Source organism: Gossypium hirsutum, chromosome D09 (assembly GCF_007990345.1).
Source record: "Gossypium hirsutum isolate 1008001.06 chromosome D09, Gossypium_hirsutum_v2.1, whole genome shotgun sequence".
Taxonomy (NCBI): domain Eukaryota; kingdom Viridiplantae; phylum Streptophyta; class Magnoliopsida; order Malvales; family Malvaceae; genus Gossypium; species Gossypium hirsutum.
This window is the reverse complement of record NC_053445.1, coordinates 28,989,318-29,061,406: the sequence shown is the minus strand read 5'-3', so window position 1 is coordinate 29,061,406 and position 72,089 is coordinate 28,989,318. Positions and strand designations below refer to the sequence as shown.

The 72,089-nt window shown below is 34.0% G+C and overlaps 1 protein-coding gene and 1 long non-coding RNA gene across 6 annotated transcripts; one reads left to right on the top strand and one right to left on the bottom strand.

Moving 5' to 3' along the window:
- Positions 1-7,889: 7,889 nt before the first annotated feature.
- LOC107891930 (uncharacterized) lies at positions 7,890-11,614 on the top strand. Of its 3 annotated transcripts, XR_005918549.1 has the most exons (8): positions 7,890-8,148; positions 8,230-8,552; positions 8,692-9,070; positions 9,178-9,256; positions 9,883-9,923; positions 9,998-10,092; positions 10,971-11,076; positions 11,264-11,614. It is a non-coding gene; the product is annotated as an uncharacterized lncRNA (long non-coding RNA). The 3 variants fall into 3 exon arrangements; XR_001682372.2 differs by having other exon boundaries at positions 7,890-8,552; positions 9,985-10,092; XR_001682370.2 differs by having other exon boundaries at positions 7,891-8,552.
- A 26,398-nt stretch (positions 11,615-38,012) lies between these two features.
- On the bottom strand, positions 38,013-51,470 carry LOC107891929 (long chain acyl-CoA synthetase 6, peroxisomal). 3 transcript variants are annotated; one of them, XM_041100274.1, is made up of 23 exons: positions 51,186-51,470; positions 50,480-50,540; positions 50,301-50,378; positions 50,109-50,180; positions 49,941-50,022; positions 49,639-49,744; positions 49,466-49,542; positions 45,892-45,936; positions 45,540-45,626; positions 45,343-45,432; positions 45,113-45,192; positions 44,943-45,036; positions 44,282-44,370; positions 43,426-43,514; positions 42,348-42,477; positions 41,997-42,115; positions 41,666-41,789; positions 41,460-41,546; positions 40,932-41,035; positions 40,762-40,847; positions 40,595-40,681; positions 40,412-40,498; positions 38,013-38,266 (listed from the first exon to the last, which is right to left on the bottom strand). In XM_041100274.1, the coding sequence occupies exons 1-23, from the start codon at positions 51,376-51,378 to the stop codon at positions 38,198-38,200; spliced, it is 2,136 nt and encodes a 711-aa protein (XP_040956208.1). In that variant the 5' UTR covers positions 51,379-51,470; the 3' UTR covers positions 38,013-38,197. The 3 variants fall into 3 exon arrangements, with proteins under 3 accessions (XP_040956208.1, XP_016672339.2, XP_040956209.1); XM_016816850.2 differs by lacking the exon at positions 38,013-38,266 and adding an exon at positions 40,072-40,303; XM_041100275.1 differs by lacking the exon at positions 38,013-38,266 and adding an exon at positions 40,072-40,303 and having other exon boundaries at positions 50,480-50,535; positions 51,186-51,440.
- Positions 51,471-72,089: the final 20,619 nt, after the last annotated feature.

Genomic DNA, 72,089 nt, shown 5'->3' with positions numbered 1-72,089 from the left:
TGGAGTACCCCACGCGATTAACTAAGAAAATATCTTAACCTCTATAAGGTATCCTAAGCACTCATTTGATAAATATTTACCACCTCATTCAGTCCAAAGTGTCTTTATGGGTAAACTTAATTGTTTCTCCACTTCAATATAAAACTCTTGGAATTTATCAAAAGTTTTGCTCTTGCGATGCATTAGGTTTACATGCCTATATAGAAAATATTCATCAATAAAGGATATGTAATTATCTTAACCACCTCACACACTAACGTTTATGGGACCAAAAATGTCAATATGTACTAGTTCTAAGGGTTGAAAGACCCTTGTACCATGGGAATTAAAAGTTCACTTGGTCATTTCACCTTACTAGCAAGATTCACATTGTGAAAGATGCATTTCCTTAAGAAATCTTAAGGTTCCTTCTTTCACAAGCCTAGTTATTTTATCTTGGTTAATATGGCTCAGTCTTAAATGCCAAAGGTATGCCTTATTCGAGTGAGAAGTTTTGAGTTTCTTATTACGAGTTCAGTTTCTAGCACTGGGTACATATTTAGTTTGATAAAATAAAGATTATTTTGCATCCACCCATTATAGATAAGAGACCAATTTTTATAAATTGCAATGCCATTATTGAAAGTCACAGTAAAGTCGTTTTTAAATAAGCATGCAACTGAGATTAAATTTCTCTTGAAGTTCGATACATACAAAAATTGTTGGGTCTAGTGTCCTTAGTGTAGTGATTAAATCTATATAATTTGTATTTTTTAAATACATTATTTTAAATAAAACTCTATGTGTGACATCCCAAACCCGGTCGGGACGGTCCGACCTGAATTTCAAACATCACATTAGCCACCAAAGTGACTCTCCATTTAAAACTTTATGAACCACACCAACCAACCATACACATCACACATTTGTAGAATATTTCATATAAGAAATTAGATCTAAGTGCAAGATTTTCTAAATTAATCATTTATTTCACACAATTAGAAGGAATAGGGCATACCATAATACTCAGCAGTTTCCCTTAGTTGTAAAAATTTATTAGTTCATGTAATTATCATCACATTAAACAAGTAATTAAACCATCCAGATTAGCAATCAAGCAAGCAATTATAACATTAAAAAAATCCCAAATTTAAATAGTCTGTAATGTCTATTTACAACCCGTTGAAAATTTTATATAAAAAGTCTTAGTCTAATTCTAATAATAAAACCTTGAAACGACCCACATTGTCTTCACTTCTGAGTTTAAAATCTCAACACACATACTCTAAAAAAATGTCTTGCGATGGATCTCAATTTGCCACCCTCCTCGCTAACCCGCGAACTATTTATATGCAAGGTAAAGTAAGGAGTGTGAGCTTGGAGAAGCTTAGTGAGTACACATGGATACAACACAAATATACACACCAGACATGTTAGTATTTAAGCATACTTTAAAAATTTACATATAACACAAATTACATACTCAACACAGTGATATATTGGCAATTTGTGAATATGAAACATAGTCAAATTATATACTCATCGAATAAATGGGTTTCTAAAACACACCACATGACTTATAAAGTCATACACTATCTCTATGTAAGTGTAGCACATATACTCACACTCTCCAAACACACCACGCTATCTATAATGAATGAAGCTATGCTCGACATTCCCTTATCTCTCCAATGCTATCTCTGAGCCACAATGCCAAACACATAATAAAAGGGTAAGTACTCACAATCCTATGGAATGCCAATGATATCCAATGGTGTCAAGTGTTCACATTGCCAACATATCTAATTAATCACACTTTATTACACAATATAATTGGCTCACACTACTGTCGAGCTTGCATTTAGCATTTCACAATAATATAATTTTGCACTAATCAAAACTTGTAATATCATAAAACTCATAATTCACTTATGAGTTCATGCATGCATAAGTGTGCACTATCAATAGAATTCGCATATTATAAAAGTTTGCATTATATTTTTTTTACTTTTATGTCCATTCGCAAGTACTACATAACCATATACGAATATTTATTACAAATATGTACATACCTATTTAGTGGCTTTTGTCACATCAACTTTAGCATACATTAAAAGTCTTATATACATTTATAATATTAGATAATACAAAACCTATAATCGTTTATATATTATATTGATAAATGCCAAAAGTAACATGTTTTAATCTCATTCTTAATGTGTTTTTGTATGATTATTCAATTTAAAATGATGAATTTTATCCTCCTAATCCTTTAAATTCATGTTTTTATACTTAGGAGAGAATTTGGGAGCAAAAGAAGTGAAAAACGAGTGAAAATAAAAAAATCAAAGCAAGTTTCAGGAGCTACATGGGCTGGGCCATTCCATATGGGCTAGACACATGGCCGTGTGAGCCACGCCACACTTTCATGTGCCAGGCCGTGTCAAAATCACAAATTACACTCCAAACACACAGAAAAAACACAATTTTTAGGTTTTTTTGGGCATTCTAAGACCTATATATGACAAAGATAAGAAGATGGGAGTGAGCCATCATAGAATATTCAAGAAAACAACTCAAAAAAATACCATTGAAGCTAACTCTGAAGTAGATTTCCATTAAGATTGAAGATATCCTTTTGATTTTTTTGAAGTTTGTTATGAGTTTTTTTTTTGTTTCTTGTGGTTATACTATCTTTGAGATGCTTTTAATTGCTATCATGAACTAATTTTCCAAATACCTAGGGAGATGTACCCTAAGATGGATTATGTTATTTAATTTATGTTTTACGCAATAAATACTTGGATCTTATTCTCAATTAAGTGTGCTTAATTCTTGGTTTGATATTTTTAGACTATTAATCCATGTTCGATGTGATTAAATTAAAGGAGGAATAAACCCTGTTTAAGAGTAGATCTAGCGTAATTGAGTAGAGTTGCATGCAATCCTAGAAATAGGACGATATAAACCGACCGGATCAGAGTCAAATTTAATATGGAGACCCATTGATTGAGCTAACGTGATAGTATGGGTTTTAATTAGAAAAAAATTTCAATTAATCAACCTAAAGTCAGTTGCTCTTATTCTTAAAAGAGATATTAGCAATTTAAGGATTTCTACGGATCAAGATACTAAGCGGAGAAATTGTTTAATTCAGATTGATAATGATAGGTGAAATCTAGGTAGATTCTTTCCTGGGTATTGTTTCGCTTCTTGGTTGTTAATTGTTTGTTTTCCTAATCCATTCTTAATCATGTTCTTTAGTTAATTAATTTAGTTAATTTTAGTTTTAATCAATCTCTCCAATTTATTAGTTAAATAATAGAAAAACAGTAATTACTAGTACTTTTAGTCTTCGTGGGAATGATATCTTTGCTCACTGTAGCTATACTATTAATTGATAGGTGCACTTGTCTTAGTCAAATTTTTAGTTATTTTATGACTGCATTATATATAATAAAACTCATACATATATATTATGTATAGCAAAACCACGCATATATATGTAGTATGTATGTTCAAACCCACACAAATATATTATACATATAACACCCATGCACGTAAATATAAATTTTATATATAACACCCATGCACACATATATATTATTATATATATAACACCAAAACCCATATATATTATATATAAATAACAAAACCCCTATACATATATATTATATATATACACATACCTTTTAAATTTGCACAACATGGATACTCAACAATTCAAACAAAATTGAAAAAATTTGCACAAGGAAAAAGTCGAGGTTCGCATACCATAAGTGGGGGCTCGTAAGCCTCACTTCGACTCTCTATATCTTGTAATTCATGCTAAAATACAGCATACAAATGCACTCACCTGTAGCTCACCATAGCTTGTTGAACTAGACAACTTTATGCTTGTCTTTATCCCGATTTATTGAGGCTCCACCAACATTTTCGACTTCGCACAAAAATATACATATTACTAAGCATTCAAAAATAATCTAATTTATCTCTTTGTGTTCATACAACAGCTCTCCACTCACACATACTTATTCGACTTATTTCGTACAATCTATTTCACTTAATTTCTTCTTTTTAACTTAAGTAAATCCTTAATTTCTATCTCCTAACCCCCTAATTAAGGTTTAATTATAGATCTAGATCTTTAACTTTGCTCAATTTATTTAATTAATATTTTTTTAGAAAAACATTGTCCATCCTTGTTCTCAAAAGAAAATCATTTAATTCATGCAATTATTTAAAGATATTGATAAACTGAATTTGTATACCTCTTAATCTCGTCAAAATATACTAAAAATCATTTTAAAAACACCTCTTAGCTCTTTATTATGAGATTCACCATTTTTATGCAAAAGATAACTTTAAAACCATGAATCTTTAATTTTCTTACTTAGATCTTTGAAAATTCAAATTAAAAACACCTAATAAAAATTTAATACATAAGAAAATAATATATTTACTTTTAATTTGAAAACCGCCACGAATTTGCACCATTGAGCCAAAACGAGCTAAGTTTAAGTGAGAATTTGGAGAAGAAATATTAATTTTCTTGCAAAATTGAAAGAATAGAAAGTGTTTGGATGCCAAGAAAATATAGAAGATGCAGAAATTTTTGAGAGAAAATTTTTCAATCTAGATCTAACAAATTTTTTAAATGAAAAAGCATGGAGGGAAATTGGGAAGGCAAGTGGCTTTTATAGCCAAATAATTTTTTTAAAATTGGGCTATTTACCCTCTAAGTCCTCTCCAATTTCTCTCTTGTTCTAATAACTCCCTTTTTAACAACTAGTCTTAATTTACATTTAACCACTATTCCAAAATAGTCTCTATTAAATTTTACTAATGCCCCAATTACTAATACCATTATTAATTTTTCTAATTATTATTATTATTTTTACTATTATTAACTAATTATTTATTTTATCCTATTTCAGCTTTTAAGACGCAAAACTCTATTTTTCTCTTGAGACCACAATCTGATGCCAATTTTTACTAACCTGGTTTTGGGATGTGACACTATCATTATTAATATTTTTTGTATTTTGTCTTGAATGATTTTTTGTCACGCAAATCAAAATAAAAGCAAATGTTGGCTTATTTATTATCTAACGTTTAGACTAATACTAAGCAATTTATATGGAAGGATCGTAGTGTGATAAGACATCTTATATTAATAGATAATTTAAACATAATCTTAGTCTGAAATTGAGCAACAGTAAGTGAATAATAAATAGTCAAAGGTGTCAAACAAATATACTAAATCTTATAACTCTCATGAATAGGAATATAGATAGGATAATATTGACTTCTCTTGTTTAATTTTATCTATTTGTATTGTAGGATAAGTATGATAATTAAGTTATCAACAACATATATCAATATTTACATTTAAAAAAAACAATACTCTATCAACGTAACTATTTGCATACTTCAGGCTAATCTTAAAATCTTCCTCTTAGACAAAAACTTTACCAAGCCTATTGATTTTTTTTTCCTTTTAAGATAGGGACTAATTATATTTGATCTTGGACTCTTCAAAAAAGTGCAACATATGTTCTTAATTAATCTAGGACTTCTCTCAACTTTATATTGATTTCTAAGAGTCATGTTTCAACTAACACTTTACAATGTGGTTGAATAAACTTAATTCCTTATAAGTCTTTATACTACACCAAAACAGGCTTTTAGCGGCGTTTTTAGCGGCGTTTGGATAAAAAACAATGCTAAAGATCGAGTATTAGCGGCGCTTTTTGGAAAACGCTGCTAAAGATCTAGCATTAGCAGCGCATTATGGAAAACGCCGCTAAAAATAAGCATTAGCGACGTTTTCCAGAAAGCACCGCTAAAAACCTAATCCCAACGACACTTCTGAGCTTTCGGGGATTTAGCGGCGTTTTTAATAAAGCGCCGCTAATGCTCAGGGATTTAGTGGCATTTTTGGAAAAGCGCCGCTAATGCTCAGGGATTTAGCGGCGTTTTTGGAAAAGTGCCGCTAATGCTTAGGGTTATAGCGGCGTTTTTGAGAAAGCGCCGCTAGTGCTCGGGGTTTAGCGGCGTTTTCTAAAAAGCGCCGCTAATGCTTAGGGATTTAAAATAAGTTAAAATATTTGTTAAAAATGGAAAAAATTAAAATACTATTATTTAAAATAATTTTAAAGTTTTTTGGGTACATTACTGATTTTTTTAATTTATATATTAAATAATTTCTTATATAATCGTAAAAGAGATAGTATTAATTTTAAAATATTGAATTAATTATCACTGTAGTTTAGGGTTTTTGGTTTAGGGTATATGATTTAGAGTTTAAGGTTTAGATGTTACCATTTTAAGGTTTATGGATTATGGGTTTAGGGGTTATGGTTTATTAGTTTGATATTTTGAAATTTAAAAAAAAAAACTTCATTTGGTAGACATGTAACAAAGAAATTTACAAAAAAAATGTAATAGAAGAATTAAATTCATTAAAATAAAAATAAGGGTAAACTACACCCAATGTCACTATACAATTAGTGGATTTACATTTTGATCACTCAACTGCAAAAAGTTACAAAATAACCACTTAACTATTTGAAAGTTTTCATGCAAATCACTAGAGTATTAAGTTTTTTCCTTTATAAAGTCCAGCTAGTGAGTTCCAAGTAATGATTTGATAATTAGTATGGTGGATCAATAACCATTGTCAAGTAGAAGAATATACCTTAGATCCAAGTTGATCTGACAGTTGGTGTCAGAGATCAAAGAAAAAGTTGGTTGGATATTGGTTTGCAGGTTCGTAATGTTCAAAGCTGTTTCACGAAAAAATTGAATTGTAGAAAAGGAGAAGAAGATTGGTACAGGTGGCGCAAACAAAGAAGGCTATACAATAATGATTTTCAATCTCAGTGTTCTTTTTATAACTTCATTGCTTGTCTTATAGCAACAGATAGTAATTCAGGATCAATTAAAGCTTCAACGAAGATATTGAGCTACAATGTTTGGTTTAGGGAAGATTTAGAGGTTCACAAGAGGATGAAAGCTATTGGTGACCTTATTCAACTTCATTCCCCTGATATCATTTATTTTCAAGAGGTTACTCTGATGGTTTAGGGATTATGGATTATGGTTTATGGTTTAAAGGCTGGGGTTTAAGGGTTAGGGGCTAGGGGTTAAAGGTTAAGGGTTAGGGGTTAGGGGTTTATGTTTTATAATTTAGGGTTTAAGGGATAGGGGTTAAGGGTTTATGTTTTAGATTAATTAGTGTTTTTTAATTTATATATTAAATAATTTCTTATATAATTGCAAAAGAGATAATATTAATTTTAATATATTAACATTATGATTATAGTTTAAATTATTTAAGAGATAATAGATAAACTTTATATATATATTAAATGGTTTAGGATTTAAGGTTTACTTGATATTTGTTAAATGGTGAAATTTTATATAATTAATTAATTCTTTTATATTTAAAAATATTTAATATAAACCATTTGATGTATTTAAATATTAGATTTTAAAAAATTGATAAACAAATAAAAAAAAGGTAACAGATTGATATGGATAAGTAATTATCTATTTTGGATAGGACCAAATTATAACAAATAAAAATGAAATACAAAAACTAAAAATTATAATTTTATCTAATTCTTTTAAATATTACTTAAAATTTAAAAAATTATTTATTTAAAATTTATATGAAATATTTAATTAAAATTTAATATAAAAATTGTAAAAAAGTTTAGCGTTAACGGCGTTTATAAAAAAAACGCCACAAAAAGTATACAATAACAATATTTTTGGTCCAAGCGCCGTTAAAAGTCGAGCAATAGTGGCATTGTTTTTCAAAACGCCACAAATATTTTTTGCGAAACAACCTCGTTTTGTATTTATATTTTTTTATCCCAAAATTTCAAATGAAATATTTTCTTTTTTTCCCCTATTTCCCAAAATTGATTCCCCCCACCCTCAGAAATCCCGCCTGAAATCTCTTCTTCTTTTTTCCCCATTTTATTTTTTCCCAAACCATATTGTTGCAAACTCGTAAGAATATTCAAAAGAAATTGAAGATAAGAGGATACAGCTTGAAAAAAGATGGTCTTGATGAGATTCTCTCCTTCGTCAATCACTTCCAAGATGCTGAAGATGAGACTATTGATCTCCTCCTCGACTAGCATGATCACCAATCCTGTAATTTGATTTATTTATGCTTTTCTAGGGTTTTCCTTATTTTTTTAATATTCTATTAGTATTTTTTTTAATTGTAAGCAGTGAATTCTTCCATAATCGACAAGGAGGCGGTGCACCAAGTAGTCAGTCTTCTACTGGATGCTGAAGCAGCTGAGGGGAAGATCTGTTTGAATATGCAGATGTAATTCTTGCAAAAATCTCCTTGTTGGAAATCCAGAGACTTAATTCGTTACGGAACACTTTGATAATTAGTAAAAGCAAGTAAGGAGGGAAAGACTGATGCTGGCTCTTTTTGTTTCTGACCACCTAAAATTTCATCCATGATCTTCAGTCAACGTTTGTCTCTATGTCTATACACCACTGTGTTACAATCTCCTTGGATAGTATTATTTTTATAAAAAAAGGTATTGCAATCCTTATAACATTCATTCTATGGCTTCCTGTCTAATATGTTGGTCAGTTTCCTTTCTTTAGATCATGATTTATGAATGAAAAGTAATTCATTCTTGTTGAGGTGTGCTGATTTTCAGTGTTTGTTTACAGACCATGGTTTTGATGTATGGGGCATCAGCTAATTTGAATGTAAAGAAAATGGATCAACACAAGAAGTTTAAGACTTGTACTGGAGTTCTATTGGAGGTCTTGTAGATTCATTGATTTTAGATGATAAGAGCTGGACGCTGCTTGTAGAAGCTGCAGTTGAGAATGTTGATTATTTTCTGGCTGATATTCTATCATTCTTACGATGAGAAGTCTGTTCCTGTCAGTATCATACATTTCATGCTACAGTCTAGCAGTAAACCATATATGCAAGCTAGTGATCAAGCCTATGTCAGTACTGTAGACACCTCTATTTGGAGGTTGCTAGAACTACATTGACAAATTGTTGATTTTCATTTGCTACAACTGTAAGAATGGAAAGGTTTGTTTCTTGCACTGCATTTAATATTGGTTAAATTTGTCAAGTTGTCATTTGAAGCTTGCATTTCTTTGTCACTATATATTTCTACTTTCTCTTTTGTCACTTAGGTATATAATTTCGGAGGAGCTTGGAGATGGTACCTGTGGTAGTGTGTTCAAAGCCTTCAATATAGAAACGTTTGAGATTGTAAGGAACTTGATCCAGTAGTTGCTTTTTTTATCTTTCTATTTACATAACTACATGATTTATTTTATTTATCATTAAGATATGTTCTTTTCATTTGTTCCTCATGTATGGTAGAACTTAATTCAATGATTAATATTATATACTTTGCTACAGTTAAAAAAATTCCTTTGACATGTAGGAAATTCAACTTAAGTCTTGTACCTCACCTATTTAAGTTAATTTAATGATTAATGTTGTATGCTTAGCTTCACTTAGAAGTTTTCTTTTAACATGAGGAAAGTTAGCACAAGTCTTATCTGATGATTGAAATGACCTCAATGCCTTGGAGATAGCAAATCATGAATATAGGATCAATTTTGAAGTCACTTTCTGAACCATTATGTGAATTCTTTGTTTTTAATTGGTCAGTCTTTCATGTACCTGCTGCTAATTTCTAGAGGTTACTTTAAAGCTTATATATGATTTCCTGTATACCTTTTTCTATATGTATATACATTTGAAATGAGATCCTGTTCAATTTTAACAATACAGTTTATGGTTGGACAGCTATCCTCTTTCTCTGCCTTATATTTGTCTTATTTTTATGTGTTGAAACTGCTTTGATCTTTCTTTTTATTTTATATTAGACAGAGAAAGCATTTCTCAAACAACCCAAGGTGTTTTTAAGGTGAACTAGCTTCTTCCTTTGTTATATATGTTTTACTTTGTTGCTAATTCATCTTACTCAGACCATTGTTATAGAATGTGAAAAGCCAATGAAGCAAGGAGTTCTCACTCCTAGACATGTTCGTCTTTTGCTTCACAGAGGTCTGTGGACTCTGAAATATTTTTCAGAGGTATTAATTTTCTCTTTTTCTTTTCTTCTTCGCTGAGTTTTTGAATTCTTCCTATCTTTTCTTTTCTATGAATCTGATGGAATGCAAGTGTTATTGGTCATGTACTTACGATTAGAAATATTTCTTGTGAATTGGATATTGAGGTGATTTTTCTCTGGTTTTTATAGCTGAAAGTTTGGATTTAATTGGAATTAGGGTTTTTTCTTTTAATCTTAAAATAATTTTTAGTTAAAGAAAATCAGTATTTCATTTGTTAAGGAAGATTTTTTATGTTTAAATTTGGAATAGGATTTTCAAATTCTAGTTATTAAAGGCCATGACTCTATTTTTTTTTTGCTTGATTCTTGTTATTCATGGTTTTAAAATAAATCTTATTTTTTTTAATTTTCAGTGTGTGGTTTTTCTTTAATCTTAAGTTTCCTCTCGGGTTTAATCTCAAAATCCTTGAAATTCATTTGGTTTCTGGGTGAATTTCTATATGTAAATTCTCCCGTTGCCTTGTAAATTCAGAATCTTTTTTATTTGTATGATTTAGGAACTCTGATTGCTGTTACTGTATTTGTATGATTTAGGAACTCTGATTTATACTTGATTAATGGTAGCTCGTTCAATTATTAAATAATTTCATAGGGAACTCTGGTTGGAACCTGGACACATCAAATTACAAGTTTACAAGTTTGTTTCTAGTAGCACATGTGGATAATATAATTGCCTTAATTAAGTTCATCCACTTATAAAACCTTTGTATGGGTTGCTTCTCTCTCTTTTCCCTCCCAGCTTGTGACTTGCAGTCTGTTTTGCCTACAAGAACATCTCTTTATATTCTATAACAAATTGCTCACATTAATATTTTGATATTTTTTTGGTGATGATTACAGGCTATTTATTATCTGGAAAAGGGGGAATCTGTTTTTGTGGCGGCACATACATCTGCTGGAAAGACAGTTGTAGCAGAATATGCATTTGCTTTGGCATCAAAATTACGTTAGTTATTTTGGTTTTTTGCTTGTAAATCTATAGATGTTTTGATTTTTTGTTAGCTGGAGATGTGACAAATTGCTCACATTGATTAAAAACCTCAGGTCATATCTTTTTTATTTTCAAGTTTCTGAAGTTCTATGCCGAATTTGGTTTAGTTTCAAGATTTTTTATAAGTTTTCATGTCCTGCAGCATTGCACTAAAGCTGTGTATACTGCTCCAATTAAAACATTCAGCAACCAGAAGTATAGAGATTTCTGTGGGAAGTTTGATGTTGGCCTTCTCACAGGTGATGTTAGTTTGAGACCAAGGGCTTCTTGTCTCATCATGACAACTGAATTATTAAGGTCAATGCTTTATCGAGGTGCATATATTATTCGCGATATTGAATGGGTGAAGGGGTTGCTTTTTGTAGCATTACTTTACATAGTAGTTTCATTACTTTTTCTGCTGAACGCTCTTGTTAGTTCTTTTCTCTGATTTGTGAACATGATATTTAAGATGTTTCTTTCTATTGTGACTATATGAATATAGGTTATATTTGATGAGGTGCACTATGTGAATGATGTTGAAAGATGAGGTGCACATTTATTACCTTGCAATGTGTATAGTCATAGGCAGGTTCAACTAGTCAGTTTGTTTCTCATATGCATTATTTATTTTAGTTTTGATTCTAAATTTTTATTTTTACTTTAATATTTACGACAACTTGAGTTCTAACTTTTAGATTTTAATTGTGTTATTAATTTATTATTTTAAATTCTAAAACTAAATTCATTAATTTTTATATTTAGTTTTAAGTTAAAATTTTCATAGAAAATTTAATTTAAATAATATTTTTTATTTATCCTTGAAAGTATATTTAAAGTTCAAATTTAAAAAATAAAACATAATATAATATTTATCATAAAAATAAATATTATTTGATTAAAATAATTTTTTTAAATGTTATATTTTTGGTGGCGTTTTTGCGAGAAGCGTCGCTAAAGGTTTGTTCTACAGCGGCATTTGTGGGAAAAGCGCCGCTAAAGGTATCAAGCTATAGCGGTGTTTGTGGAAAAAGCGCCGCTAAATGTTTTGATCTATAGTGGCGTTTGTGGAAAAAGTGCCGCTAAAGGTCCTGATCTATAGCGGCGTTTGTGCAAAAGCGCCGCTAAAGGTCCTGATCTATAGCGGTGTTTGTGGAAAAAGCGCCGCTAAAGATCATGATTTATAGCGGCGTTTATTTCTAAAAATACCCCTAACGTTTGCGACGTTGACAATAGCGGCATTTTTTGCGGCGCTTTCAAAAACGCCGCAAATACTTTTAGCGGCGTTTAAAAAATGCCGTTAAAAGTCTATTTTGGTGTAGTAAAATGATAATTAAAATGATAAGGATAAGCTAGAAGTAAAAAGAAAAATACAAAGACTACCTACAACAGGTGGTTTGTTATGTGTAAACCTGCTAAAACATAATGGGACGCACACTACATTGGGTGTTTGATAACCTGGAGAAAAATCAAACTAAAGGAAGTAGCACTACTTCTGTCAGATGTTTACCAAAGACGATCACACCAATTACAAATTTGAATCATTATAATATGGTAAAGAGATGTTAAATCCTCTCTTTTTCTTATTAAACTTGATTTCCAGCTTATGGAGAAGCCAATTTCTTTTTATTAAAAGGTCCAAAAGTATTACAGTTGGGCACTACACTAGATTTCGTTTTTAACCTAACCTTCCCTCCCGTTCATTAATTTTAGCTGTCTAAACAAAAATAAATGTACCCTTACCTTTGTTTAACTCCCCTCCTTTCATTAATTATTATTATTATTTATTCAAACCAAAGGTAAAAAGGATTACTGAATCATTCCTCAGTTAAAACTTGTATTTCTGCTATATATAAAGATTTTGATTGAGTTGGTGTCACCTATAATTAGGTCTCAACTTATTTATTAAATTACTAAAAAACTTTTATTTAACAAAATCATAATTATTAATTTAAGGGTAAATTTATCTTTTTATACAAAATCCAAATTAAAATCAATGCTTGTGATAGGATCCAGACCAAAAATACTAAACATACACTCTCCCAATTTTACCATTTCAACTAATGTATCATTTGGTTATCATGTTAGTAGTAAATAAATATGTTACATAACACTCTCCCAAAATTACATAATGTTAGTGTCACTCATAACCAGGTCTCAATTTAGTTATTAAATTATGAAAAGGCTTTTATTTAACAAAGTAATGAATATTAATTTAAGTGTATTATATCCTTTTATATAAAAAAGGGTAAATATCATAACTATATATGATTTTTGATTTAGTACGATTTTATAGATGAAATTTGAATTTGATTCAATTTAACAACATTATCGAATAAACATCATTTTACATTGGCATATTACATACAAAAATAATTATATTAATCCAATATGAAAATAAATATATGTATTCATTTATTTAAATGTGTACAATTGAGTCAAAATTAAAGTTTCTTGCACACATATGAACCAAAATTCAAGTTTCATGTATATAATTGCACCAAATCAAAGTTCATATATCAAACTGTACATTGGACCAAAGTTCATGCATAAATTTGATATTTATCCCTATATAAAATCCAAAAAAAATCATGCTTATGTTGTGATTTAGACATAAAACACCAAACATATACTCTCCCAATTTTACCATTTCAACTAAATAAATATTTGCTTTTCATGTCTATTCTTATTAAATATATTACATAATTGTTTTTCTCCCGTATCATGGGTCTGCCATAATTTTAATAATGTCGTTGGTTGAGTTTGTGTATAAGTCAATTCGATACCAACTCAAGAAAAATGGCAATATCACGATAAACAATTTGAGTGCATATAATATTCTTAATATAATGTATTTACCTATTTAAATTTCCTTTTACTCACAATTTAAACTACTTTTTTATTTTAATTTATTACCTATTGCATATTTATTGTCATTACTTTCAAACATTACATTTCATTATTTATTATATGATATTTATAAACGCACACCATGTAACTCCCCAAACTCTGCCTAGACATTATGTTCAACTCTAGAGTTGTTACGTAACATGATTGAAACTTTATTTTTTGAGTAAATGAAAATCGTCATAAACTTTCAAAATCCCGATTTTATTCAAAACCATTTCTTATTGTTCTATTACCAAAAATGTTGTTTTGTTTATATTTTCTAGAACTTAAAAATTTCGCAGCAGAAGACTCCTTAAACAGTAATATTTGAGAAACACAGTTCATTGTTTGAAAACCTTTAATTTGGTAGAGATGCGAATTTTGTCGACTAAAACATTTGTGCAGTATTAAGCAAAATACGAGAATAAGTTTAAAAATCCAAATAGTTCAGAAAGTCCAAAAATTTACCGAACCAAAATACCAAAATTTAAATAAATCAATTTAAATAAGTTATGACATTAACCAAGCTCCCGTTTGCACCGACTGCCTAAGTCTGAAGATTACTTGAAAATAATAGTCAAACAAAGATTGAGTTTTTGAAACTCAGAGTATATCAAAAACTTAAAGCAGTTAAATGCATATTAGACATATTATCATAAACAAATTTATAATAGAATAGAACGGATACGACAAATAATCCTACCCCCAACTGCTACATACCATCTTCGACCATCCCAACACACCATGTAAAGCTCAAAATCTGCCCAGGCCCAACAGTCCAATTACAAAAAATAATAAACCCAATTTAAACCCAAACAAATCAAAACCCTAAGGCCCAATTAGCCCAAAATCTAAAACATTTTTCAACAAAATTTTAGCAGCAAATCCTAGGGTGTCGCATGCTGCTACCCCAGTTCGTTTCGCCTCCTCACGCCTGCTTCCACTGCCGCACGCCATCGTCACGCCTCTCTGACACTTGCAGAGAAAAGTAAATGCAAGGCAACAGAAGAATCTGGCGAAATAAAGAGCAAAAAAACAAAAAAAAAATGGAACGGTTGTAATATGGCTATAAAAGCTGAAATATCCTCTTGTAAATTTTTTACGAACACAAATCAATCAATCGAAACTCAGAAAACGAATTCAAAAGGTTGATTTTAAACTGTTCTCTGTTTTTCTTTTGATTTTTTTATTTACTTGTTTTTTCTTTTTTTCTTTCAAATCTATTTTAAAATAATTAACAGAGAAAAAAAAAAGAAAAGAGTTACCTGAATTGGCCTCTGAATCCATCATCGTCATCGGCCCTTCGCCGTCGCCGGGCGCGGATTAAGGAGGGGGCAGAGGCTTTTTGTTTTCTCCTCGTTTCCCCGTTTCGGGGCCTTGGTCTCTGAACGCGCTCCAAAGCGCTGGTAGGAGACGCCCTCGCATGGCTCCAGCCACCGGGAGGTGGGGAAGCGTGACGGCGGTGGGGTTCCTAACCTTGGAACCCTAGCAGAGAAAAGGGATTCTCTCTTTTATTTTTATTTTTTTATTTTTGTGTTCTTTGCAGCAAAATGAAACTACAGAAAAAAGTTTTTTAAGGCTTTATGGTGAATTTAAAACGGCACCGTTTGAAGGAAGGAGGCCTGTGCATTCTTGCCCTAATGGGTAATTTGCGCCTTTGGTCCCTCCAGTTCTGCGGCTCATTCAATGCAGCCTTTTATTTCACTTAATTTCGGCCACAAAATTTTTCATCTGTTCCGATCTAGTCCTGCGCAAAATGATGCACATGAGGACTGGGGAATATTTCTCATGTAGTCCCTCGTGCTTTGAGCGCGCTTCATTTCAGTCCCTTGACACCCTGTTTTACTTATTTGCAAATTTGGCCCTAAATTTTTAGCCCGATTTCAATTTGATCCTTGGCCTATTGAACCTCATTTTTTATTTTATGTATTTATTTTAAAAAAAAGAAAAATCTGTTTTATTTTAATATTTTATTTAATATTATTTACTTATTTATTTTCAATTTTTTGGTCAACCTGCATTAGTTCATATTCTATTTATTATTCTTTTTTATATGTATTAGTTTGTGTATTTTATATATGCCATTATTATTACTATCATTTCATTATCTAATTACTTGCTAATCTTTAAATTTTTTTTAAATGTTGGATTCCTTGATATCATCTTTATTGTAGTTTATTATTGTTGTTGTTGTTAGGTATGTCATTCATATTGTTGTTATTATTATTACTTGTGTTATCGTTAGCATTATCCTTATTATTGTTCGGGTTCGTTAACCTTGTGATTCATGGGTGACAATGTTATGCATGTTACATTTTATTATGTACATTATGTCATGGCTATTTCAAATGTATGTCGCACTATTGTATTTAGCCACGTATAACTCCTTTTACGTATTAAACGATTTCTCTAAAAACTAATAAATTAAACGTGTATTTGTTTTTACATTTCGCTATCCTTTTACCCAAATTCGAAACAAATTTCAAAATAAGGCAATATTTTACATTTTGGAAATTCAAGAAATTGTACCCTAACTTACTGGGTCTCGATTTTCTCGTTAAACCTAAATTAGCAAAATATCCTTTTAAATTTCTAAAAGCATAAAATTTCAAAAATAAAGGTAATATTCTATATTTAGAAAATTCAAGAAATCGTACCGTAACTTACTAGGCTTCGATTTTTCTCGTTGATTCTAAGTAATCGAGTATCCTTTTAAAATTGAAAAGGTTTAAATAAAAAATAAAAAGGCAAGCTTACTCTCAAAATACGAGGTGTCGTGTCCCAACTTACTGGATGTGACATCTTGTTACTTCGAGATAAGGAAGCATTTTTCATTTTTTATAACACAATAAAGAGGGATCGTATTTTTAAATTCTTTTCGAGTTTTTAATCTTTGACACTAATACATTAAATAATCAACTAGGTACCAATTTTGGGCGTATCGAGGGTGCTAATCCTTCCTCGTGCGTAACCGACTCCCGAACCTGTTTTTCTAAATTTCGTGGACCAAAATCGTTGTTTTAATAAAATCAAATCGTTTATTAAAAATAACCACTTTTCGAGGTGATCCGATCACACCTAGATCAAAAAGGATTTGTGGCGACTCCCATTTTCGTTTTCATTTTTAAAAATCCAAGTCGGCCCCGTTTTATCAAAAAATGGTGACAGTAGCTTGGCGACTCTACTAGGGATTTAAAAAGAGAGTCAAGCCATGTGTTGATTATTTTTTGTCTTTTCGTCGAAATTTGAAAATTCGATTTAAATTTACGATCCTCTCATTGCATTTCCTATATTTTGAGTTATATTCTGTATTTTATTTTTATATCTCCGCACATTGCATTACATGACCGTTGGTCACACCTTTTTAAGTGGGAGTGAGAAACTAGTCCTTCGTGAGGTTTTCACTTCCGTGCAGGATAGTAGATCGCTTTCGGGATACATCCGTACATATGTCTTCGTGAGATTTTCATCTCCGTGAAGCCATAGGGAAATGTATTCCCCTGAACTGAACTCGGTCCGTATGAGCCTATAATGGGTGAGGATCGAGGAATCTGCTGGTTCTGGTACCTCGAATTTAGAACCAAACCGCATATAATGAGCCCTAGAAGCCTACCCTAGGTAGAACCACCTTGAACCTTAGTAGTTTCCTGAATAGTAGCTTTAATTATTAATTCTTGTATACTTTGAATTTTAGTTTATTGTTATACCGACTTGCTTTGCTTTTAACTTGATTGTGATTGCATGACATTTTCATCATAAAAGAGGTGTTGATTCGCGTTCAGTATTTAAATAGAGAGCTCAACATGGAAAGGGAGTTTCTTGGTAAAGTGGAAGATAATGCGGCCGTCCGAGTTTGGCCCGAAAAAGTTCAGCAAGAAAAGGGTGATAGCCTCATAGAAGGATACGTGCCAGAGCTATGGGACTTCACTTGAATCAGTTTAACTCAAAACAACCTACAAGAATTGAAGAAATTTTGGGACCAGTGGGGTGATGAGATCAGACAGCTCCTCTACAGTAACTATGGTGATTTGCCTTACCTACTCGATGTAAAGGTAGACAAACACTTGTTTCGAGCCCTCGTGCAGTATTGGAATCCCGCCTACAGTTGTTTCACGTTTGGGAAAGTAGATTTGGTACCCACGATAAAAGAATATACGACCATGCTACGATGTCCGAGGATCCAAGTTGATAGGGCCTATTCGATAGCAGCATATGTCCCGGCATTCTTGAAGAAATTAATGACTATTACAGGGATGAGCGAGCAATAGGTTGCAGCCCGGATTAAGCAAAAGAGAGACAACAAGTGCATGCCTTGGAAAAATCTGCGAGATCTGATCTTGGCACATCCGGATGTGAGAAAAAAGGTTGATATTTTCGCTTTGAGCATTTATGGTTTGGTCATTTTCCCCAAGGCGTTAGGGCATGTGGACGAAGCAGTTTCAGATTTGTTTGACAGGCTTGACAAGAGGGTTACACCAGTCCTAGCAATTTTGGCTGAAACCTTCAAATCTCTAAATGTGTGTCGAAGAGCGGGTGAAGGAAGGTTCGTCAGATGCGCGCAAGTGTTATTGGTATTGTTTCATAGTCACTTTTGGAAAGTAGAGAAGGTCTCCTATCCAGTTTTCTCAGAAAAGTACTCCCCATTAAAAGAGCTAGTGGCTATACAAAGACGAAACGATGTCACGGAGGAGAAATGGTTGGTGATTCTCCAAAACCTTCAAGAGGAGGATGTCGAGTGGAGAGCCCTATTGATGTTCCCTAATGAAATTTTTTATCGGTGTGGAGAGTTCGATTCGATTCCTTTGCTCATAATTTGGGGAGCCGTTGGATACGCTCCTTTGCTAGTCTTAAGGCAGTACAGATCTAAATAGTTCATACCGGCGACACAAGGGTTGGCTCGGTGAGAATTTTCATTCAAAGAAGATAATTACAAGAAGAAGGTTCGTGAAATTTCAAATGCCTAGAACCAAACCCACAGAATGAAGATACTTGCTGTAAACCCAATGACAACTCCTGAGTATAATTTGTGGTGGGGAAGAAGAATCAATGATAACATACCCGCATCAAGCCAAGAAGATGTTCGACCGATAGAAGAGCATCTACAAGTGGTTTCGTCAGAACTAGAGATCATTAAACAAGACTTTGAAAGGAGAAGTTCTGAGCTGGGTAAGAAAATTGAGCAACAAGAAGAGGAAAAGATGCGTTTGGGATTAGATGTCGATATTCACAAGCTGGAAGCTGAAAAATTAAGGAAATGGAAGACCAAGGCTAAAGAAGATTTAGATAGTCTAAAAATGGATTATAAGAAGTTACGTTTGTCGATAAGAACTGCGGGTCTGGGAAAAACATCGGAGCAATGGCGACAGGAGATCAAAGAAGAAAGGACCAAGGCTGATCAGTGGGAGAAGAAATTTCATGACGCCCGAGCTCGAGAGATCACTTTGGAGAAAAGCTTGTTAGAATGTCAGAATGAAGAAGCAAGGTTAAAAGCCCGGTAACAGAGTTAGAAAATTCACTTCACCTGCACCGTAGTCGCAACTCTCTGATCGAATTGAGAGTAAGTTTAAGTAAGATCGAAGAACTAAAGGGAAGGATAAGAGAGCTCGAAGACGCATTGCAAGATTCTGAGCTGCGAGTGGAGCTTCTAGAGAGGAGTAATGAGCAATAGAAAGAGCATTTCCATCATTCTCAAAGTCAGATTAGAGATAGAGATTACATTATGGGCGAAGCCGTGACTCAAATACGAGAAGTAGCGGATCATCTACAAACCCTAGCAGTTCAGGCTGATGTATTGAGTTTAAATTATGAATCTGAATCAAACCGAGGTCGAGAGTTAGCTCGGCTCCTGAGGAGTGTTAAGGCTTTGAGTATAAAGGCGAAGCCGTATATGTAGTCCATTTTATGTAAAGAAATTTGTTTTCTAAATCGAGTTCTTCTAATGAAATTGAATTAGAATCAATGCCTCTTTTGCATTCATGCATCTACATTACATTACATTACATGCATTAAGTTTCATAAAAGGACCCTAATAAATTAAAATTATGACAGTTACCCTAGAAACCAACAAAAATCCATCAATCAAATATCACTACGGTACTCGTCGCCAAACGAAAGCAATGGATCAGAGGTTAGAAAGATTGGAACAATTACAAAAGGAGATGCAAGATCAGATGCAGGAACGACTGGATAAAATCCAGCAAGACATGCAAGAATCCCAGAACACTATGATGAACCAATTAAAACAGTTATTGGCTGGAGGGAACGATAAAGGAAAAAGCCCTATAGTTGATGCTGGGGAGGATCACGATGACCCTGCTTATCCTCCAGGTTTTACCCCAACTAACATCCAAGCACAACCAGAGGTGTACCCACAGAGGGTACCTGTTACCATTAGACCTCAATATCTGGCTGGTGCCTTGGTACCAGTGCATTTTCAAACGGGCTTGGGTTCTAATCCCGGGGATAACCCTACCAATCCTGTGGTCCCGGATCTCGATGACGTGGTAGAAATAGAAAAGGAAAGAATGGACCTGCCAAAACAACTGGAGGACCGATGTAGATGGCTAGAGGAAAAGTTTAGAGCCATGGAGAACACCGACTATCATTGTGGAGTTGACGCCAAGGATCTGAGCTTGGTCCCTGATTTAGTACTCCCACCTAAGTTCAAGATGCCGGAGCTCGAAAAATATAACGAGACTAGTTGTCCTGAAGCTCATATAACTATGTTCTATCAAAGAATGACAGGATACATCAACAATGATCAGTTGTTAATCCACTGCTTCCAGGACAGTTTGATCAGGTCTGCAGCCAAGTGGTACAACCAACTGAGTCGTGCTAAAGTTAGTTCATGGAGAAACTTGGTGCAAGCTTTTATGAAGCAATACAATCATGTGACAGACATAACACCCGATCTAATTACATTACAGAATATGGCAAAAAAGCCTAGCAAGAGTTTCAGGTAATACGCCCAACGGTGGAGGGAGGTGGCAACACAAGTCCAACCACCCCTTTTGGAAAAAGAGGTCACCATGCTTTTTATTAATACCTTGAAAGCCTCATTCATCAACCACATGTTGGGGAGTGCTACCAAGAGCTTATCGGATATGGTAATGTCTGGTGAAATGATTGAAAATGCAATAAGAAGCGGTAAAATAGACACGGGGGAAAGCTCCAAAAGACCAGCCCCGAGGAAAAAAGAAAGCGAGGTAAACAACGTAAGCACATGTAGCAAGAGTTATTCGAAACCAATTACTGTTGGCCCTCCAAGAACGGTAGCCACTAGTCACCAAGGTCCCTCAAGGCAGGAGCCCAACACAAGGCCTAACATAGAGAGACTTCAATTCACGCTCATTCCAATAACATACAAGGAACTGTAATAGAAGTTATTTGATGCACACATAGTATCTCCATTTTATCTAAAACCCATGCAACCTCCATACCCCAAATGGTATGACATAAATGCCCAATGTGAATACTATGCAGGGATACCAGGACACTCAATTGAAAATTGTACTGGGTTTAAATGGGCGGTGGAAAGATTCATTAAGATGGGAATTGTAAAGTTTAACAACCCATCAGGACCAGACGTGGCAGGGAATCTGTTACCCAATCATTCTGATAAAGGGGTAAACGTGATAATCGAGGGTGGGAGAAAGAGAATTAAGGTCGACATTGCAGAGATAAAAAACCCCACTGAGTTCTGTTTGGAGACAAATGATAGAGGGAGGTCTCATCAAATAAGATTTAAAGGAAAGGCCCGAAGGAACGAGGACGTACTGTGAGTTTCATGCCGAAAAGGGCCATGACATCCAAAAATGCGCCGAGTTCAGAATCATGGTACAAAATCTGATGAACAACAAAGAGATGGAATTTTATGAAGAGATCAAAGGACTAAAAGAAGGAGAAGTCTATGCCTCAAGGGAAGGACATACGGGAAAGGCCCAAAATCACCCAGTGGTGATTATTTCGAGGCCAAAGAGCACAGGATCTGGAATACAAATGGCGCCAAGGGTCGTAATCCAAAAACTGATATCATTTTCTTACAAGGATAGTAAAAGAGTTCATTGGAATTATGACTGCAACGTGACAATCCCGGGAGAGGAGAACCCGGTAAACGCTTCAGAAAAGGGTAGTGATGTAGGCTTCTATACTCGTAGTGGAAAACGCTACGATCCAGGAAATGCAAGAGTGGGGTCCATAAAAGGAAAAGCCTTAGCAATTGACGCAAAGACGGCCAGAATTGAATCGCATGTTAACAAACCAGTGACTGAGAATGAGGCTAGAAAATTTTTAAAATTCCTAAAGCATAGCGAGTACGCGTAGTGGAACAACTGCATAAGCAACCGGCTCGCATCTCAGTGCTCGAGCTACTTCTAAGTTCAGAGACACATCGTAATGCGTTGATAAAAGGGCTAAATGAGACTTATGTTGCTAACGATATCTCAGTGAACAAGTTGGATCGCCTGGTTAACAATATAAGTGCCGACAACTTCATCTTCTTCAATGATGATGAGATCCCGCTAGGTGGTATGGGATCTACCAAGGCCCTGCACATCACTACCTGTTGCAATGGGTACATACTACCGGGGGTACTCATTGACAATGGATCAGTACTGAATGTTTTACCCCTGTCCACGTTAAACAGGCTGCCTGTGGACAGTTCTCACATGAAATCATGCCAAAATATAGTGAGACCATTTGATGGTACTGAGAGGAAAGTGATGGGAAGAATCGAGATACCTCTCTCGATTGGTCCAAATACATACGAGGTGGATTTTTTGGTAATGGATATCAAACCATCTTACAATTGCCTATTGGGGAGGCCTTGGATCCATTCTGTAGGGGCTGTACCGTCGTCACTTCACCAAAAGTTAAAATTGGTAATAGAGGGCCGATTAGTAACTATAGGTGCAGAAGAAGACATCATTACATCAGTTACCAATGACACGCCATATATAGAGGCCGATAGTGAAATGATAGAATGTTCATTCCAATCATTGGAATTCGTAAACGTAACATTTATCATCAAGGGGAGCAAAATTCCAACGCCTAAAATATCCAAAGCTACGACAATGAGTTTGCAACTAACAATGGGAAAGGGAGCGTTGCCTGGAAGAGGAATTGGAAAATACCTCCAGGGATGGGTCGAAGTACCGATCTTGGTTAACAAACAGGACCGTTGTGGTTTGGGGTATAAGCTTGACGCAAGGGAAAGGAAGAAGGAATTGGAGAAAAAGCGAGAGAAAAGAAGAGCACGTTTGAGCGGGATGGAAACCAAATGGGAACCAGTAACCTTTCTCCATATATCTAAGACATTTGTTTCAAGCAGAATTGTCTACCCCGAAGGAAAGAATGAAGTTACAGAAGGAAGGACTAGAAGGTTGGACATTAATACCATATATGAAGAGGAAAGGGTGGAAAGAAATTTATCGGGCATTCACCCTTACGAACCTGGAAGTGTTCTGAACAACTGGACTGTAGAAGAGATCCCTGTAACATTTAGAACTAATTTAGAGTAATATTCAGAACACTTGTTGCCCTAAGCTTGGGGGTAATAAGATTCTTTTGTAAAAGGCACATGTCTAAAATCTCATTTCAATGAAAACTTATCATCTAGTCTCACCTTGAGCAAATATTCTTTCATTCTTTTCATTCCATTTATAATCATAATATGCATACAAGTATTCTTAGATTCTTTTTATTTGGGCCTCCCTTTGTCCCAATAACAGGTCTTCAGATATCAACAAGATGAGCGACGCTGTTACTAACTTAGAGTCCCTATTTGAACAAGACATGAGTAAGGATGATCCTCAGGATTTTGAAGATGACCAAGACAGCGTTTTATCTCCGGATTTGTTAAGAATGGTGGAGGAAGAAGAAAAACAAATCCTACCCTATAAGGAATCAGTAGAAGTCGTGAGCTTAGAAGAGGGAAGGAAGGTAAAGATTGGCGCTGGCATTACCAAGGAAACAAGACGAGACCTCGTTGAGTTACTTCAAGAGTTTAAAGATGTCTTCGCATGGTCCTATCAAGATATGCCCGGGTTAAGTACTGATATCGTGGTACACCGACTGCCTATAAAGGAAGAATGTAAACCAGTTCAACAAAAGTTCCGAAGGATGAGGCTTGATGTATTACTAAAAATAAAAGAAGAAGTTAAGAAGCAGTTTGATGCTGGTTTCTTACATGTGGTCAAGTATTTAGAATGGGTAGCCAATATAGTCCCTGTTCCTAAGAAAGATGGAAAGGTGCAAATGTGTGTGGACTACCGGGATTTGAACAAGGCCAGTCCCAAAGATAATTTCCCATTGCCCTATATCGATACCTTAGTGGACAACACGGCCGAATACTCACTGTTCTCTTTCATGGATGGTTTCTCCGGGTACAACCAAATTAAGATGCATTCTGAAGACATGGAGAAAACCACCTTCGTAACGATGTGGGGGACGTTTTGCTACAAGGTGATGCCTTTTGGATTAAAAATGTGGGAGCAACGTATCAGAGAGCCATGGTAACATTATTCCATGATATGATGCATAAAGAGATAGAATTCTATGTCGATGACATGATCGTAAAATCCAGAACAGAAGGGGAACACGTGCAAGTTCTGAGAAAACTATTTCTAAGGTTAAGGAAGTTCCAGCTAAAACTTAACCCAGCCAAGTGTACTTTCGGGGCTAGATCAGGAAAGTTGTTAGGATTCTTAGTCAGCGAAAGGGGAATTGAAATTGACCCAGACAAAGTTAAAGCCATACAAGGATTACCTCCGCCGAGTACTCAAAAAGAAGTTCGAGGTTTTCTAGGAAGACTAAATTACATCGCTCGATTCATTTCACAGTTAACTGAGAAATGTGATCCCATCTTTCGTCTTCTTAGGAAACACAATCCAGGTGTATGGGATGAGGAGTGCCGGAAACCTTTTGAAAAAGTTAAACATTACCTGTCCAACGTCCCAGTGCTGATGCCACCTTTCCCGGACAAGCCATTGATACTATACTTGACATTATTCTAAAATTCTATGGGGTGTGTGCTCGGCCAACATGATGAGTCAGGACGAAAAGAAAGAGCAATCTACTATCTCAGCAAGAAGTTCACTGAATGTGAAACGAGATACTCGCCAATTGAAAACTTATGATGCGCCTTGGTCTGGACTACTCGGAGATTGAGGCAATACATGTTATACCATACGACTTGGTTAATCTCAAAGTTGGACCCTCTGAAATACATGATGGAGTCAACTGCTCTAAACGGAAGGATGGCCCGGTGGCAAATTCTACTGTCTGAATTTGACATAGTTTATGTGAATCAAAAGGCCGTAAAAGGAAGCACAATAGCGAACTTTTTAGCTAGCAGAGCCTGGGAAGATTGTGAGCCTTTGAACTTCGATTTCCCAAATGAGGATCTTATGTATGTGGCAACTGCTGAAGCAAATACACAAGAAGGCAATGCTTGGAAATTAAATTTTGATGGAGCCTCAAATGCTGTGGGTAATGGGGTCGGGGCAGTCTTAGTATTTCCAGACGGTGATCATTATCCGTTCACTAGCAAATTAGATTTTGACTGCACAAATAACATGGCGGAGTATGAAGCATGTATCATGGGAATCCGTACGGCTATTGAGTGCAGGATCAAGGTGCTTGAGGTATATGGGGATTCTGCATTAGTAATTTATCAGCTCAATGGCGAACGGGAAACAAGAGACCCCAATTTGATTAGTTATAGAAAGCTAGTCCTAGAATTAATTAAGGAATTTGATGACATCACTTTTTGTATCTCTCACGAGATGAGAATCAGATGGCCGACGCTCTGGCTACTTTGGCCTCTATGATTAAAGTAAATAAACAAGAGGATGTGAAGCCTATCCAAATGAGCATTTATGAGGTTCCAGCCCACTGTTGTAACGTTGACAGAGAAGAAAGAAAAGACGACCACCCTTGGTATCAAAACATATTGCGATACGTGAAAAATCACGAATACCTAGACCAAGCAACTGAGAATGACAAGAGAACGTTGAGGAGGCTGGCTAGTGACTACGTCTTTGATGGCTTGTACAAAAGAGGAAAGAATCAGGTGCTGTTAAGATGTGTGGATGCTGTGGAGGCCAAGCAGATCTTGGAAGAAGTTCATGATGGTGTTTGTGGAACACACGCTAATGGTTTTACAATGGCTAGGAAAATCATAAGATTCGGATATTATTGGTCCACCATGGAATGAGACTGCATCAAGTATGCTAAGAAGTGCCATAAATGCCAAATTTACAGAGACAAAATTCATGTGCCTCCCTCACCTCTTCACGTCATGACTTCTCCATGGCCTTTCTCCATGTGGGGCATGGACATCATTGGGCTGATATCACCGAAGGCTTCAAATGGACATTGTTTCATCTTTGTAGTAATTGAATACTTTACTAAGTGGGTAGAAGCTACTTCTTATGCCAACGTCACCAAATCAACAGTCAGTAAATTTCTAAAGAATGAGATCATATGTCGGTATGGGATGCCCGAAAGAACTATATCTGACACCGCATTGAACTTGAACAACAGCACGATAGCGGAGGTTTATAGTCAATTCAAGATCAAGCACCACAACTCATCGCCATATCGTCCAAAAATGAACGGCGCGGTGGAGGCAGCCAATAAAAATATCAAGAAGATTGTGGGGAAGATGACTGAGACCTATAGAGATTGGCACGAGAAGTTACCATTCGCCCTCTATGCTTATCGTACGTCTGTCAGGACTTCTATTGGGGCAACACCATTCTCTTTGGTTTATGGAATGGAGGCGGTGCTACCAATTGAGGATGAAATTCCCTCTCTCCGAGTTTTGTCAGAATTAAAGTTAGACGAAGTAGAATGGGTCCAATCCCGATATGATCAGCTGAACTTGATTGAAGGAAAGAGGTTAAGAGCTATCCGTCATGGTCAAATGTACCAGAAACAAATGATACGAGCGTTAATTTTGACTGAAATGGATGGCAAAAGCTTGCTCAATCCTGTGAATTCGGATTCAGTGAAGAAGTACTTCGTCTAAAAAAAAGGAGAGGCCAAGGCAAAAACCCGCAAAGGGCGCTTTGAGACCAAAGGGTTTTTGAATTGAAAACCCAGGAATGGGCAGTTCAAATTTTGATCGAAGGAGGGGCATGTGGTAGTCTTGTCCTCTTTGAATTAGCAAAAAGGGGATATGCTACATCTTGGGGCATCAACAAAATCTTCTAGAACTTCTAGACACATATCAAGTTCAAAAAGGGCCAGCAAGAAGTTTATACGGAGAAGCTCATGCCGCGATATCTGGGACACTTGTTTTCATCTTAGTCATTTTTGTATCTTAGCAAAATTTGCTATCTTGACTAATTTGTTCATTTAGAGTTTTGCTCTCAATAAAATTCTATCTTATCCATTGTGATAATCTTTTTCGTCTTATTCATCTCGTATCTTAGCAAAATTTGCTACCTCGATTGATTTGTTTGTTTAAAGCTTTACTCTCAACAAAATTTCATCTTGTCCATATTGATAATCTTTTTCAAGCATTTTTCATTGAAATAACGATTAATGGACTGACAATATTCAAGCAGAAGGAGTTCTGCTTATTACTCTGAAAGCTTCTAAATAGTACGAGGACTTGAAACAGGGCTATTGTTTAGAACTAACCGACTTAAGGGTTAGAAGCATTGGAGAAAGAATAGTCTAAATTGCGACAATTTCTTTGGTTTTTCTGTCAAAGATACCAGCTGAACAAGCATCAGTGATAGAACCTTGACGAACAACGAGTAATGACAACCTAAACAGTAAAAGATGATCATTCTCGAAAAATGACATTCTGCATTCATACAAATATCATTCAAATCAAATATCATTCATACACATCTAGTTAGGAGCATTTGATTCATTCTAATCATAACATCCTAAACACTAGGCATAAATAGGTCCATGAAATGGATTTTGCAGGTCATGTTCCCCAAAGAACAGATCAAAGAAACAGATCCTCTACCCCTGAAGTTACACTGGGATGGATTAAAGTCATTAAAACAGATCTTGTCTTCATGTATTGGCGTGAAGTAGATCAAAGATAGCAGGTCTTGTCTTCCTATATTGGTAGGAAGTGGATCGAAGATGCAGATCTTGTCTTCTTATATTGGTAGGAAGTGGATCGAAGATGTAGATCTTGCTTTCCCATATTGGTGGCAGAGTAGATCGAAGAAAGCAGATCTTGTCTTCCTGTGTTGGCAGTAAAATAGATTAAAGATAGCAGGTCCTGTCTTCTTATATTGGTAGGAAGTGGATCGAAGATGCAGATCTTGTCTTCCCATACTAGTGGCGAAGTAGATCGAAGAAAATAGATCTTATCTCTCTGAAGTTGCAGTAGAGAAGATCTTATCAAACATTATCTCTCTGGCGATACAGTGGAACAGATTGAAGCTACAACGGCGAATCTTGCTTCCCCGACATTGCAATTAAAAAGATTGAAGTCGCGATGGTGCATTGTACTTCCCTGGCGATGCAGTGGATCATATTGAAGCTACGACGACGAATCTTGCTTCCCTGACATTGCAATTAAAAAGATTGAAGCCGTAACAGCGAATCTCACTTTTCTAGCAGTAGTGGAGCAGATCGCATCAAGTCTTATCTCCCTAAGCAGTAATGGAGCAGACAAAAAAAAACCAATCCTATCTCCCTGAAGTTGCAGTGGAGCGGATTAAAACCACAGACCTTATCTCCTTGAAATTGCAATGGAGCAGGTTGAAGATACAAGTCTTATCTCCCTGAAGTTGCAGTGGAGCAGACTAAAACCACAAATCTCATCCCCATGGAGTTACAGCAGAGTGGATCGAAGCAACAAGGCGCAGTGGATTGGAGCAGTACAAAGAAGTCAAGACTCGACGGGACCGGGCAATTTTGGCCTTTCTTAAAAGTCTTTGCTTTATTCCCGTTGCACGACAATGAGCAAAGAGGGGCAGCTGTAAAGCCCAAAATCTGTCCAGGCCCAACAGTCCAATTACAAAAAATAATAAACCCAATTTAAACCCAAACAAATCAAAACCCTAAGGCCCAATTAGCCCAAAATCTAAAACATTTTTCAGCAAAATTTCAGCAGCAAATCCTAGGGCACTGCATGCTGCTACCCCAGTGTCATTTCGTCTCCTCACGCCTGCTTCCACCACCGCACGCCATCATCACGCCTCTCTGACACTTGCAGAAAAAGTAAATGCAAGGCAACAGAAGAATCTGGCGAAATAAAGAGCAAAAAAAGGAAAAGGAACGGTTGTAAAATGGCTATAAAAGCTGAAATATCCTCTTGTAAATTTTTTACGAACACAAATCAATCAATTGAAACTTAGAAACCGAATTCAAAAGGTTGATTTTAAACTGTTCTTTGTTTTTCTTTTGATTTTTTGTATTTACTTGTTTTTTCTTTTTTCCTTTCAAATCTATTTTAAAATAATTAATAAAGAAAAAAAAAAAAAGAGTTACCTGAATCGGCCTCTGAATCTGTCATCGTCATCGGCCCTTCGCCGTCGCCGGACGCGGATTAATGAGGGGGTAGAGGCTTTTCGTTTTCTCCTTGTTTCCCCGTTTCGGGGCCTTGGTCTCTGAACGTGCTCCAAAGCGCTGGTGGGAGACGCCCTCGCATGGCTCCGACCACTGGGCGGTGGGGGAGGCGTAATGGCGGCGGGGTTCCTAGCCTTGGAACCCTAGCAGAGAAATGGGATTCTCCCTTTTATTTTTATTTTTATTTTATTTTTGTGTTCTTTGCAGCAAAATAAAACTACAGAAAAAAGTTTTTTAAGGCTTTATGGTGAATTTAAAACGACGTCGTTTGATGGAAGGAGGCCTGCGCATTCTTGCCCTATTGGGTAATTTGCGCCTTTGGTCCCTCCAGTTCTGCGGCTCATTCAATGCAGCCTTTTATTTCACTTAATTTCGACCACAAAATTTTGTGTCAGTTCCGATCTAGTCCTGCGCAAAACGATGCGCATGAGGATTGGGGAATATTTCCCATGTAGTCCCTCGTGCTTTGAGCGCGCTTCATTTCAGTCCTTTGACACCCTGTTTTACTTATTTGCAAATTTGGCCCTAAATTTTTTTCCCGATTTCAATTTGATCCTCGGCCTATTGAACCTCATTTTTTATTTTATGTATTTATTTTACAAAAAGAAAATCAGTTTTATTTAATATTTTATTTAATATTATTTACTTATTTATTTTCAATTTTTTGGTCAACCTGCATTAGTTCATATTCTGTTTATTATTCTTTTTTATATGAATTAGTTTGTGTATTTTATATATGTCATTATTATTACTATCATTTCATTATCTAATTACTTCCTAATCTTCAAATTTTTTTAAAATGTTGGATTCCTTGATATCATCTTGATTGTAGTTTATTATTATTGTTGTTGTTAGGTATGTCATTCATATTGTTGTTATTATTATTACTTGTGTTATCGTTAGCATTATCCTTATTATTGTTCGTGTTCGTTAACCTTGTGATTCATGGGTGACAATGTTACGCATGTTACATTTTATTATGTACATTATGTCATGGCTATTTCAAATGTATGTCGCACTATTGTATTTAGCCACGTATAACTCCTTTTACATATTAAACGATTTCTCTAAAAACCAATGAATTAAACGTGTGTTTATTTTTACATTTCGCTATCCTTTTACCCAAATTCGAAACAAAATTCAAAATAAGGCAATATTTTGCATTTTAGAAATTCGAGAAATTGTACCCTAACTTACTGGGTCTCGATTTTCTCGTTAAACCTAAATTAGCAAAATATCCTTTTAAATTTCTTAAAGCATAAAATTTTAAAAATAAAGGTAATATTCTATATTTAGAAAATTCGAGAAATCGTGCCCTAACTTACTGGGCTTCGATTTTTCTCGTTGATTCTAAGTAACCCAATATCTTTTTAAAATTGAAAAGGTTTAAATAAAAAATAAAAAGGCAAGCTTACTCTAAAAAATACGAGGTGTCGTGTCCCAATTTACTGGATGTGACATCTTGTTACTTTGGGATAAGGAAGCATTTTCCATTTTTTATAACACAATAAAGAGGGATCGTATTTTTAAATTCTTTTCGAGTTTTTAATCTTCGACACTAAGACATTAAATAATCAACTAGGTACCAATTTTAGGCGTATCGAGGGTGCTAATCCTTCCTCGTGCGTAACCGACTCCCGAACCTATTTTTCTAAATTTCGTGGACCAAAATCGTTTTTTAATAAAATCAAATCGTTTATTAAAAATAACCACTTTTCGAGGTGATCCGATCACACCTAGATCAAAAAGGATTGCTTGCGACTCCCATTTTCGTTTTCATTTTTAAAAATCCAAGTCGGCCCCGTTTTATCAAAAAAATGGTGCCAACACACCATATAGGTATAAAACACTCATTTATCCCTACACACCACTTAGTGTCAATAGGACACTTTACAGAATAGTTGCAACTAAGCTGCCGGATCAATAGGCGAATTATCGCATATTTACAGAACCACTTCCTGCACATGTTATTTACAACCCAACCCAGATGCAGATAACGAAAATAATAAATGTCATACATATTGAAAGCAGGAATTATAGATGCTATAGTTTTACATGCACGACATATCAGATACACATCATATACTTAACATCAATTTTCGGGTTTATTTATCAGTCGGCAACTTAATTACTCTTACTGATAGCAAAAACTATACTAACAGATGTCCAAATTTCATGTTATACAATACATTTACTCATATACCGAACCTACAGAAGGCCCACAGTCGATTCGGACTTCGCATACCCTAGGGAAAATTTTAGAATTTTCGGTGCACAAGCCCATGTGGCCGACACGGCCCAAATGGCCAGCTTGTATGGCCCACACTGCCGAAATAGCCCATACCATGTGCCACACACGGTCCAGCACACGGTCTGTCACATGGCCGTGTGGCGTTGATAGTGAACTTTTTCGGCTTTCGTTGATTGCATTTTTTTGTGTTTTTGATATACACCTGGGTATTTTCTGATGTTGATTCAAATACGAGTAATCTCTGAACCTAAATTGACAATTAACCCATCCAATTTCAATAATTATTCGCGAAATCGTAACTAATAATCGACCCCAATCAAACTAAAACAACCATTCATAACACATCCACACACTTATCGATGAACGAACGGCTACTACAAAAATTCTAAATTGCTGGAGAGTCACCCACTGCCTCTTGTACTACTCCTAAAGAAACGCATTAGAATTAATACAATATCACTAAACCGATTTAACGTAACCCAACTTCCAACACAACTACAAATAGCGCATAATATACTGAACTTAAACATCTTACTCTTGGATTTGCAGTCAAAGGATCACAAACATTGCTTCAAGAATTAACAGCAACCAAACCATTAAAGAAAATTCCCAAAACAAGAAACAAAAGAACAAAAGAAAAGATAAATGCAAAATGCAAATTTTGAAATTGAAATTTGCGACGTGGGTTAAGGAAATAACAGAAGTGATAAACGTGGGTTTTGATTTTTAATAAAAAAAATAAAACAAAAATAAAAATGGAATTTATTGAAAAAGGAAAGGATAAAAACAACATATATTAAATACTTTGTTTTATTTTTTATTTTTAAAAAACCCAAAAGATAAAACCTTATATATTTATTACTTGATATTATTATTATTATTTTAAAACAAACTCATTTAAGATCAACTCCAAAATTTTTGACAACAAAACATATTTTATTTTAAATCAAATAGGCCTAGGAACAAAAACGATTGAATTTTGAGATTTGAACCCAAAACCCTAAACACATAATTAAAGTCCTTAATTATTGAAACAGATACTTGCTAATGATAAAATCTAACAAACCACGAATACTAATTTTGGGGCGTTACAACTCCCCCCACAAAAGAAATTTTAACCCCGAAATTTACCTGATTCAAGCAAATGAGGATATTGCTGACAAATCGAGTCTTCAAGTACCCACGTGGCTTCCTCTGTGCCAAGATTCCGCCACAGAACCTTTACCAAAGGAATAGATTTCCTCCTCAAAACTTTAACGTCTCGATCCAAAATCTAAACCAGCTCCTCCTCAAACGACAAATCCGGTCTAACCTTAATCTCCTCAACATAAACAATATGAGATGGGTCAGACCGATATCGCCTCAACATAGAGACGTGCAACACATCATGAATATGGTCCAACTCTAGAGGCAGATCCACTGATAAGCAATCAGACCCACACGTTTCAAAATCCAATACGGCCCAATGAACCTAGGCTCAAGTTGCCCTTATGTCTAAATCATAGAACCTTCTTCCATGGGGACACCTTAAGGAAAACATAATCACCAACAGAAGACTCGATGTCCCTCCTTTTCAGATTCGCATAAGACTTTTGTCTATTAGAAGCCACCTTAAGACGATCCCGAATTAGTCTAACTTTATCCTCAGTCTTAGAAACCAACTCAGGACCCAAAACTAGTTGCTCACCTAAATTAGTCTAACACAATGGAGTACAACACTTACGACCATACAGAGCCTCATAAAGTGCCATCTAGATACTGGACTGGAAACTATTATTGTAGGCGAACCTGGCTAACAACAGAAACTCCTCTCAACTACCTCAAAAAGCGATCACACAACTCCAAATCATATCCTTTCATATCTGAATCACCCTCTCGAATTGACCATCTGTCTAAGGATGGAACGTAGTACTGAAGTTTAATCTTGAACCCAAAGCCTCATGAAGCTTCCTCAAATCTGGAATTGAAAGAAGGATCTCTATCAGAAATAATCAAGATCGAAACCCCATGAAGTCTCACAATTTCAAAAACATATAACTTGGTCAATTTCTGAAAAGAGTAGTCTGTCCTAACAGGAATGAAATGGGCAGACTTGGTCAACCAATCACGATGACCCATACAGAATCCTTCTTAGTGGGTATCAAGGGCAACCCACTAACAAAGCCCATAGTCACACATTCTCATTTCCATAAGGGAATCTTAACAAGTTGAAGTAAACCCAAAGCCAACTGTTGTTCAGCCTTAACTTGATGGCACGTCGAACATCGAGAAACAAAATTCATTACCTCCTTTTTTCAAACTAGGCCATCAGTACAACTCACAAAGATCTTGATACATCTTTTTCCTCCGAGATGCATAGCATAGAGGCTACTATGTGCTTCCCGCAAAATGGACTGCCTCAAATCAAAATCTTTAGGCACACAAATCCATTCTCGAAAACATAGAACCCCACCACTATTTAGCCCAAAATCAGAAGTACTATCATCCTAAATCAGACAAAATCGCAGTACCAAAGAATCATCCCCCAACTACTTAACCCGAATCTGCTCAATCCAAGTCGACTTAACCTGCAGCTCGGCTAATAGACTATCATCCTTAAACAAACTTAGGTGAGCAAATATCGCCCTCAAATCAAACATCGCTCTATGACTAAGAGCATCGGCCACCACATTAGCCTTACCGAGATGATACTTAATAGTGCAGTCGTAATCCTTAAGAAAATCAATCCATCTACATTGCCTAAGGTTTAACTCTTTTTTAGTAAAGAGATACTTGAGGTTTTTGTGAACGGTGTAAATGATACACCTCTCACCATACAAATAATGGATCTAAATTTTTAAGGCGAAAACAACTGCAGCCAACTCAATATCGTGTGTAGGATAGTTGCCTTTGTGTGACTTAAGCTGTCGGGATGAATAAGCTACAACCTTATTGTCTTGCATCAAAACACAACCCAAACTGACGTGCGAGGCATCACTGTAAACCACGAATTCCTTTCCAAATTTAGGTTGTATCAAAACAAAAGCGTGACTCAAAACAGATTTGAGCTTCTCAAAGCTCAATTATTGTTCATTAGTCCAGACAAACGGGGCATTCTTACACAACAACTTAGTCAAAGGAGTTGCGATAAGTGAGAACCCCTCGACAAATCTTCGATAATAAATCGCTAGCCCAAGGTAACTACGGATCTCAGAAACATTCCTAGGTTGTTTCCATTCAAGCACAGCATCGATTTTCTTAGGATCAACTCGAATCCCCTCAGCAGAAACCACATGACCTAGAAAAGTTATCTCCCTCAACCAGAATTTGCATTTGCTCAACTTAGCGTAGAGTTGTTTCTCTCTGAGTATCTGAAGAACTACTCTAATATGCTCATCATGATCATCTTCGATCTTAGAGTATACCAGAATGTTATCCATGAAGACCATAATGAACTAATCCAAATACGGTTAAAAAACCCGGTTCATAAGATCCATGAATGTAGCTAGAGCATTCATCAAATTAAAGGTCATGACTAAGAACTCATAGTGCCCACAACGAGTCCTAGAAGCAGTCCTATGAACATCGACCTCCTTAACCTTAAACTGATGGTACCCAGAATGAAGATCTATCTTAGAGAACACAGAATCCCCACGAAACTGATTGAACAAATCATCAATCCTCAGAAGCGGGTACTTGTTCTTTATCATCAATTTGTTCAGCTAACTGTAATCTATACACATCCTCATAGTACCATATTTCTTCTTCACAAACAGAATTGGTGCCCCCCACGGAGACACACTAGGACGAATGAACCCTCGATCAAAGAGTTTTTAAAGCTGAGCCTTTAAATCTATAAGCTCCTTTGGTGTCATACAGTAGGGAAAAATAGACACCGGAGTAGTTCCCGATAGAAGCTCGATACTGAACTCAACCTCTCAAATCGGAGGCAAACCCGACAACTCCTCAGGAAAAATATCTGGAAACTCCTTAACCATTCAAATGCCCCCAACAGACGAACCCACAGAAGTTGAGTCACTTACAAAAGCCAAATACGCTTCACACCCCTTACGAACCACCTTTTCAGCCATAAGAGCGAAGATCACATTGGATAAGTAATCCCAATACTCACTGATCAAAAATACTTCTATGCCATTTGTAAATTTTAAAGCCACCCTTTTAGTAGCACAGTCCAAACTGATCCAATACTCCACGAGCCAGTCCATTCCCAAAATCAGATCGAATTCCCCAAATGGTAGCTCCATCAGATTAGCTAGAAACACAACCCCTTGTATCTCTAATGGTAAGTTCCTATAAAGTTTATTAACCCGAACTAATTGACCCAACAGACTAAGTACAGTAATCTTTCCAGAAATGCTCTCAACAAAAATCTCCAAGTTTACAGAAATAGAACTAGCTACATAAGAATGTATTGATCCTACATCTATCAATGCAAAATAGGGAGTAGTATGAATAAAGAACGTACCGACAATAACATCTCTGGCGTCTCTGTCCTCATGTCATCTAGTAGCATATACCAATGTAGGCTGCCACGCCTCAGTCTGATTAGCACCCTACCCTGTGCTCTCTGACCTCTGCCCATACCATTACCACCCCTAATCGAACCACGGCCCCCAGGCAGTTGTTGAACTGGCCGTTAAGGTTGAACAAATCCAGGAGCTGGAGCTAGCATCTGATTAGAATGCTATGGACAATCCCTAATGTGGTGCTCCATCGACCCACATCGTAGACACACTCCCGACCTCCTCTAACATTCCCCCGGGTGATGTTACCACAATCTCTACATAGTTGAACCATGATAGGTGCAGTTGGAACCTCAACCCTAGAAGGCCCATCAGATCTGGCCCATTTTTTAGGCCTCTTAATAGAATTAGAGGACTCCAAATCCCTCCTATTCTTGCCCCACTCACATACATTATTTTCGTGCTCAATGCACTTAACTTCCTTAGCAATTTTCGCCTTGTCCACCAAGACGACAAATATCCGCTCCCTCTGCGGAGCTATCAGAACCTTCGTATTATCCCTAAATCCTTCCTCAAAGCGAATGAACTTTTCATATTCAGTTGATACCATCCCACGAGCATATCGGCTCAACCTTAAAAATCCAGCCTCGTATTCGGCCACAGTTCTATCTCCTTGGGTAATGCTCATAAACTCACATCTACGAGCATCTACATAATTCCTCCCACATATTTACTCTGGAAAGCGCTTTTGAAGTGTTTCCAAGTAATCTGATCCAGTTGACTACCCTCCTCAACCGTCAACCACCACTAATATGCCTCATCGCAAAGTAAAGATACTGTACCCATCAATTTCGACTCAATGGTGCAGTCTATGTCATTCACAATCCTCTCTATGGCCTCCAACCAATATTCGGCCATAACCGGGGGGACTCTAGTGATACCCCTAAACAACTCAACGCCATTAGAATGGAGTCGTTCAGTTACCGACCCATGACTCCCAGAACTAGAATGAGTCTCAACGACCCTCTCAAAAATTTTAAGCATGGCTTGGGACAATGCGTCATCCCTAGTCGAGCGACTTTGAGACCCAATCTTAGCAGTAGGTGTAGCTGGTGTCTCACTCGTATCCAGATTGGGCATACTATCCATCGAGGATGACTCAGCTCGAGCCCTTTTACGGCGCCTGTCGCGCTTACGAGTACAACGACCATGAGTTCCACGTGCACTTATAGTTCGTTTAACTATATTATAAAGTTTTATGTATTAGTTCAGATGTTTCATTAACAGACATTTTATGCTCTAAATATTATCAGAAGAATTTATTGAGTTTCATTTTAGTCTAACTATTTTAGAGTAGTTCTAATGGTTTCAGAGATTTCTAAACTAAGATTTTAACTAAGTCAGAAGTACTTGCAGGAGCGGTATTTCACAGATTTTGTTTCAAATTAATGCAGAAGTATACCTTACTCAGAAAATAATTTTCACAAAAATTTTGATCCTAAATTTCACAGCCCGAGTTTTACAATATGGCTTTGATACCACTAAATGTAACACCCAAAACACAGCCTAGACAGTATGGCCAACTCTGGAGTTGTTACTTAACATGATTGAAATTTTGGTTTTTGAGTAAATAGAAAATCGTCATAAACTTTCAAAATTCCGGTTTTATTCAAAATCATTTCTTAGTGTTCTATTACCAAAAATGTTGTTTTGTTTATATTTTCTAGAACTTATAATTTTCGCACCGGGAGACTCCTTAAATAGGAATATTTGAGAAACACGATTCATTGTTTGAAAACCTTTAATTTGGTAGATATGCGAATTTCGTCGACTAAAACATTTGCGCAGTACTAAGCAAAATAAGAGAATAATTTTAAAAATCCAAATAGTCCAAAAAGTCTAGAGAGTCTAAAAATTTACTGAACCAAAATACCAAAATTTAAATAAATCAATTTAAATAAGTTATGACATTAACCGAGCTCCCGTTTACACCGACCCGCCTAAGTCTGAAGATTACCTGAAAATATCAGTCAAACAAAGAGTGAGTTTTGAAACTTAGCGTATATCAAATAACTTAAAGTAGTTAAAAGCATATTAGACATATTATTAGAAACGGATTTATAACAGGAATTATACATGCTATAGTTTTACATGCACGACATATCAGATACACATCATATACTTAACATCAATTTTCGGGTTTATTTATCAGTCGGCAACTTAATTACTCTTACAGATAGCAAAAACTATACTAACATATGTCCAGATTGCATGTTATACAGTACATTTACTTACATACCGACCCTACAGAAGGCCCACGGTCGATTGGGACCTCGCGTAAGACTATAGGTAAAATTTCAGAATTTTGGGCCCACACAACCCAAATGGCCAGCTCCTGCGGCCCACACGACCCACACACACTCGTGTAGCTCACACGACCCAAATAGCCTTGTGTGTCACAAATGGTCCAGCACACGGTCTGTCACACGGTCGTGTCGCATCGACAGCGAACTTTTTTGACTTTCGCCGATTGCTTTTTTTTGTGTTTTCAATACACTCATTGGTATTTTCTGATGCTGATGCAAACACGAGTAATCTCAGAACCTAAATCGTAACTAATAATCGACCCCAATCAAACTAAAACAACCCTTCATAACACATCCACACACTTACTGATGGATGAACAACTACTACGCAAATTCTAAATCGTTGGAGGGTCACCCACTACCTCTTGTACTACTCCTAAAAAAATGCATTAGAATTAATACAATATCACTAAACTGATTTAATGCAACCCAACGTCCAACACAACTACAAATAGCGCATAACATACTGAACTTAAACACCTTACCCTTGGATTTGCAGTCAAAGGATATCAAACTGTTGCTTTAAGAATTAACAGCAGCACAAATGATTAAAAAAAATTCCCAAAACAAGAAACGAAAGAATAGAAGAAAAGATAAAGGCAAAAGGCAAATTTTGGAATTGAAATTTGCTGCGTGGGTTAGGGAAATAACAGAAGTGATAAACGTGACTTTTGGTTTTTAATATAAATAAATAAAACAAAAAAAATGGAATTTATTTAAAAAGGAAAGGATAAACACAACAAATATTAAATACTTTGTTTTATTTATTTATAAAACAAAACCCAAAAGATAAAGCATTATATATTAATTACTTGATTTTATTATTATTTTTTTATAACAAACTCATTTAAAATCAACTCCAAAATTTTTGATAAAAAAACATATTTTATTTTAAACTAGGAACAAAAACAATTGAATTTTTAGATCTAACAAACCACGAATACTAATTTTGGGGCGTTACACTCTAGTGTTCTACATATGTAGTGTCCACATATTTTTAGTATTGATAGTGTTGTTAATTAAGTTGGTATCATAAGTAAACTAGATACCAACAAAAGAAAAATTACAATACTATGATAAACAATTTGAGTGCATTTAATATTCTTAATCTAATGTATTTACCTATTTAACTTTTTTACTCATAATTCAAACTAACTTTTTATTTTAGTTTAATACATATTACATATGTGTTAATAATATTAGTTTCCAGAGGAATAGAAGGGGCAAGCAAAGATCTTGGCCCCTTGGGTGAAAATTATTATTATATAAGGTCCTCCAATAAGTAGATATTAAATTTAAGCATTTTAAACCTTTAATTAAATAAAAAAATTTAAATTTTGACCCCTTTAAAAGAATAAATAATTTAATTTAAGTATTTTCAACACAATATATTCCTAACTTTACCTTATTAATTTCAAACTTTATATTTCATTATTTATTACTTAGTCCAAACTTATAATCTAAATAGTGATTTAATTAAATTAAATGTTATTCAACAAAGATGACATTGTCTCAATATGCTAATAGTTTACAGAGGCAAATAATTACAGAGGAAAGGGATTCTACATATGTTTAGTTGCATCCAATTCTCACAGTTATTTAACATGAGAGGAATCAGATGTAGTAAGCTCTACATTCATATTTGAAATTGCTTTGGCAAAATACGCCTTTGCTTCGGCTCTCTTAATCTGCCAACAAAAATTAGTAAGACACAGAATTCGTCTTGCTAACTTATCTGTTTCATTTTGTATCTCTTTTTCAATAATTTAATGTTTCTTTTTCTTATAATTACTCACCTTAAATGTAGGAGTAAGGAGACCATTTTCCATGGTAAAGGGTTCGAGCACCAACGTCACGGATTTTGCAAATTCGAAGCCTCTCAACTGTTCCAAAATCGAGCAATTCAAAATTCAAGGCTTTAGTGAAGAAGTAAATGAAAAATTATTGAAGTAAACAAGGAATTATGAACAAGTATTTGCCTGAGCATCTCTTCCAACGGCATCCATCTCAGCCTGTACGGCAGCTCTTGCCCTTGGGTCATTGCACAACTGTTCTAAATCTTTGTACTGCGATTAACCATTGGAATATAACAATTAGCCCTTTTAATGTTGTTTCATGTCATACCTGTGTCCATAAAATAGATCACCTTAATGCCTTGAGATGAAGCCCATGCTTTAAGAGCATCTTGGTCCACCGACACAATTGCTACTAATGAAGAATTAAGGCTGTCTCCTACGAAGCAAAAATTAATTGCAGTGTCAGCAGCTACCAAAAAAAAGAATAATAGGAAATTACAAACAAACCTCATTATCTTACCATATATAAAACATTGGGCTATAAATTTGCATTTAGCATATACATTTTCAATCTTTTCCGGAGCTATGTACTCTCCCTGAGCCAGCTTAAAAATGTTCTTCTTCCTGTACCAATTCACACATTTTCCAGTAAGATATACAATTCAATTCAGGTAGCAGTTTATTTATATAAACGTGTTTGCAGTTTGAGAATAAGGTAAGGGATTGCATATGCAAAGGTTGGAACCTACTAGATGTCACCTTTTAATGATAACCCTTTACAGCATGAACCAACTAGGTTGAAACCAAAGCTTCCAGTTATTTCCTGGACTGGTTGTTTTCTCTTAAGACTCGGTATCTAGTAGTCACATTAACCTCCTATTATATTGGAGCCGAACCGAGTTAAACTCTAAATGGAAAACCTCTTAGGTATCTAGTTTCTCTAGTTACAATACTAAAAATCAAGATTTTACGAAAGCGAAATTCCTAACAACTCGGTCCAATAGGCGTTTTAACATTTAAGTAATGAGCACATCATTTTAGAGTATACCTATCAATAATCTTTAGACGGCCACCAGTATGCCATAGCCCTATATCTCCGGTATGAAGCCATCCATCTTCATCAAGTACTTCTCTCCTGTTCAAAAACTCGTACATTTTTAGACACATTCAAACTTCTGTTCATGAAAGTTTCAACTGTCAACAAGAACCCCAAAAGAAAAAAGAAAAAGTGGGATCCACATGTGTGTAGCCTACGTTTGCATTTCATCTTTGTAATATCCTTGGAAAACAATTGGACCCCTAACACAGATTTCTCCACGAGGATAAGGCTGGTCATCTGATGTGTAGTTCATTTCTGGGACGTCCACAAGCTTTATTTCTGGAATAACATGGATAATGTATGAACTTAATACCAATATATATATATACAAGAATAGACCAATAACCTATGTACTTGAATTCATGTGTGAATGTCAGATATTCGTTCTTTTTCATGTATTTTGAAAGGTCTTTTGACATTATATTTCCACATAAATGTCGAACATAAATACTTTTATAAAAAAAAAAGTGCAAAGCAGCTACTCACCACAAGCTGGATTAGGAGAGCCAACATGGCCAGAAAGAATATCACCCTCATCCATGCAACTTATGACACATGATGTCTCGGTCATTCCATAACCTTCAATTATATGACCACCAAAGCATCTGCAGATTCATGACCATTTTAGAGAACGGCCACAAAGCAATGCTACAGCCAAATTTTTGAAGGTAGAATTGCAATTGTTGTACATACACGTCCATCTGTATATTTTAATAGTTTGGTCTAAATGTAGTTATCCAGATGTATTGATTATAATCGTCATAGTCCTGCTTCATTGATATTCACAATCGATATTTATCATAATTGACTGTAAACATAAGGAAACCAAAAACATACATCTTCAAGAAGTCCATGACATCAGGAGACAAGGGTGAAGCACCGGAAGCCATAAAACGAACACGTCCTCCAAGTCTAGCTTTTATTTTGTTGAATACCAATCTGTCCCATATGGGAGAAGGACTCTTTCCTGAATAACAGATTATATACATATCAATATAGTAAAGTGATAACAAAGGGCATCTTCTTTTAGCAATATATATGGACTTCTTTTATCAATTTTGACTCATTTTTTTCTAGCTAAATTTAATGTCAACATTTTAAAGAAGTTGAATTTAACCATCTTTTAAAAAAAGTTAAATTATTATTTTTAACTAAATATGATAAGCTGCACAGTAATCTATATGTACTTTATACTTTTTTTAATGTTTTTATAATTTTTAAATTATTTATTGATGTGACGTATAAGACATAAAATTTAATATTTTAGTCAACATTTTCATTAAAAAATGGTACAAGTCCTTTTAAAAAATTAATGGTCAAAATTAATTAAAATAAGAATAACAACCAAATTTATCATTATGTCCTTAAAATATTGGTATAAATGTTATGAGAATATATAGCCGAACTATTTGTATCTATTTATACTTATATTAAGTCATTTGTTGAGTTGGTGTCATAGTATATAAAATCTTTTACTGAGTTGGTGTCGCGGGTCAATGGACATCAACTCAATTATGAAATTATTAAATTATCCTCACATATAAAAATTAAATTATATTTTTATGAGAATGACTTTATTTTTTAATATAATATATCAATAAAAACTTCTTCATATTAAAATTTTAATCCAAAATACCATACATAATAAATAAAGTTACAATACTGTTATAACTAAAGCAAAAATTAATTTTTATATGACAATTTAATAAATACATTTATTACAGTGTATGTTATGAGAATATATATTAATTTTTATATGACAATTTAATAAATACATTTATTACAGTGTATGTTATGAGAATATATATATTTTTTAGCTGAAGTTTAAATAATTGTTTAATTTAATACTAAAAAGAAAAATATAATGATGCAATCAAGTCTTTACCATTCATCATACCAAAGAAAAAGTCTTTACCATTCATTATTGCTTGCTTCTTAGAGTTGTAGGCAGCATTAAAAAGCCTCTCCTTCAGGGTACCCGATTCCTTCACAGCGTTCAGAATACTGCACATGGGAAGAATTTCAAATATTATTTAATTTAAAAAATCAGTGGTAACCAACTTCAAAAATGTAGGACCCCTAAAGATCAATTAAATTAGTTGAACTAAGAATTCATACATCAACTTTCATACATATTAAGCAATCAGAACCTTTCAAACCGAATAAGATTAAATCCAACCCAAAATATTGTAAATTTTATATTAGAGTTTGTACTATTTAGTGAAATACATATTTTATATTATATATTTTTTATATTTAATATTTAAATTATTTTAAATATAAATAAACTTATCAAACTTGATCTAAGTAACCTAAATCTAAATTTGAGCCAACTCAATTTTATTATAAAAAATTAATAACCCAAATTCTAAAATGACGTTAACCATACAAGATCTAAAGCTGGAACAACACAAATAGTGCAAAATAATTTTAATTTAACTGTCAAACTTAAATGACAAAACACATTAACTCCAAATAATTTGACACGAAAAGTTAAACTAATAAACTCAAATGGCTCAAATCTGAATTAACCTCAACTTAAAATAATATAACCTAAACTTATTCGACTTACCTAAATAAAATATATAGAAAAATTTAATTTAAATTAACCGAGTTTAATCCAGTCCAAATTTAATCCGCTTAATTAACTTATCAAAATACAACCAACCGAGTAAACCGGTTTTACCAACAATCGAAATTATAAAATATTTAATCTCCAATGTCATTCTTTAAACACTGGCCATAACGAACTTAATAATCTGATTTAGTACCCTGCATAAATTCTGTTATACAGCCTAGGGACGCTGCAGAATAAGGTAGGTCGTAGAGAAGCCAGATCATCCATCAATCTCATGTTATCCTACATTTAAAGATCCAGAACCACCAATAAGTCAGACTATAGTATAACTTGAGAATATAATTAGAATATGAAAAAAATATCATCAAGATTTTTTTATTAAAATTCGAATTGTATTTTATTTTTTTACTCAAAAATGAGTAAATTAATCTTTATAGGATAGATCAGAGAGTAAATTGATCATTCTGTTAAAAATTTTATTTATTTCTATTGTTAAAAATTAGTCTCTATACATTAACGTGAGGTATACGTAGCACGCCATATGTCATTATTTGGTTATTCTTCCAATGATGTCAATTATTAACAGTACAAATAAATAAAATTTTTAATAGAAAAAATCAATTTACTCTTTAAGCTAACAAACAATGACTAATTTGCTCTGTTTTTTAGTAGAGGGAACAAAATGTAACCTAACTCCTAATATAGGGGCATTCATAGTATTTTTACCTAAAAAAACACAATATAAATGATCAAATAAATTAAAATTTATTTAGCATAAATCGTAAACATGGTAATGGTACAATAAAATACACTAATAAAACATGATTACGAGGTGTGAAGGTTTAGGATCATACCCCCTGGTAGAATCCAACTGCAACTCCATAATGAGCTAAATTGATCTGATTAAATCGTTCGAAAATGTGTGCCAAAGGAAGATACGATATGTAACTGAAGAAACCACAAATAAATATTTCCAGCAACACAAGTGAATATGTAAACATCATTTGAAAACAATGGAACTTACACGTCTGTGGGGTTAAATTTTACAGTTAAGGAGAAGCCGGCAGCATTTGCAATCAAGTTTCCATGTGTCAACACGACTCCCTTGCCAAAATTAATAAGATTACTTAGATACTAATGCTTGTTAGTCCAAGATGCCCCAACCTGACTCGACTCCAAAATAGTTGGGCCAAATACAGGGGTCGGTTAATTAGAAAAGATCTGTTAAATTTCACAGGGAAAAGATAATGTTACCTTTGGCGTTCCTGTTGTACCACTGGTGTAGCAAATGGTAGCAATGTCGTCTGGTTTTGGTTGGCAAAAAGGCTGAAGGTAACTACGGCCCTAAAGGAGCCATATTTACATGAAAAACAATTATAGCAGACACCAAAATCAGGAGAAATGTGTTCATTGACAAAGTAGACATGGATCTTATGCTACACCAAAATTACCTGATTTAATAATCTTGAATATGTCACAATCTGAATGCCAGTTGATGATGGCAATGAAGGCACTTCATTTTCCATTCCTCCAACCACCTGCAGATAAAAGAAGCACATATTATACTCTTGAAAGAACGGCAAATGAGTATGTACATTTGTTGCTCCCATGAAGTTCGCATATCCAGAAAATCATGTCCGGCACATCACCGATCACGTGAGATTCCAATCAGTATGTACTCTTCCAACACTAACAACTATAAAACCTTAATCTCTTCGCCTTTCGATCCTCCATACTCCATACTCAGATTATTTGGAAAGACGAAAGTTAAGGTTTGGCAAGAAAGATGAGGCAAGTTTATACCACAATCAAACGAACAGATGGAATCTCGGACAAAATGCTCAGCAACTGCAAATTCCAAGTAGAAAGATGGATTAATACTGATTGAATTTTCAAACTAAATCTCTTTCATGTGGGAACATTTTCGAAATATATATAGCTATACAATAGTTGCAGATGTGAAGTTATAAGTAACCAAAAGTTATATCACTTGATCATTAACAAAGAGTTATTATCACTTCATAGTAATGAGTTATGTATCTGAAACTCAAAAATTATATCACTTAATTATTAACAATGAATTATGATTATTCAAGGAGACATATGTTGAATAATTATGTTTATTGTTAAAAGATGCAACTAAACATTTAGATAGTTGTGTTCATTAGAACACCTATAAATAAGAGTCAAATTTCATTTGTTTGACACATCAAAAGTTTCTTTCTACTCTCCTCCATCGTCTAGTATTCCTAAATTGTTCTATAAAGAACCATTAAAGAAGTTTTTTATAGAAATTGATATCATTGCTATACTTTGCTTAATACTTAGTGGATTATTAGGCAATTATTAGGTTCCTCGATGATACAATGAAACCTAATAATTGCCTAATAATCGAGAAACCTAATAATTGCCTAATAATCCACTAACTCTTTTGCATACTAAAATACAGGTGAAGGTCAATAGAACCTTAAAGAAAATGACATTGATACACAAACGTCTTGAATCATTCATTAATTTCTCATAAATTTAATTTTATCCCCACGTTCCAACAATTTTAAGATTCTATTTTTGTAATTTATGATAAATTAAAAAATGTTTTTGTTCATTGTGCATTCACATACCACTACAATCATGATACTACAAGAATGACTATTAGTAATGAGACAACTTTTTAGAAGAATCTTTCTAGCAGCAAGAGGTACATCAAATTTTTTGGTTTAGAATTGTTGCATGAATTAAATTTTATGACTATGTTTTACTGAGATTAATTATATTATTCAAAAAGTATAAGTGTCTCATGGATTAATTTTTCAAAAATTCAAATAATAGTTTATTATATACATGATATTTTACATACATAGTTATGATTGATACATAATTATATAAAATATATTATATATCATGCAAGAAAGAAGAAAGAAAGGAAGTTAATAAAACTTTTGAGCAAAAGGAAGGAAATGATTTTTCGGTTGGCACCTTATGCCAAAAACATATGCTTGTTCACTGATTTCAAATATAAATAATCATGTCTATTTGGTAAAATTCCAAACATAAAAAATTACGACTTTTCGAAAAGGCACTTATGTACTTATTGGTACATTATATACAGATGTTTGGTTGGAGTTGAATTAATTTAATTCATTCCATCTAATTTCTCCAATTTGTGAGCCAAACTTTTTAGTGCAAAAGTATTCTTTCTCTTTCATATATATTTAACTTGATATATGATAGTAATTGTTTATTCAAGTCAAGATATTAGTAACTAGCATTTGGATGTTATTCATGAGACATTATTTAAGTGCATTAATTGATAAATGATACACTAAATTAAAATTTATCATATAAATGAACATATAATATGAATCATCTTGGTTGATTTAAAATAATCATAACCTAAATGATTTTATATATGATTGCACATTTTTTAATCTATGTTATAAAGTTTGTACTAGAATTGATTTTGACAATAAATGAAATAAGTCCTGCGCAATTTGCATGATTAAATTTTCTTGTCAAGTAGAATAGTGGAAATATTGGCTTATATAAAGATAATCATTTTGGTATGAAATATTCTATTAAGAATGTGAAAGTGAATGTAATAATTATATATTTGAAATCGTGATCATGTTGTGCATATTTATGATGGTGTATAAACTCATGATTCTATAAAGTTTTGAGATGCAATAAATTTTGAAATTTAATTTGAAAACTATGAATCAAAGATCTCGTGAGTATGAAAATAGCAATATGAATGCTACTTGACTCATTTAGGCGATGGCATGATTTTGATCATAGTTAAAAAATAATTAATAATGTTCATGGTGAAGGGTTAATAAATGTGTGATTTTATAGTCACTTGATTGGACAATTTATATTCATTTAATGACTATATGTTACACCCTTGTGTGTGTATATATATATATGGTGTGTTGAGAAAAATAATGATATTTGACTATGAATTTAAAAAAAAAAAGTTGTCATGTATTTAAAAGGAAGCTATGACAAATAGCAAATATATTGTCTAATTTCATCTAGGGATTTGAGGCTTCTTTACAACAACTTACTTGGTGAAAAAGACATGATGTATGATTTCATATATTTGGCAATTGTGAATTTAATTATCAAAAAATAAATAAAATAGCCAAATATGAAACCATCATGATAAGAAAAGATAATGAGATCATTGTAATTTGATAATAGTAGAAATGATATCCTTAATAGCATTCTTTTACGAAAAAATAGATAATTGAACATGGTGGAGATGTTAGTCTTGTGAACTTTCAAGACACAAGTAAATATAAAGTTTCACCATATGGTATAAATTATTAATATAGCTATGTTGGAAAGTTGAAAATTTAAGGATGAGATACAAACCCGTAATATTTGAGTCACCCATGAAGAAAACTCAACTCAATGCTTGATATAACGTCAAGTCTTGAGTCCAATGAAACAAAGTACATCATCAATATGTGACTACTAGCACTATAAAAGAAATATAATATCATCCAAGAGTGAAAAGTGCTAGGTACCCGTAATAATAGGGAAATGATGAGTACTATACTCTTAATAAATCCATAACATAAATATGTTAAAGTGTTATAATTATAAGAACACTCTTGATAAAATCTACCTATGTGAATAAAAGTGTGACTGTTTTTAGGATCTCAAGAGCTTGAATCTAACAGCACTCATGAAAAAAGGTTATAGACTCATAGCCAAAATAGTGTCCCTAGATATTGTGCATTGATTGATTTTGAAATCATTGTGTGAGATGTATTCAGTTAATCAAATGGAATAGTTGGTTCAAGCTTAGCCTACCATGCAATTTCGATTAACTTTAACATGTTTTTACTAAGTGGAGGTTCTATCGTAAGACGCATTCATTTATGCAATTGATTTCCAAGATTATCAAAATCTAGAATATTTTGAAAATTGAAGGAGATTGTTAGAACATTTTCAAAATATATCGTTTCATTATTAACCAAAAGTTATCATATTTCATAATTATGAGTAATGTCTCTTGAATTCAAAAATTATATCACTTGATTATTAACAATGAATCATGATTATTAAATGAGATCTATATTGAATTATTATGTTTATTGTTAAAAGATGTGATTATCCGTTTAGATATTTGTATTTCTGCGAAAAGACATGAGAACTCCTATAAATAGGAGTCAAATTTTATTTGTTTGACACATCAAATTTTTTTTTTCTATTCTCTTACAGACTAAAATAATATAAGTGGGGGCGAATAGAACCTTAAAGTGGCTTTAATACATGCTTTGAAGCCTTCGTTAATTTCTTATAAGTTTATTTTTATCCTAAAGAACCAACATTTCAAATCATGCATGCACCATTTAAGGGTTGAACTTACAGGATTCAAAGTCTGAGGCACGCAAAATACGGCTTTTAGTTCCGCGTGATTTATGATGTACTTGACAGCATCTGGACCTGCAGAGAAACATGATTTTCGACATAGCATCTTAGCAGTAGGCCAAGTTGGACAAACATTAATCGAAAAGGAAAGCATTTGGGGCAGTGGCAAACCTAGAGTGTCATATAAAGGAACTGATATAAGGGAATACGCAGAGCAAGCATGATCAGCAATGATCCATTCTGGTCTATTGATGAAATATAATCCAATACAAGAGCCCTGTCATTATAAAAGCAAAACTTGAGGTGTTAGTGTCGGATACAGATATGTTCAGATTTTTTTATGTTTTTTCATGTGTGTCAAAGGTCAGAGAGAGATACTTCAAGAAATGATGAACGAGTTTGACTGACAGAGTGATGCACATATGTTCACCTGGTAATATAAACATATAATTATTACTGAAAAACCACTCTACCTTTAGTATTCCATGATGTATTAGGCCGCAACCAATGGCTGTTCGAGCTGTTGCAGCTTCTCGGTATGTCATCCACTTATACCTTGATGAATAGAACATAAAAATGAAAGGCAGTGAATGAACTTTGACAACAAAATGTGACCTTCATTTTGTCAAAAGGAAACATACTCTCCAACCGTTCCATCGACTCGAATTCTTGTACCGAGATAATTGTTATCTCCGAAGAAATCAACGGTGAGTCTAAATAATAAAAAAAATCAGTAAGTGAAGAAACCATCGGATGTACTTCAAAATGAAATTGATGATAAAGCATTGATGCATTGGACAATAGCCACACACTATCTAAAAGAAGATGCTTACAAAAAATTGTCGTGCAATGTACCAATATCAGGATGATCGGGAAATCGCGATACTAGCTTCAACGGAGAGCGAGCAGATCTGCCATAAGGCATAAAGTTGAAAAATAAGACAACAGCCGAACAAAGATGGGATAAGGCAGAGACCAAAAAGAAGAATAAAGGATAGTAGCAGAGTGTTACCTGTATACATTCCATTTTCCTGTCTGCAATTTCTCTGGCAGCACAACACTGTAATTCTGTTCTGCTCAAAGATCAATTTCAATATCAATATGAACATATGTTAGTTAATCACAGAAAAAATTAGCAATAGATGGCAGCTTCTGAATGATAAATCAGATGAATTGGCTATCAGCTGCTAACATCTCTTCCTCTGCCTCAAAATACATGGTCACTTCCTACAAACAAGCTCATTTTCACATAAACATGCAACCATTACTTCAAATTCAAACTCAAACTATTGTTTTACCCTCTAGAATTAGTTCAAGAAAGACACCAGTAACCCTTCAAACCAATTATTATTTCCCCTGCGACCGATCTGCAACAATGATCGAAATACTTATGATACAAATTAAATCCAACCAAAATACTTATTGGTCTCTATCTGAAATACGGTCCTCAAAATTCTACGATCGAAAGGTCTTAATGAACTGTCAAGTTTATGCTTCTTATGCATAATTGCCAGATTTTATTTTAAGAAGAATCTTTTCCAGTTTCTACATCATAATAAGATAGACCAATGAAAAAAGAACAATCAATCAAGACCATCCCAGACCCAGGATATACATTTATAGTACTGATAAAAAGATGTTACTTTTTTAATGGAAGGGAATATTAAGCCTAAAGCAACCTCCCAAAGCAGAGAAAGCAATTTTCATCTGAAACGTACCAGAGAGGAACTCAGCAGCGGTTGGGGAAGAGCGGAGGTGGGAATGAGAAAAGGCGGATTCAACGGCTGAAACAAGGTGGGCATGAATGGTGTTAAGTCGACGTTGAGCTGTGGTGGAATCCATTGAGGTGAATTCTTTCCCTTTTTGGTTCCCGTTTTCTGGTATGGCGCGTTTGGATTTTAATGATGACATTATAAGAGTTCGTTACGGTTTTTAGATAAGAGCTATCCTTTTGCGTTTCCTACTTATCGATCTGAAACGGAATGAAAGAAAGATGACTCAAATGAATAAAGAATGGAAAGGGACAATTTTGTCTTTATATTGCGTCTAATTTTCATCATCTAGATTTATCACTAACCAAGTTCTAACTCAGTTGTAACATATTTTAATGATTATGTCTTCTAGTAGTGAAAAGGCGACACCCATAGTATCAGCTAGCAGCAAGTCAAGAATACATTGTGGCAGCCGATCAAACACACAAAGCCCCAATCAATCGGCAACAGAATTCTTCTCCCTTGGTACTACTCAAGAGTCCATGGCCACTCGCTACCCAAGGCATCCTAATTAGCTTCAACCAAAGAGACATTTAATTTTGTTTACAAAGATGTTATTTCTTTTCACTTACATTATAATTGTGTTACAATATAGTGATTATTATTATCTTCATTCATATCATAATTGCATTCATGATTCTTATTTTCGATACTTGAATCTAAAACATTATTAACAAAAAAAAAACATAACATTTTAATTTTATTATTGAATATAACAAAATATAACAAACTTATAGATAAATGCTACCAACTTTATTTAAATATAATTAGATACTATTTATAATATTATATTTTTTCTCTCACAAAATCTTAAAATTTAAATCTTTAAACTCTAGAAATAATAAAATAATGATTATAATTAACATTTAATTCTATTTAAATAAAATTATTAGCATTTATAATTCTTTCACTTTTTTTTATTTAATTCAATGATGCAGTTATGTTTTAGAATTTTGTTCATTAATAGCACATTAGATTTATGTAGTAATGATGCATCAAATATTATTCTTTTAATATAATAAATTTATTTATACAAATTTTAATATATATTTATTGTATCTATATTATCATTTAAACTCTTAATTAAGTTGGTATCATGAATTAACTTAAAATATCAACTTAATTAAAATATAACTAAAAATAATCTTACTTTTCACAAAATAAAATACATTATTATGAAAGTATTTTTTTATTTTTATATAAAAACTAATATATGGTAATATTTGACCATAAAAATACTTAAATTTTAAATCTTCAATTTTACAATTTTAACCAACTTTGGATACTTTTTAAATAGTATTTTACATAGTTTTATAAAAATCATGTCAAATGTCCCAGTTGTCAGTTATTTATTGCATGTTTGGTGTCAGCACTATAAATGCTTCTTGTCTTCACGTCCAAATGTTGATAAGTAGAAAGCTTGTGAACTTGGCTTCCTTTTTAGTGTCCATGTTTAATTTTCATTCAAGTTAGGTTGGCGTGATAAAGGTTTAATTTCGTCCTTAATCTTTGCGTTTGCTGTTATAAGAGGAATTTTACTCTGAAACTAGTTAGCTTTGTACAATGTTATATACAATTAATACCATTGCTTCATTTACACTCATTTAGTTTTTAATTGATTATATATATATATGTATGATCTTGATAAAAAATACTTAAAATTTTATATACCAAATAACTAATAAATCAACATTTTTAATATACTTGATTGAGTTACAGTTGAGTTCTCAATAATAAGAAATGAATTTTATTGAAAAAAAAATTAAATTATGGGTAAATTTAGACATAGTTGAATTATAGAAATATGTTTAAAAAAATTGAGAAAATATGTTACTTTTTTAAAATTTATCGATTTGTGCTATTTTTAGACGGGGAAAGGAAAACGTGTCTTGTAGTGGTAACTTTTCCAATGACTAAAAGGAATCCAACAACCATAAATTTTCCTATATAAACTCCTCTAAACTTCATTCTCTTTTTTTAAATTTTATTCTCTTCGATCTTATTTTATTCCTTATAATTTTTAAATGACAGATCAACTTATTCGTTCGAATGACAAGCATATCTCTAACGTTCAATTACAAATGGTAAGAAAATATTACTAAATTATTTAATTTTAAATAGTTAATTATTATGCTAATTAGATTATTAATTAGTGTACAATTACACTCGAAGAAGTTAGTTTACAACTCGATCTTCCGGTTGAAGAGGACATTGTTACAGGGCCAGTGATTAGTGCCAATTGGAGTGCAACATGCGAGCAACTACTAAGAAATGTGCCAGACAAGTTTAAGGGTAGCCGGATCGAGATGAGATGGTTGGAGGACAACTTCAAAACTATCTACGCTTCCTCGAGTGACGTTGAAAAAGAACAATTCGCGTGCACATTTATCTTGAGGTTGATCAGAGGTCTACTAATGCCAGATAAATCTTGCAATCTTGTACATTTATGGTGGCTACTACTACTAGCCGACTTGAAGAAGCAAGATGACTTAGTTGGGGATTAGCGATGACGATATTGTACCGAGAAATGTGTCAAGCAACGATACCAACTAAAGTTAAAATCGCTAGTTACATGCTCCTTCTTCAATCATGGGCATATTATCGACTACCATTTTTATGCCCTCGAGTGGAACTCCTTTACAAACCCATTTGTAATATGGTAAAATTCATTTGATAATATCATTATCTTTTTTATTTTTCATTGTTGTAATTTTGAAATAGCATATTATTTGAATAGGTGGAATAACCCCGCTAGACATAGTGGTATACCGACCGAGCTTGAGGATATCCAACTAGCTTTAGATCAACAAATCGAAGAGGAGGTTAGTTTATGAATTTCAAAGTTATCAGTTTTTTATTTCAATATTTGAAATTAAATATTAGGCACGTACTAAAATTTATAAATTCGTACTACAATTTGTATGGATGCCATATGTGAATTCGCGAATTTAAGAATACATTTCGGCCGAATTTTTTGCCAATCACAACATCTGGCACGTGAAAGTGTCATTAGCTATTTTTGCAACGGTAGAGATGCATGAATTTGATCGAGTGATACGACAGTTCGGGTTTATACAATGTATTCCATTGCCATCCTAGGAGCTCGATGACCTGGACAAGATTAATATGCGGGGGAGACTTGAGGAAGATTGACCAACATTCCATAAAAATTATATCGAGATTTGGCAGCGTAGGTACGATTACTTGCCAACGTGTAAACCATTTCTCACATTGTACTTGCAACCTCCCAATCAATATGGTTCATAAATTTTTCATTCTAGCCCAGTTTATTTGACACAAGCATCACAACACGCACAATTTTCCCCTGCATCAACAATTTTAGCTCTAGTTTATTTTACACAAGTACCACAACACGTACAACCATTCCTTGCATCAACATCTTCAACACAATCAAATTTCCAAATATTATATGTGCGTTCAAGTTTGTAAACTTCGTCAATGTAGGTCATGCAATCTACATGGTTTGAGGCACATGCCACAATTGCATTTGTGCATGGATAACGAAGTGCTTGAAATCTCTTACAATCATAGGTCATTTGTCTCAAGTCTACGAGGTATACTCCACCAATAACTCTTCGATCGGGTCTATAGGGTTGCTAAAATACTAGATTTGGTAGCGAGTGACACACTAAAGTCGCTGAGTTCATGATTTCTACATTTTCCTCAATATCTTTCAGCACTGACTCACACCAAACATGACTACCCTTTATCTTTCCCGCGTATGTCCCAGTCCGCTTTAGAAATAAGGTTGCTAATCGAAAATACATTTTCTTGACCACCGAGGTTACCAATGAATGACGTATCCCTTTCAGTATAGAATTAATGTATTCCGCTAGGTTCGTAGTCATATGCATGTATCATAGTCCTTCGTGTACGACTAGATCCACTACTTTTTTGGTATCCCATCAAGGTACTTCGTACCCAGTCGATTTATAGCTCGTATTCTCTCTAGTATTTCATAGAATAGATGCTGGACGAGCTCGTACATTGTCAATAACAATCAATATTGCATTCAAGAAAAGTAACCCAAATGTATATGATAAAGTATTATACAGGAAAGAAATTCTATGCACAACGTACCCATGTTATCGGCCTGTGTAGTTAGACCCTATATGATGTAAACAATACCTATGTTGTGCACGATCCCATAAGCTTGAACATCGATCAAATGCAGCCTGTATTCCAGTGCCCTTATCAGAAATTATGCATACATTGGGTTACAGCACAACATGCCTTCTCAGGTTAATTAAGAATAAATCTCAATCATCCCCGGATTCTTCGGGAGTTATTGCAAAAGCTATTGACAGGATTCTTCAATTATCATCCTATGTAATAGCTAATAACAACTTATGGTTGTATCTTCCATATAAAAATGTGCCATCAATTTGGACAAATGGCTTATAATACCGGAATATAGTTATGCATTGCTTGAAATTCTAAAAAAAAGGTGGAAAAATATTTTTCCAAGGACCAAGGGATTGTCATAATACGCAGGCTCCATTTTCAACTTAGTTACAGAACCTTATACGTACCGCTTTAGTACCTGACACCATTGCCACAATTCATTGTAGGATTTCTCCCACCCGCTATGCATGTACTCTAATGCCATTTGTTTTTCCAACCATGCTTTGTGGATGGACACGGTGTAATCAAAATCACTACAGATGTGTGCGATCAAAATTGGGACTAGAATCCTAGTACTCACTTTGACTAAGGGTAATATAAAGTTAGATATTATGTCTAAATCTAATTTTGGATGGTCGTTTGACATGCTTGAAAAATAATCAATTGGTGATAACTCTTGAAAAGAGTTATATTTCATGCCTTTAAACTTAGTTAATTGCCTATATTTAAGTGATTTTAGTTGTATTTTAGGATATTGCATTAGTATTTTTAGAGCATTGCATTAAAGAGCTTGGATTGTGCTTAAGTGCTATTACATGTTACTTTTAATTGCCTATTGGAAGGGCTTGTTTGGTGGTTAATTGACAGGTGTAAAGTGTAGGAGGAGTAGAGGGCTGAAGGTTTGACGTCACAAAATTCAGGTAGTTTGCCAACAAAAATGTTATGGCAATACCTGGAAGATGCTTAGTCAGCACTTAATGCGTACCGTTCTTAGCCCTATTTGTACTTGTAATAGAAAAATCCACTTGAAAAGAGAAATGATTATGGGCTGATGGACCTACCTAAAAGGTCAAACCTATAAAAGCCAAAAGAGAAACCCTAGAAAGGGGTATTTTTCTCGAATAGAAGAAAAAGAGGAGCAGGTTTTGACAGGAAATGAGGGAAGGATCAAGAAGGAAGGCAGCTGAAGAAGGAGAAGACTTCATCATCTTTGGCAGCTACAAGATATTGTGTTGCTGGTGTTGAAAGATGAATAGGTGAAAGCCAACATCTCAGAATTTCTCCTTTGATTCTTATTGTATTTCCTTTAGAACTTAATTATAAAAGATGATGTTGATTACTACATTAAACTTGAACCTGATTTACCCAACTATGAGCTAAATCTCTTAAGCTTGGGATTGTTTAGCTGAACCCTTTAATTTATATTAATATTCACAATTTAAGTTATAATTATTCTATTGTTTTATTTAATGGTATTTCATGCTTATTACAGGCTGTGTATTGACGAATATGCAGCAAGTTATTAAGATAACTTAATGCCAACAGGGTTAGGTTATTTGGATAGGCATTGGATAATATGAGTAAATGAAAAATTATTTATTCGCAGCAACCTCTAAATTTGTTTCTATTATTTTATTCAATGGTATTCCATGCTTATTACAGGTTGTGTATTAACGAATATGCAGCAAGTTATTAAGATAACTTAAAGCCAACAGGGTTAGGTTATTTGGATAAGCATTGCCTAATTCGAAAGAGGGTAGAAAAGATTAGTGGCAACTGAACTAAAGTTTATAGACATATAGTACCTTAGAGAGTGTAGCCCAAGATTTGTTGTTGAGAGAAGCAAACTACTGTAGAAACATATCAAGTAGTAGAATGTTCAAGACTTTGCTGTGGCATTAATATTTAGAGAAGGTAGATGCATTAGTAATCCCAGCTGTCCTAATCAAGATTGCTTTGTTTAATTTTTTTGTGTTGCACATTTTATACATCACCATTATCTCATTTTGACACTACATTCTCACTGTTATTTTGGTTCAGTATTAATCTAGCATAACTCTTATAACTCGACCAAATTATACCATTTTAATCCCTGTGGAGATAATCTCACTCATCACTTTATTATTTGTTCAACGTGTATACTTGCACAATTCACACATCATATTCACAAGCGACAATTGGGTCACCATATGTAACAGAATGCTGAAAAAAAAGGTCAATATTTGAGTCAATGTTGTTAACCATAATACATACCAGCTACAACATATATATGTGGCACGATAAACTTTCTGATCATCTAGAATGCTGACTTCTTTCTCACAAATGCCATGATTTACATAGACATCTTATTCTACACTCCACACTTCGCCTCATATTTCTCGGATCAGGAGCATATAATAGTGAAATTGACGCCAGTTGTATGCTATATCGCTTGATTGTAGCTACAAAAGCATATTTGGAGTCAAATTCCATCCCAACCTCTAAATGGCTAAAACTTGTTGATGAAGTCATATACCTTGGTCTTCTATGAGGGAGGTCTAGGAATTCTGAACCACCTTTAGCAGTAAGATCGAGTTTATGTATGTGGGGTAGGGGTTTGTACACCGTGAAACCCGGGTCATCCTATCCAGCGATGTCCTAAGCTTGATCGTCATATCTATCGTCTTTTGATTCAGTGGGAATGGGATTTGATTATGAAATTACTGCAAATTTTACACTATTCAGTCCAGCTCCCTCAATTGGGTCATTATCTATTTTTTACCCCTCTTCGTCCTCTTGTCCCTCTTCGTTACCAACGACGATTTCTTTTGCCTTTTGGTTGTATGTGCCTCATCGATTGAGGTTGTTGAAAGTAGATCATTCATTCTTGTAAATCTAATATCAATCCCAAAATCACTTTTGTTTGGCCCACCCTAGTAACTTGATGGCGTACCCGTATGAGTGTTACCAGTGTTGAGCATAGGCGTGCCGAAGTTGAAATCAAAGGCACTAATAGAATGTCGTGCTGGTGTGTCGTAGGCCCGGTGACTAAATACGCCCAACTGTCCCCCGAATTTGAAATCAATGGGTGAAACTGATGCATGCCTTACAATTGATGTCGATTTCGTAGTGTCTTGGTATGAGCTTTGTAGCAATGTTGTGAACCCATCGCACAACCGTGATGTCAGACTTTTTACTTCTTGATCTGGTGTGGAATCTGACAGATACGATGTAATCGAGCTTGAGCCACCTTTGTCCTCTTCGATAAAGTAAAAAATGACATATCTAATGGGGTTAAATGACATTAGATATCTACATTTCATGCTCAAAATTCTTCTTCGAATCCCCACTTTGAGCCTAATCCTTATCCGAAGCTCTTTTGACGTTATGCTTTGATTGAATGCCAGGTCTTCAGATTGCGCTAATACAAAAATGAGTCCAATTTTGATGACACAAATTTGACCATTGTAATAGACAATAGCTCTGACTCATTTGCTCATCTTGAACCAAATAGCCTGCTCCACATGTTTAAAATCGAGAAAGTAGTAAAAAAAATATAGTTCTCATCACCCAAATCTCTAAACCTACACGTAATTTAACGAATTACATTTGCTTCGACAACATCGTAGGAACGAAATTCAAGTTTTCACAACAATGCCAATAACTCTTAATGCTAAGTATCCTTAAGATCAACAATCTGTTTCACAGTTTCATATGGAAAATCCAGGGGTTGTATTGAGTTTATTTTATAAAGCTCTTACCTTGACGTACATGAAATGATTCCAGCAAAAACACATGCCCCGGGCATCACGAGTTTTTGAGGTATGCACTTAAAGTTGAAATTTATGGGGGATAAAATGCTCCTTCGTAGCGGCATTTTTCAGTACCAAGACAGGACATTCAAATTTATCCCGGGAATCCTGAGTTGTAGGAACTTAGAGGTAAAAACAATCAAGCTAGGTGGGGGTTGAAACGCCTAGAGAGAAAATGCCCCTTGCTGGAAGCGTTTTCACTGCCATGTCAGGTGAAAACGCCCTACAGAGAGCATTTTTTCTATGGCCATTTCAAGATTCCTTCTACCTCTTAAGCCTTGCAACCCGGGATTCCCAAGATAAAAAAATTCCCTTTTTTTAACCCGCTCCATCCCCTATATAAATGCGCGTTCTCATCATTTACTCATACATATCCCAGTCTCATTTAAATTATTTTTTTTTCTTTTTCTTGCATGTTAAAATTTTTGGGTTTAAAGATTTATTTCTCTCTCACTTTAAGGTAGACATAGTCATAGTTTTAAGTTGTATTTGGGTTCATGTTGATGTTGTCGAACTCGACAACCTACAAATTTCACCTGTCGTGTAAGTATGGAGCCATCACTTGAGAAATCGAGATTCCTTTGCAACGCATAAACCAAGTTGACGATGATGATACCGTTTCAGGTTGAAGTGTAACTAGGGCTTCAAGTTTACAAAGATTATGCTACCAAAGGATGAAGCATAACCAGGGTCATAGTTGACGGTGGTTATATGGGAACGACAACGAGTTTTTCCTCATCAAAGGAGGGTACTTTGGAAAATCCATACACAAATTTGAGGAAGAAAACCACAGAGGCCTTCAAGTATAATCAAGTAATTTGTTTTATCCATCTCCACCAAAGATAGTGACCTTTTTACTAAAACCTGTTACACTTCAATTCTGTCATAGGTTATAGTAACAAGGTCACTACATTTGGTGGAGATGAGTAAAACAAATTACTTGATTATACTGAAATGCCACTGCATTTTTCTTCCTTGTACTTGTGTATGAGTTTTATAAAGCATCCTCTTCTGATGAGAAAAACTTGTTGTCGTGCTCGCATAACCACTATCAATTACGACCCCATTTATGCTCTATCATTTGACAGTATAACCTTTGTAAACTTTAAGCCCTAGTTACACTTCAACCCAAGACTGTATAATCACTGTCAATTGGGACCTTGAGTTGCAACGCGATTCGACTTCTTAGGTGATGACTTCATACTCATATGGCAGATGAACTGTGTAGGTCACCCAGCTCCATACACCACCGTAATTTCAAACATTCTTTAAAACCATAACAATATCTATCTCAAACATCGACAAAAATAAATCTACAAACTTTTAATTTCTAACTGCAAAAAATAAAAAAAATGCAAAATTAAAACACATTATAAGATGTCTTTTTCTTTCACTCTCCAAAAACAATGTAAATAGGTAAATTTAAAAAAATCGTACTTTCTCAAAATTTTTTAACATATTTCTACAATTCGGACTTTACATATTGTATTAAAAAATATTTTTTATTGTAGTTAGAAAATTGGCATGCGCAAATTATACCATGGATGCTTTTTTGTCCCTTCCTAGAAAAAGACAAACTGACTTCGAATAAGCAAAGTGTTCCGTCCGATAATATTTTTATTATTATTTTTTATGTTGCATTTTATTTTATTTTATTGTGTAAATTAGTATATATATATCTGTGTATATATATATATCAGGTGATTTATCATTGTCTCACTGATCTCTTCCACCACTATGTTCTCGATTTTTTAAATTTCTCATGTTTTCAACGTTTCCAAAATGGCGGCAACACTACTAAATCTAACTTCTTCAACTTATTTCTAACTAATGTTCAAAAAATGAGATTGTATGACTTTAATTTCAGATTAATGGGACAATTTAACTTCTTATATTTTATGTTAAAATTATTTATTTGGTATAAGATAAGAATTTTATAGGTTATTAATTTTCAATTCAAATCGATGTGATTCACTAATTTGATACAATTTTGTGAGTTTGCATTTTAAAGTAAGGATAAATATTAAATTTATATATAAATTTTGATTTAATATGTAATTTGACAGATGGGTTTTAATTTAGTGCAATTATATATATGAAACTTGAATTGTGGTACATATGTATACATGAAATTTTAATTTTTGATTTACCTATATACATTTAAAGTAACAAATATATATATTTATTTTTATATTTAATTAATATAATTATTTGTGTATGTAATTTATTAAAGTAAAATGACGCTAATTCGATAATATTGTCAATGAATAGTGAAAATTGAATCAAATCAAAATTACATGTACAAAATTATACAAAATCAAAGTTCAAGTATGACATTATACATTGAATCAAAGTTCATGTAAATTTTTTTATATTTATCTCTCTTAAGTATGAAAAATTATATAAATGGAATTATGACTTTATGAAAAGGACATTTTTTTGCTTAAAGAGAATTGAGAGAGGGTTAAGGTGGTGTGTTTACTCCAATAAAGTTAAAAGCAACGATAGCAGTAAAATTAATTACTATAGCTGTGAGGTAAATATTTTTCATATATATTAATGCAACTTGTTTGTCTAGATACAGCTGATATTGCAACAAGAATACTGCATTTTTGTATTTCATATTTTTAAACTTATATTCATGCAACAAAAGTAGGATACATTTAGTATCCTTTGTAGAGGAAACTAGATTATATTAGAGTCTACGAAGATTTTCACGTCTAATAATTTATTACACATAAAAATGCGGAATTAAAATTTGATAGGTCCAATATGAAATCAATCTTGATTCACTGATATGAAATAAAATCACATGATGAAAATTATCCATTTTTCACTACTTCAAATTTGCTATCGTGTAGAGAGATTCAAATATTGCTTTGTTAGAAAACATATTTCTTTACTTTCGTGACTTTGATTTCGACCATATTTGAATGAAGATGCCATCCATTACCGCATTATAGGTTTTGAAAACCATTTACCTTCACGGGTAAACCTAAAATTCTTTTTAGAGGTGTCGAAATTAAATTATAATTTTTAATAGTTTAGATTTTTGTAATTTTTAGAGAGTTCAATTAAAATTATTTTCATTTTAGAGAGGTTAAAATAAAATTTTACATTAACTAATTTAAAATTTTTAAATTTTTAAAGAATTAGATAAACAATTTTTCATTAGACCGGGGCCTGCCAAGCACCCTAAATACGCCACTGTTTACCTCATGCTTTACAAATGACCTTGCGCCATTTACCCTTCATTTCCATGAGATGTAATGGCTAAATGGCATGAATTTTAATGGCCTAATGAAAAATGCTATTTTATTATTCTTGCCATGAACTATAAAGAAAAGAGTGAGAACCCAATTTACTCTTCCCTTTTGTTTTTGACAGTTTTTTTTCTCATATTATAATAAAAAAAACTTCACTTTAAATATTTATTCCCATGTTAACTGCCTTTGGCAGTTTTTATTTCTCTTCTAACTTCCCTTTGGAAGTTATTAAACGTGAATAAATATGTGCCTTTATGGGCATCATAATCATTTCTTACAATTTAGAATTTTCAAATATTAACTTCCGTTATATTCGGAGAATATTGAGATTTGCTTTTAAAGAGAATTAGCTTTATTCCTCATTTTAAGAATAATTGATATGGGCCACATTTCAATAGTTATAATTGGTCCTTTGGAGTCATATTGAAGTGTGATATCAAAGTTTATACGATGAAGGCTCGATGGTCCATGGAGCAAAGAGATTTGAGAGTGCAAAAATCCAATTCCTTGTGAGGAATATTTTCTTGACTACAAAGGGATTAAAATTGTTTTAACAGTTTATTTTAAGTTTTCGAGTGGAAAGGTTTATTTGGTGACTGTTAAGTACGATTCTTATTTCAGTTAAATTTGAGAAATAATCTTCTAGTTAAACTCTATTATTTGTTTCAATCAAACTCTGATTAGTTTAGATTATTTTAGTATTATTTGACCTATGAATTTAGCCTATAAATAGGCTTTTTACAACCTTAGAAAACACACCCATTAGAGATTAGAACTCATAATTTTAGAGAATTTTTTTGTGTTTACGTTTTGAGGGTTCTTTATTTTCGAGTTTTTCGGGGTTTAGTATTTTTTCTCCATCTTTTGTACTATTCGTTCTTTTGTCATTATAGTAAAATTATATTTGCCTATGGTTTTTTAATACTCTTTGGAGAGATTTTTCCACGTTAAATTTGTGTGTTCAATTTCTTAATTTCTTCCGCTATTTTTAATTGTTTGTTGCTTAATCGGATTGATCCCCAACAAGTGGTATCAAAGCTAATTCAATTTTCATAGATCAGCTCATTTAGAGATGGCAGCAACAAGGTTTGAAATTGAGAAGTTCGATGGTGAGACAAATTTCAATCTATGGCAAGTTCGGATGATGGTAATTCTAGTTCAATCCGGCTTGAAAAAGGTTGTTACCAGGGAAAAACCTGAGAATATAAATAAAACAGAATGAGAAGAGCTTGATGAAAAGGCTTTGTCTGCAATCCAGTTATGCCTTGTGAATACGGTATTGTAGGAGGTATTGATGGAAAAGACCTTATTTGCCTTGTGGAAAAGGTTAGAAACTCTTTATGCGACAAAGCCTCTAGCTAACCGTTTAGTGTTGAAACAACGTCTATTTACGTTTCGCATGAACGAAGGTAAGCTTCTTAGAGATCATATCAGTCAATTCTTTACCCTTTTAAATAATTTAAAGAACGTTAAGGTTCAGATTGACGATGAAGATCAAGCTATGCTATTATTGTGCTCTTTACCCCCTTCATACAAGTTTTTCTGGGAGACCCTGATTTATGGCAGAGACAAACTCTCATTTGAAGATGTGAAGGGTCATTTGTTGAGTAGAGACAAACTCAACAATGAGTTTGGTTTGGATAGCAAGGCAGATAGGCAAGCTTCCATTTTGGTAGCATCAAAGAAGAGAGACAAAAGGTGTCGCTATTGTAAGAAGTTAGATCACGTCAAAGCAGATTGTTATAAATTGTGAAATAAAAGGATTACTGAGAGTAACGAGGAAGATGTAGCTGGTGCTAATTTGGTCGACGAAAGTAGTGATGATTTCTTGTTAGTGTCAATGAGCGAAAACTCCAAGCTTACGTCATTGTGGATCCTAGACTCGGGATGTTTTTTCCACATGTGTCCCAATAGAGAATGGTTCTCTACTTATAGTTCGGTTGAAGGTGGAGTTGTGCGTATGGGAAACGGTTCATCTAGTAAGGTAATTGGTATTGGTACTATTAAAATTAAGATGCACAATGGAATGATTAGGACACTTTTAGATGTCAAGTATGAACCCGATTTACGAAAGAATCTCATCTCCTTGAGTATTTTAGACTCAAAATGATGCAGAATCAACATTGAGTCAAGCGACATTGAGGTATCTCATGGAGCTCTCATTTTGTTAAAAGGTAAAAGGACCGTCAGTCTTTATATTTTGGAAGGATCTACAATGACCAGTGAAATCGAACGTCCCTCATCCGTTACAGAGTCAAATTTAACTCGTTTAGAGTAGAGGCAACTTGGTCATAGGAGGGAAAAAGGTATGACAGTTTCGTTGAAGAGGGGTTCTCTTTTGGATGTAGGTTTTGAAAAGTCAAGGCACTATGTTCGTGAAAATCAGACCCAGGTTAGTTTTGATTTGGCAGTGTACAACTCGAAGGCTAGAAGTCTTCCAGTTTCTAAGCACAAATTCGACTCCATTAATTCCCTACATAGTTCAAGATAGGCTCATGGCAGGCTTTGGTAAAGATGGCGTTGTGGAAATATGAGTCAAGGTGGAGATTTGTTAAGTATGACTCCTATTTCAGTCAAATTTGAGAAATAATATTCTAGTTAAACTCTGTTTATTTGTTTCAATCAAAATCTGATTAGTTTAGATTATTTTATTATTATTTGACCTATGAATTTAGCTTATAAATATGCTCTTTTACAACCTTAGAAAACACACCCATTGGAGATTAGAACTCATAATACTTTTAAATATTTTTTTGTGTTTACGTTTTGAGGGTTCTTTGTTTTCGAGTTTTTCAGGGTTTAGTTTTTTTCTTTCTCCATCTTTTGTACTCTTCGTTCTTTTGCAATTATAGTAAAATTATCTTTGTCCATGATTTTTTATCCTCTTTGGAGGGGTTTTTTCACGTTAAATTTGTGTGTTCAATTTTTTAATTTCTTCCGCTATTTTTACTTGTTCGTTACTTAATCGGGTCGATCCCCAATAGTGACAAACTTCATTATAGAAGTAAAGGAATGATGTTGTAACAATCTAATAATTTGGTTTAGCTTAAATCATAGTTTGTACTAAGATTTTATGGTAGATTTTTTACTAGGCAATGCCTTGTAGATATAAGTTGTTGATGTAAACATCTTCATGTGTTCAATTTTACTTGTTTCTTTTTTTTTCTTCAAGTTATAATTGGACAAATGACTGCTTAACAACTTCAAGACTTACAATTGGTATTAAAGTTAAACATCATAAATAGTTGATGGAGATCTTGTTATTAGCTTTTGAAATATGGAGAATGTGAAGGAGTGAAGCTCAATGTCCAAACTCCTATTGCTTGATAGCACCAATTAATTATAATAGAATGTTCGTATGTGTACATTCATAAAGTCAATAAACAAAAAGACTTAGAAATCTATACTAGCAAGTTGGGCACCTAAACTACCAATACATATGGCACTAAAACCATGAAACCAAAAATCACTTAGTATGTTGATGAAGATAAAGCAACTCTAAGGCTTTCACTGTCATTTTCAATGACATGTATTGTTAGATTTTTTTTACCATTAGATTAGTAAATTTATCATATTTGATAATTTACTAAAAAAGTCAAATTGATTATCCATGGAAATAAACAAATGTCAACCATTAATCTCTATGTTGGATCCCCCTTTTTTTTATCAGGAAAAGCAAAATGTATAAGAAAATATTGGCTCCTAAGGTTTAACTAATATTAGGTTGCATTATATGGAAAAATTATAATGTAAGAAGACAAGTTAAATTAATAGTCAATCTATATCTCTTACAAGTCCAATTGGGGAGATAACTTGTCTTAGTTATTGAAGCTGGATTGACTCCCAGAAATATATACATATATGTGATTTTTTGGACTAACAATATTTGGATAGGACCCAAGCTAAATTTATCCTAGACCCATTTATGGATTTATTCACTTATGGCGCTCATGAAGCGACTTAACTAAATTCTAAGAAAGTGACAATCATGTGTGTATATCTCGTTTACTTTGATGTATTGAAAACCTGAGCTCTCATGGCAGTGGACCATAAGTTGGTACATTGGATACATGTATTGTGCGTACCATGAAATCAAGTACTATAGTGGAATTTATAGCTCGAATAAAGAGTAAATGATATCCTCTCATTGACATTGTATGGATTATGAAAATAGACTTGGTTAGGGGTAATTTGTCTAGGACAAATGGTTTTATCATTACTAATTTGAGTAATAATCATTTCATTGCAAAAGATACAATGGTGACCATGAGATAAAATATATCAAATTAGGTGAATGAATTTAACCTAAAAGAATCAAGGGTATCTTATAATGGTAACACACATACAACAAGGTCATTAAATGCTAAATACTTGTAGCTTTCGTAATGGTATCTAATAGGGAGATCATACATGGTACTTTAGTAGAATGACTCCGTTAGTGGAATGACTCCATAATAACTAAAAGCCATAACTTAATTACAAATTATTTAAGCCCTAATTATATATGTTTAGCCAATCCCTCCACTAGCTCAGCACAGGTCTTTAACGAATTGTGTTTAACATAAACACTTGTAAAGAACTTTTAGTGATTGAACACAGAGGAATGGTTCACTAGATTACTCATTATAGTAATAGGTATTTTCTCAGTTTAATGATTTGATTGATTTATGGTTAACTTAGTCATTTCAATATCTATTTGATTAGATTAGATAATGAATTTGAAGTGGAGTTAGATTTACTGATAATGTTATTTGATTATTTGGAATGGAATAAAATTATTTGAATAAAGTTACATGTAAAGGTCTGACTTTCAATGGTACTAGAAATTACGATTTTGGAACCCAATTTTCGTAACACAAGTTCGTAAATATAAAATATGAATATTTACGAAGTTACTATAAAAATATATTAAAAATTGGTTGAGTAATTTTGTTGAATTAATAGTTAATTAATTAGGGACTATGTCATACCCTATATTTTATTTATTTTATGGCGTTAGTTTATGACACAAGGAATTAAATGGTTTAATGGTTAAGTGTCTGATTTGTTTCTAAAAGGTCTCATGTTTAAACACCCACACTCCCACATTTTTATTTAATTTTTTTGACAAATACAGGTGGTCAACCCTCTTGTGCCGTCCACCTCACTTGCCTTGGGGGGAAAGATTCCTTTCCTTTTCTTTCTAGTCAACTTACCTTACTTAGCCTACTTTTCACTCCCATGATCCACTTTTGGTTCTTTTGTCCCCCTTATTGCCTTTTTCCCTCCCTTATCATACCTTGGCTGGCCATGCACCTAGACACACTTTTATTTTTATTTTTCTTTTCTCATATTTTCTCTCTTCCTCTCCTTTTAGCCGCCTTTCCTCATTGATCCTTCATTTTCTTCTATTTTCTTTTGTTTTCTCCACTCCTTCTCCTCATTTCTCCTCCATTCCACCACTTCTAAAGGCCACCAAACCACCACCTTACCACCACCACCGCCATCGACCACACTTAAATTCTCCGATGCTTTTTCTTTTCTCTTCCTATTCTCTGGCAAATCCTCCTCTCTAATAAACTCTCTGTGGGAAGTTGTTGAGCTCATTTTTCCTTCAATTTATTATTTTTCGAAATCCCAGATTTGTACACCCACTTTTGGAAGAGTATGATTGGACGAACGATTATAATTCAAGATTTGATCTCTTTCTTCAGAAGCTGTATACGGAGTCATTATCATCGGATTTGTGAAATCAGGTCTAGGGATTTACTCTGATTAAATATATGATATTATTGTAAATCGAGATAATATATACATGCGAGTATTAAATGATTATTTAAATAAATCTCTGAAAAGTTAGAAATGGTGAATATGTTAAATATTCATATGGATTGATAAAATCTGATAAAAAGGGGGATTCCAAGTAAGTACTTCCAAAACTTCGGAGATGTGATATCTTATATGTGATTATATGAATTTTCTGTTATACGTTATGTCTGTTTTCTTGATACCCATGTTATGTGATATATGGCAATTTTGTATATGCATATATTATAAACATGGCACCGATTTACTGATACTTTGATGCGCATGTTAAGTATGCCATTGTGTTAAACCGTAATGAGTTCTGAATCGAATGTAAAACATTCCTACTAAAAAATATGTTATATATGCCATATAACATGCATTGGGGTTGGGATAACGTTGTACGAGGAAAGATTTTGGTAGTTTAATAATTTGTAATTTTTGGTGGCTTGACTATTATATTTTATATATGACAGTATATATGCAGTATTTGGTGGCCTGTCCACATTATTGGTGTGTTATTGGATGGACGAGTACTGGAGAACTCATTATGATGTATAGAGGAGATGGGTAGGAACTATTCGGAAAAAGCGTGGCATTGACATCGTCATTATGCATTCTGATAAATTTGATTTTGTGGTTGTATATTTATATATATGTGATAAGTTAAATTGATGATGTTCTACATTAATTTCTGTTGATATGATTTGTAACCCCATTGGGCTTTAAAAAGCTCACCCCTTTAAGTTTCTGACTTTTCAGATAATAATCGAGGTTAGGATGGGCTCAGCTTATGGAGGTGCACTAGGAAACTTTAAGAAAATTTATTATATTTTGGTACTTGATATTTTGGGATTTGTTTTTATTTTTGTGGATTGTGGCTTGGGACTTACTTTTGGATTTTGGTTTTTTTGGATTGTTTCGCATGATTTGAATTTTTATACTATCACCTAAGACAATTTATGAAGTTGTTAAGTATAATTGGATTTTTTTATAATAATGTCAAACTCAACTCAACGATTGTATTCTCAAACTCAATATTTCATTTTAGAAACTCAACACTACCTACTTATTAAACTGAGATTTTACAAGATATATGAAACATATGTTTGCAAAATGATGAATGTGTTTTGTTATTTTTCTACTGCGACATTTACTTGAAATATGATGCTTTCTATAAACCGTCAATACTTGAGTTTTTCTAAAGGTAAACAACTTCAACAATACTTGGGTTTTTTTAAAGCAAATCAAAATGACGTTTGAAAATGATAACAATTATTAAAAAGAAAATAGTTAAAAAAATTTCTACGCCAACAACATGACTAATGTGATCTTTGAGATTTATCCATAACGTCTAGGCCAGGTTTAGGGTGTTACATTTATTGGTATCAAAGGCCGGTCCAAAACTCGAACCATGGTTTTTTTCGAAAATGCATGCATATTTGTGAAAAAGGGTATTTTGGGAAAATTCCATGCCATAGTTAAAACTCGCTTTTGAACTAAAATTTTATTTTGTTTTGAAAATTCAAAACCTTGAAACTAGCCCAAGATAAGTACTTCTGACTTATTGAATTTTTAAATTGTCTATAGATTGTGAAACTCTAGATTCTGAAAACTATAGATTCTGAAACTATAGTGACGAAACTTTTAGAACTGAAAACATTCTGAAACAATAATAAAAGCTCGTTTCTAATTATTAGATAAAACTTCATAAAACTTAGAAATCCGATAACAAAGATGGGTACTTAAGGCATTCAAACTCGGGGTATGAGAACTCGTAGAGAGCAGGGTCTGGGAACCCAAATTGATTCGTCTGTGTTGCAAGTGCGCACACTGGAATTTGTGACTGAACTTGAGCCAGTGGCTGACCAGGTTGAAAACACGCCTACTATTGAGGAGGATCATTAGGAGTCTGCTGACAATGTTATGTCGCAGACCATCCTTAGGGTGCTACAGCGTGTAGTTAGAACCCAAGGTGGATCTGGAAACCGTGGGACTACTGCGAAGAGGCTCCAATCTAAAAGAACCAAATTATTTAGGGGTGTTGCTAGGACAACCCCCACTATAGCAGATCATTGGTTAGAGACTACGGAAAGAATTTTGGATGACATAGAATGTATGTTAGAGCAGAATTTGAAGGGTACAGTATCACTGCTGAGAGATAAGGCTTACTACTGGTGGCAAGATGTTATGAAAGGTACCCAGGCTAAGAGACTGACTTGGGAATATTTTCTAGATGCTTTATAGAACAAATATATGGGTAAGCGTTACGTTAAGGCTCTTAGACAGGAGTTTATTGAGCTCAAACAGGGGGATAGATCTATGGCTGAATATAAGACTGAATTTCTGCCGCTGAGTCGCTATGCTTAGGGGATGGTTACGACTGAGTAAGATAGGTGCGTCAGATTTGAGAACGAGCTAAGATATGAATTGATTGTGCTAATGGCCCCTCATCATGAAAGGGTTTTAGAAACGTTAGTGGAGAAAACCAAGATAGTGGAGGGAGTGTAGCGTTTGGAACATGAAAAATAGGATAAAGCTAGAGTTCCTGCAAAGAGAGATGTCGGTCCTACTATCCAAGCTCCACGACCTTATAAGTGAGCCAAAGATAACCAACTTAGGTAGAATGTTGCTACTGCTATTAGTGGTGGGAGAGCCTAATATTGTACTACTTGTGGCAAGAGGCATCTAGGTGAATGCTGGAGTAGCTCAGGTACATGCCTTTAGATGTGGATCCTTGGATCATGAAATCAAGGATTGTCCACTCCGAAATGAATAGATGCAAGCACCGGTCCAAAAACAAGGTCAGAATCAGAGAGTTGGACAGTCGCCTCAAAGAGGTTAAGGTTCAAATGGGGGTGGTAATATTAGACAAAGACAAAGAGCTCAGGGTCAGGGTGCTAACCGAGCTGATGCTAGATAGCCTACACTAGTCTATACAACTAGATACAGAAAGGATCATGACGTAGCTGACGTCATAGCAGGTACATTTACTATTAATTTTGTACCATATTTTGCTTTGATTGATATTGGTTCAACCCACTCATATGCTTCACACTTAATGGCTGATAAATTAGGAATAGAAGTAAAGGAGACTATTAGTAATATGACTGTACTTAATCCCTTAAGAAATCTATTTTTGTGAAAAAAATCTATAAGTAGTGCCCGTTAGAGATATAAGGAGAGGTATTTATAGCGAACTTAATGGAATTACCTTTCAGTGAATTCGATTTTATTTTGGGAATGGATTGGTTGATTACACCAAGTTAGTTTGGACTACGCTACAAAGAGGGTTACTTTGAAAATTTTTGTTAGGAAAGAGATAGTAATAGTGGGAGAGCGTAGAGATTACTTATCTTAAGTGATCTCCACTCTTGTGGTTGAAAAGTTGGTACATAAAGGATGTGAAACATATTTGGCTTATATTCTAGCTATGGGTGTCAGTGAATCATCTGTTGAGAACATTCATACCGTGAGGGATTATCTCGATGCCTTTCTAGAGGAGTTACCTAGATTGCCTTTGGAGTGCGAGGTTGAATTTTTCATTGATTTATTGTTGGGAACAGCTCCGGTGTCCACCCCCTATATCGTATGACACCTAAAGAGCTAGTGGAAATTAAGATGCAGTTACAAGAACTTTTGGATCGTGGATTCATTAGACCGAGTATGTCACCATGGAGAGCTCATGTTTTATTTGTAAAGAAAAAGGATGGATTCATGAGACTCTGCATTGATTATCGGTAACTGAATAAGTTTACCATAAAGAACTGATACCTTTTGCCAAGGACTGATGATTTATACGATCATTTTAGGGGTCTAAAGGTGTTCTCAAAAATCAACCTAAAGTTCAGATACTATCAATT

Excerpts from the sequence above, each read along its gene's own strand:
- LOC107891929 (XM_016816850.2), bottom strand. The coding sequence starts at position 51,378 with ATGTCATCATTAAAATCCAAACGCGCCATACCAGAAAACGGGAACCAA. Across the intron at positions 45,433-45,539 it reads ATTCAAGATTATTAAATCAG|GGCCGTAGTTACCTTCAGCC; the intron begins GTAATTTTGGTG and ends TGGCTCCTTTAG. Across the intron at positions 43,515-44,281 it reads TATAACAGAATTTATGCAGG|TATTCTGAACGCTGTGAAGG; the intron begins GTACTAAATCAG and ends TCCCATGTGCAG.